At 39.0% G+C, this 71,178-nt stretch overlaps 5 protein-coding genes and 2 pseudogenes across 8 annotated transcripts in view; 3 read left to right on the top strand and 4 right to left on the bottom strand.

The window, feature by feature from the left end:
- Positions 1–3,614: 3,614 nt before the first annotated feature.
- On the bottom strand, positions 3,615–6,335 carry LOC116064282 (glutamine amidotransferase-like class 1 domain-containing protein 3A, mitochondrial). Of its 2 annotated transcripts, none has more exons than XM_031319369.2 (5): positions 6,208–6,335; positions 5,649–5,761; positions 4,531–4,702; positions 4,208–4,409; positions 3,615–4,116 (listed from the first exon to the last, which is right to left on the bottom strand). In XM_031319369.2, the coding sequence occupies exons 2-5, from the start codon at positions 5,754–5,756 to the stop codon at positions 3,924–3,926; spliced, it is 675 nt and encodes a 224-aa protein (XP_031175229.1). In that variant the 5' UTR covers positions 5,757–5,761; positions 6,208–6,335; the 3' UTR covers positions 3,615–3,923. The 2 variants fall into 2 exon arrangements, with proteins under 2 accessions (XP_031175229.1, XP_031175230.1); XM_031319370.2 differs by having other exon boundaries at positions 6,221–6,284.
- On the top strand, positions 5,882–11,549 carry LOC116064237 (annotated as a pseudogene).
- A 3,544-nt stretch (positions 11,550–15,093) lies between these two features.
- Positions 15,094–18,919, bottom strand: LOC116064477 (cis-aconitate decarboxylase-like). Its single transcript, XM_031319716.2, has 6 exons — positions 18,837–18,919; positions 18,270–18,324; positions 17,908–18,095; positions 17,415–17,507; positions 16,752–16,957; positions 15,094–16,081 (listed from the first exon to the last, which is right to left on the bottom strand). The coding sequence occupies exons 1-6, from the start codon at positions 18,852–18,854 to the stop codon at positions 15,154–15,156; spliced, it is 1,488 nt and encodes a 495-aa protein (XP_031175576.1). The 5' UTR covers positions 18,855–18,919; the 3' UTR covers positions 15,094–15,153.
- A 228-nt stretch (positions 18,920–19,147) lies between these two features.
- LOC116064238 lies at positions 19,148–24,158 on the top strand. Its single transcript, XM_036003454.1, has 11 exons — positions 19,148–19,250; positions 20,123–20,308; positions 20,404–21,918; positions 22,003–22,095; positions 22,182–22,286; positions 22,407–22,516; positions 22,634–22,825; positions 22,944–23,106; positions 23,221–23,386; positions 23,501–23,595; positions 23,686–24,158. Exons 2-11 carry the CDS (start codon positions 20,152–20,154, stop codon positions 23,769–23,771), a joined length of 2,682 nt encoding a protein of 893 aa, XP_035859347.1. The 5' UTR covers positions 19,148–19,250; positions 20,123–20,151; the 3' UTR covers positions 23,772–24,158.
- A 22,594-nt stretch (positions 24,159–46,752) lies between these two features.
- On the bottom strand, positions 46,753–48,760 carry LOC116064500 (glutamine amidotransferase-like class 1 domain-containing protein 3A, mitochondrial). 3 transcript variants are annotated; one of them, XM_031319742.2, is made up of 5 exons: positions 48,652–48,760; positions 48,093–48,205; positions 47,668–47,839; positions 47,345–47,546; positions 46,753–47,254 (listed from the first exon to the last, which is right to left on the bottom strand). In XM_031319742.2, exons 2-5 carry the CDS (start codon positions 48,198–48,200, stop codon positions 47,062–47,064), a joined length of 675 nt encoding a protein of 224 aa, XP_031175602.1. In that variant the 5' UTR covers positions 48,201–48,205; positions 48,652–48,760; the 3' UTR covers positions 46,753–47,061. The 3 variants fall into 3 exon arrangements, with proteins under 3 accessions (XP_031175602.1, XP_031175600.1, XP_031175601.1); XM_031319740.2 differs by having other exon boundaries at positions 46,753–47,546; XM_031319741.2 differs by having other exon boundaries at positions 46,753–47,546; positions 48,665–48,758.
- Positions 48,761–49,222: 462 nt separating this feature from the next.
- LOC116064490 lies at positions 49,223–56,259 on the top strand (annotated as a pseudogene).
- Positions 56,260–67,609: 11,350 nt separating this feature from the next.
- The window catches only part of LOC116064239, a 6,356-nt gene continuing 2,787 nt past the window's right edge, over positions 67,610–71,178 (bottom strand). The window contains exons 3-11 of the mRNA XM_031319290.2: positions 70,822–71,178; positions 70,645–70,737; positions 70,454–70,558; positions 70,229–70,338; positions 68,890–69,081; positions 68,609–68,771; positions 68,329–68,494; positions 68,120–68,214; positions 67,610–68,026 (exon numbers count right to left, since the gene is read on the bottom strand). The exon at positions 70,822–71,178 is cut by the window's right edge and continues 1,158 nt beyond it. Of these exons, the coding sequence (XP_031175150.1) occupies positions 67,941–68,026; positions 68,120–68,214; positions 68,329–68,494; positions 68,609–68,771; positions 68,890–69,081; positions 70,229–70,338; positions 70,454–70,558; positions 70,645–70,737; positions 70,822–71,178 (1,367 nt within the window). The 3' untranslated portion in view covers positions 67,610–67,940. The remainder of the gene's footprint in view (positions 68,027–68,119; positions 68,215–68,328; positions 68,495–68,608; positions 68,772–68,889; positions 69,082–70,228; positions 70,339–70,453; positions 70,559–70,644; positions 70,738–70,821) is intronic.

Below are 71,178 nucleotides of genomic sequence, written 5' to 3'. Positions count from 1 at the left end.
GGTGTAAATAATAATTGACAGAGCACATTGTCCATCTAGAAGCCCATTAATATTGGATAAATTAATTGGCAAAAAAAGTTACCTGTGTACATTTTTAATATAACGCATTTCACATTGACTTATCACACTTGGCACTAAGTACTTAGATATAATACCAACAACATGAATATTTAAGAAAGAAATCCAGTATCGATAGATATCCTATCTAGTAACTTAGTTAAATCATACTAGTCATTTATGATGTAAATATTGTATGTATACATTTGAAAATGTTTACATATGAAGCATAGTTTATGCTTCATAATGTTTCTTTGATGTTTTAATTTCCAACAACAGGACTCGACTGCTGCTCGACTGCGCATCCCAAGCACCCGCTGCATGCTGGTTACAGGTTTGTAGTCTTTTGTATCATATTAACATATGGGAAAAATAATATCATTGCTCAGTACTATGTAAATTGGTGGAGACAAACTATTAAAATGTATGTAAAACGTCTGTGAAAACAAAGCATTTTATTTATGTCATTACCACATCAATCAATGGGTTTATGTTTGGAACGTTTTTCTGAAGTGGACATGCATTTTATTTGTTCTTGTAATATTTTATATGTTTAAGGTGACGGGCGGTTCAAGATTACTATTGATCAGGAAGTTGTGAATGACCACATCACCTCCTCTGTTGTGGCCCTGATTTACACTTTCTCCTTGTTTTATGTCTTCAACATGAAATATCAGAATCAGAATCAGAATCAGAAATACTTTAATAATCCCAGGGGGAAATTATTTACCTAAAGGAGATGGCACTTGCCCTGGAATTCATACCAAGGTGCATTGTTTGTTTTGAAATGTGTATGGAGCATATTGTTTTTTTCCGCTGTTGTTAAATTATCCGATGTGCGCATCTTAGATATGCTGAATTTAAATGGCCAAATGATGTAAAATGAATGAAAAATCCACTAAGAAATACTTTCAGTAATCCTTCGTTTGTCTATTTCCTTTAGAGTCTTCCTGGGAATAAATCCAGAACGAGGGTCAAAGGCTGAGAGGAAAGGAACGAAGCAGCCACACATCCCACCAAGGCTCCTGAAGTTTCTGTACAAACTTAACAACTTTGAGAATCCTTGGATAATTTGAGCTTCTTTTCAAAAAACACACACAGACAGACAGGACATTATCCGTTTTTCTACGGATTTTTTTCTTACAGTGTATGTAATTTTATCCCTGGTGAATACAAATCTTCCATGAAAAGAAAAGTGAGCAATAGGTCTTTACTGGTAGACTGAAAGAAAAACTGATTTTATTATGCGTGGTCAACTGACATTTAATGATCCCATTTTATTAATAAACATATTTAAGCACAAAATGTGTGATTTTATTTTCTTTTGGTTCAGGTTTTGTTCCTAATTTATAATGAAAATACAGCACTGGATAAGAATAGGTGACAAAGACACTTTTACAGTAGATCTGCTGTCATTATATGGCATGGAAATAAAATATTTCCTTATGAATACACACCTCATACAGCAATAAGGAAAGATTGAGAAAATAAAAAACAACTGTAAAAGTGACTGATATAATCTGGGGCAATAATAAAATAAGACAATGCAGTAGCCAGGAAATGGGAAACATTATTTTTATAGAGGGATAATTGTGACGAATGTACAATAAGGAAAATCAATTATTTGTTCTATTGCTGGGAAAGCTTTAATGTGGACACTTCCTGCATTTCTGTAGTTTATCATGAGGAAAGATTCCCATGGCTCTGGGAATTAAAAGCTTAAATTATCAAGTGATTTAAAACTAAACTTTTTTCATTTTGGGACAGTGTCCCACTCAACAAGGAAGGAAAGTCAACCACCATGATAAATTACATGTGTACAGTTTTCAAATATAATATATCCACCCAGAGCAAATGAGATGACACAATAGTGGCATCCGTGCTCCTATCACGGTTGGGCTGACAACTTAACCAGCTATGGCGAGCTAAAACTGAGCCAGTTGGGCCTAAACTAACTTTACATGATTTTTTTCACCAACAAATGGAATTCTGCACACAATTCTGAAGACTTATTAACAACGAGACTTCAGAATACAGAAACATGAGATTTATTCTATTTCTATGCTCCAGACTGCTAAACTCTCTACTTAGTAAGAACTTCTAAATCAACCAGGATTGAAATCGTAGGCTGGGTGGCAACAAGGACAAATTTAATCTAAAATCAATTCTAATCCCAAATAAATTGCACAAATAAAAAGTAATCTTGGTTTAGTAAATCCAAGAGTATTGATGTAAACCAATGATATGCTGTCAGGACCTCAGAAGTATAGGCTATAAAAGGGTGTTAACCATTCTTTTTCAGATGCTCTGCCTCAGGCTTCTGTATTCCGTGAACAAAAAAAGTTATTGTACAAAACATTGTTTGCTAGCTAGCTTTTGATGGTTGCCAGTAAGCAGTGTTGGGCAAGTTACTTCCAAAATGTAATACATTATTGATTACTAGTTACTGTCATTTGAGAGTAATTAGTTATATTACAACATTACTTTCTCTGAATTGTAATGCTTTATACTACTTTTGCGTTACTTTTGAGTTACTTTCACCAAAATAAAAGCGGAAATATGACTTGGCAGGTAGCTTGTGAATTTCACCACGGGATCAACAAAGTCTCATCTTTATCTACTTTAATACATCATAATTTATTCATATTATTTTGTATTATTAATCTGAAGCTGCAAAGGAACTAAGGCTATAAAATAAATAGTTAAGTAAAACGTACAATAACAGAAGTAACCTAATAAGTAACCTAACCTCAATTAAAAGCACCTTACAATTGAATCGAAGTAGCCTACGGTATAGTTACTTTCCACCACTGATAAAATGTAATGATATTACGTGTAGCAAGACTAAACATTAATTCCTGACATGGTATCTGTCAGTTGCTTGGGCATACTGCTGTCTCTGGTTCTGGCTCTGACCACGGGAACAGTGACAGGACAGCTCGCTTCCATGCAAACAACTCCTGAAAATAATGTCCATGTGGCAAATGTATCCGTCTCTGCTGTCATTTCAACCACTGAATCCAACAGGAAATAACGTTCGCTGACTTTTTTTCTCTGTGCCGAAATGTTTCACGTTGTTGGTGAATTCTTAAAAAAACCAAAAAGCCACTAAATGTCGGGTTAAATGCGTTGTAACTCGCGTTACTGAGATTGTAACGGGTATAATATTACCGAAATTGTATTAGTAATGCGTTATATTACTGCGTTACAGCAAAAATGAATACATTACTGTTACTCCCATCACTGCCAGTAGACCCCCAGAGATGTAATTTCCCACTCTTCACTATTATAGCAATATAGCCAAATAATATCTGGCAATAATCTGGTGGCATAAAATTTCAGGGCCACCAGGAGTTGCCCGGCTATTACAAGTTAATATGGGGCTGATGGGTTCTAAGCTAATTTAACACCATTTTTTGACAGACAGGCTAAAGGACAGTTTTGAGCCTTTGCCTTTTCCATTATGCTGAGTGCAATGCTCTTTCCCTGATCTGCTTTAGTCAACAGATCTTATGTCTTAAAAGAAACTCTTAACACAGTTCATATAGGCCCTGAGGTGTAGTCAACAGAGTTATATTGGTTTTATTGGTCAGGAAGAACAAGGTGGTGCTCAGTGCAACAGTATATGTTAATATTGTCCCACAGTTTTAATGTTGCAATTTTCATTGTTTTATTTTAATATAGGAAAAAATTCTAAATTGTAATTTGCAGTAACTTTTATTGAAAATCTCAAAACAACACTTTGATGTATTAACATCCGAAACATAGACTACATGCCATAACTTGCTATTGTATTCTTGTATGGGAAATCACAATTGGTTTTGAAGTAAATAAATACAAACATCCAGAATGTAATTAGAGACTTCTTAAGCCAGTTTCAGTGTCTCTTTAACCATGACTCCTATTCCATCAAAAACACTATGAATGGGAGCATTGCACATGAATGCACTGGTGGTGACCAGCTTATTTTTGACATCAACGTGTGCTTTCTCCACATCTGTGTTGACGTGTTTGCAGCCCATCTCCTTCACAGCGCCTGCTGTCTGAGCATTCGGCCACCTAAAAACAAAAAGAGAAGGAAAGTTAGAATTGTAGATTGGATTTCTTTTATATCCATAGACATCTGATGATGAGAAACAATTTTACACACTTTTCACACTCTATGTCCTGTCCCACAGTGAGCTCACAGCCGGGCAGGATTTTTGCAGCGAGGATGGGGGAGATGCAGCACATGCCCAGCGGCTTTCCGGCTTTGTGGAAAGCCTTGATGAGCTTCTCTAAATGTGGCTGGATGGTGCAGTCCTTATTCTTCACTGCCCAGTCACTCAGGTTCTTCGCCACACCAAAGCCCCCTGAATGAGAGCACACAGGATTTGTTCAGAATATTATAAAAGTGGAGGTGAAAAAAGGTAAAAGAGAGCAATATAAAATATTTGACTCTGTGACATTTATCAATGGCTGGATCAGACTAACCTGGGATGATGAGGGCGTCAAAGGCTGAAACATCTAAATTGGCCAGATCAGTCACGTCACCCCTTGCGATGCGAGCACTTTCCTGCAGGATGTTTCTTTTCTCCTCAGTAGGTTTCCCCTCACAGTGATTTACAACATGCATCTGATCTGCATTCGGAGCAAACATCTGCACCTGAAATGAAGCATGTAAAACTTAGTCTATGTAGCTAAGGACTTTGGGATCTTTTCAGAGTTGTTATTAAAGCACCCATATTATGCTCATTTTCAGGTTCATAATTGTATTTTAAGGTTGTACCAGAATAGGTTTACATGGTTTAATTTTCAAAAAACACCATATTTTTGTTGTACTGCAGTGCTCTCTCTCACTGCTGCAGATCCTCTTTTCACCTGGTCTCTGTTTTAGCTACAGAGTGAGACCTCTTTTCTTCTTCTTCTTCTGTACTATCTTTGATTGCACTGCACATGTGCAGTAGCTCAGATGTAGATCATGTCAGCTAGCTAGCTCCATAGACAGTAAAAGAAAGGCTGTTTCTACAACTTAGGTCACTTACAAGGCAGGATTAGCTGGGAGACTTCTAAATGAGGGCGCACATGTAAGTAGTTCTTTTGTAGATTATGGTGAACTTGTGTGTGTTGTAGCAGTGCTTTGCTATTGAGAACGAGGTAGCATGCTAGCGTTAGCATTAGCATTAGCATGCTAACGAGCTAATGGTTGCGGTTAGCCTGCTCGTTTCGGCTTGTGACGTCACAAGCCGTGCCGATTTTGAACAGCTCACCCAGAGACTGAAGTCAGGACACATTCAGAAACTGTATCTCACTCTAAACAGCATGGATGGATTTTTTTCAAAGTTTGTATGTGTGTGGAAGCACCAGAGACACAAAAGAACACCCTAAATCCCAGAAAAAGTGATTTTTTCATAATATGGGCACTTTAAGACCAACTGCATCTTAGTTGGTCTGGTTTATGACAATGCTCTTGTGTTGCAAAATGAATGGACAGAAACATAGACGTGAAAGCTGAAAAGTACCTCTAAATGGGAATGGATCCAGTAGTTTGACATTAAATAACAGATGAATACACTATAATGAGTTAACTTGTCAACTTTTCTTGCCCTTACTTTTGCTCCAGCCCGACTCAAATGGACGAGGACAGCGGAGGCCTCGTGGATCTCTGTGCCGTCATAGACTCCACAGCCTGAGAGAATAACTGCAACTCGCTTTGCCATGGTTCCTATAAAACACACACATAAAGCACATACATTTATCTAAAGTATGGATCCCCTTTTTGTTTCCCTATTAGACATGAAGAGCACTGATCCTGAGCCACCTGTTGCACATGTTTACATAAAAGATGTACAGAGCCAGGGGACAGAGGAGTCACATGAGGGCTGCTGCTGCTGCTAGGTAACACTGTTGACACCAGTAAAGACAAGTAACAAGAAGAGGTTGGAGTCTGCTGTGCAGGACTCCACAGTAGAAATACATATATTGTAAAATTAGTATGTATCAGACAGTTTTTAAGCATTTCACCATTTCCCTTGTGAATTTTGCGGTGCTGCTTTGCATTTAATCATTATCGTCTAAAATCATCCTGTGTTTGATCCTAAAATATTAAGCGAAAGCATTGGTTAATTAAGTCTAAATAGCAGAAGTGAAGACAGTGTAGATAGATCTTACCTTGAATACGTACAGTAGGTAGCCTAGCTGTGTGTGATCGGGCTGTTCAGCAGAGGTGTGCTGGCTGAACTCTGAAGCGGGCTCTTTATAGTCTGTCTGCCTCTCTGTCTCCTCCCACAGCCTGCTGTCCAAAAGGGTGACATCATGCCTCTCAGGTAACCAGGAACTCTTTGGGGTTGTCATGATCAGCTGTCAAGATTAAATGCTGAATCATTCCTCTCAGGAACTAGTTTTTCAATGAACAATAAAACTGATGTACCAAGGAAACATTTAAATGACAATTTACTAGTTTATATATTTAATCCTCTGTTTTTGAGAATTGAGAAAAATTCACCTTTAGCTAACTTTCCATACCTAATACATTTACATGGAATATTTGATAGATAAAGATTAATGTATCTGCCATCAATGAATTTATGATTAATGTGTTAATGATTATGCCACATACATTATGAAAAAGGTGCTTTAAGTATAATATGAATGTCAGTTTTAGCCTCATTTGTATTTTATGAAGCACAGTTGGGAGAAAAGGATTAAATAGAAACATAATCAATCAATCAACATGTATTTATATAGCACTTTACAGCAACCAGCAGGTATCCAAAGTGCTTTACATCAGGAACCAAGAATAAAACAACATATCACACAACAAAAAGAATTAAACATAGAAAACTGTAAAATCAGAAAAGGTTACATAGAAACAGGAGGAGGAGAGTGAAATTGTCACACCACTACTATGTATTAAAAGCCATTCTAAACAAATAGGTTTTGAGTTTGGACCTAAAAAGAGCTACATCTGTAACAGTGCGAATATCAGGGGGTAACATAGGCTAATAAATCACCAGATCTGTGTTATTTGAATTCTACTGGTAAAAATACACCTGTCTGAGGTTTTTCCCATGGATGTATTATTATAAGTTTTCCATAGATAGGCTACATAGCCTACCAATAGTTTTCGTCACTGCTGCTACGTCCATTGTTGTTTTTCCCAGTGGTTTTCCATGTGAGCTGACATCAACCCCGTGTTTATAAAGTGCAGCCTCACGTCTTCAGAAATTACTCTCGACTCCACTCACTGCATGTGTCTGTGGCATACTGGGCATCTTTGGCGGTAAGCTTTTTTTAATATACATCGATTTATTTTTGATTTCGCGGCAGTTACTAAGCAATCATAAGCCTACTTTTACTTCATTTTACTTACTTACATACTGGAATATAGGCTATATCTGATCATCGCACATACTTGGCTATCCTGAACTTTTGGACAGACAGTTCAGTCCGCTCAAAGTGATGGTCGTTGTTTTGAAGCTGTAGAAACTTAAACTTAAAAAAGAGTCTAGGCCTACTACTAATATCAGAAAACAAATCTGTTCTTAAAACCAATCATACTGTTGCAGATGGGTTTTTTTTATTAAAGGAGCTGTAATCGATATTCAGTAAAAAAAAAAAAAAAGTGGTCTGGGATTGCCTCCACACGGCTTTCACAGACTGTTCTTCAACTCGTCAAATACCGATTGATGGATCCACGAGGTCTCACCGCAGTCACCTGCACAACACGAACGAGCAGCCGCACCACCTATCAAAACAAAGAACAGAGAAGTTTAGATTACTAACACACAGAGGGAGTGAGACTTTATTCTTTGCTCAGGACGCCATTACTCCACTATATCTTTACATAGTAAATAGCCGTTGCTTACTGCTATATCAACCTTCTGAATATAGAGTAGCCCTACAGCCTCTTTAAATTAATAATTAACTAGCCTACATAGAATATTCAATCATGTAATCATGTGAGGAAATCAAAACATGGAAACTTCTCAGTTAGCCATACTTTTAGGCAGAGACCTGATCTTTCTAATAAATTGGGGAGGTCATATTTCCGTTTTCATCAAAATGTAAAAGAAATGTGATGTGGTACCTAGTTTTTTATAATTAATTACCAGAAGGTGGCTCTAGATAATGATTTTTTTCTTGCTTATAGGTTCTCTCCTGCTTTTTATAAACAACTATGGCAGCTCACCTGAAAAAGACTTCATCCCCCATACTGCACTGGGGATTCTGCTGCTCATCATTGCAGTCCTCTTAGCATATGCAGGTTGGTTTTGATGAATGGTCATCACAAGTTTTCTTTAACTCATTCATTTGTAGTATTGGTTGATTTGTATTTGTGTGTAAAACTCTCAATCCTCTGCTCTGTTTCCTCTTTGTCTCTTAGGTATCTGTTGCAGTCTGTCCAACGCCCAGATGTTTTCCTCTCTGTGTCTGACTATATCTGCCCTGTGGTGTGGTTCAGGTCTGGTTTACATCCTGGTGAGACAGGGGGTGCTGCAGCCCACAGAGCTGAGACCCTCTCTAGTCCCGGGCCTGGCAGCATTTACCTTAGCCCTTCTCATCATCGGCAACGTAGCAGTTGTAGTTAAGAAAGCAGTTCTATCTCTCATAGCTATCGGCATTAGCTTAGCATGTGCCCATCAAATCGCCGGTTTGTCAGCTGCAGGATTTGGTCAGTCTGCCACAGCTGCTAACTACCTTCTGGTCTGTCTTGTGGGTGTTTACTTTGGTTTTGGACGTCTGCTGTCCACCATCACTGATGGTAAAGTAGAGCCTCCAGGAATGGGCCTGGAGAGAAAAGCTGAGATGAAAACAGAGCAGAACCAGGGGTGTAGTGATGCAGTGTCAGTAGGTCTGGTGATGAACTTGCTGTCTGCCTCTGTGTTAGCCTGTCCCCTGTTAGGTGTTGTCCCCCAGATCTCCGTGGGTCACGTGCCTTGGCTGTGGACAGCTGGACTCTTCCAGCTTGGCATGTGTGTCCTCTTCTACCGAGGCATGGACACACTAGCTGCCACTTTTTACGACTTCACTGCTCTGCTGAAACTTGCAGAGGGCTACAGCGCTCTCTTATCATTCTACTCAATTCAGCCTTTCTCCCCTGTTCCTTTCCCCGTTGTCTTCTCTGTGCTTTTCTCCATCCTGGCTCTGATCAGTTGTCAGAAGAGCTTGCTGGAGGGGCTCTACCTGTTATTTTATGCAGCCCAGCCTCAAGGCTTCTTCCAAAGAGGCACGCAGGGTGTACAGGTAGCAATATTTGTGTTCTCTGCTGGCATGCTTTTAATTACCACATTCAATATGGTCTCTCCACTACAATGATTCCCACAGGGCAGGGCTATTTCAAGGATTTAGTAACCAGAATCCATGGTCTTACTCTCAGAGCCCATGATAAAGAGCTACATGTACCTCATCTGGGCTACTCCAAGTATGCTGATGCAGAGGTGTTAGGCCATGCCTGCAGCGTGCTGGCTGCTTTTGTTTGCTTTTGCACAGTTGGTGACAGAAAACCTCTGTCTGTGCTGGTTCTGCCCTGGGTGGTGGCAGCTGGAGGGGTACTCCAACTGCTCTGCGGCTCAGTAGCTTTTTGCTCGAGGTAAAACCTTTGAGAGCACAGTTTTTATTCTGTACAGGGTGATGTGGGCAGTGTGGGGGTTGACACGATACGGCGGCCTGTACAGTGAAACTAGAAGCTTTAATGTGGCTGTCGGGATCATTAGCTTCATGCTGTTTAACTGTTTAGTGACAGCTGCAGCGCTGTTTATAAATATCGCCTGGTTTGCTTACGCCCTCACCTTCCAGCTCATCCTTATTAGCTTCCTGCTCGATGCAGTAGGTGCACTGCCTTATGGATATGACAGCAGTCACCATCATCTTTGGTCTTGTCAGTTTTTATTGTTTCCTTGCGCACATTTTCAACAGCACCTTCCAGTCCCCCCAGATCCCCTTAGGAAAACTTTTAGTGAAGCTGAGTGGGGTTGGGGGAGGGGCAGATATCTGTCCGCATGTACCAGCCCGCAAGGCCACATCGGTCCAGCAGATTGCAGGTGGGAATCTGTTAAAGAGATCAATGTTGATTTAAAAAAAACACAGTTGTTTACATGTTACATATTATTTTTCCTCTTCTTTAATCTGCAGAAATCATTAAAAATGGTGCATATGTGGAATGCCTACTGACACCGTCTATGTTCTGGTGGCAGCTTGCAACAGGCCTGACGCAGTCGTCAAAGCTTACAAGTGAGTTTGCAGTGTGCCCTTATCTGCATTCATTTATTAATAAAATGTTCTTACTCTCTAATTGCTGTGTTTGATTTCAGGGTGAAGAAGCAGGCGCAGGACCGACCCATGTCTCTGTGGATCTCCTCCATCAAGCAGCTGGAGCCGGTGCGACACCTGCTGAGCCCCCTGCTCCTGGACTTCATGGAGGCTGCGTGGCCTTCCTCCATTAGCATGGTCATACCCAGAGGTAGGTGTAGAATTATGAATGCATACTTGTACATGTAACATTGTGTGTTTTATGAGCATCATATTGGTTTCTTGTCTCACACAGGCACCTGGATGGACATCTTTGGTTTAGGAGATGCTGCCAAACACATAGGGACACCACAAAGCATTGCAATCAGAAACCCAGACTGTTCTGTGGCCACACACCTCATTAATTTGGTAAGGGCTGTGGGAATGAAGCACTACAAGTCAGTCAAACTACTCTGCAGGCCATTTAGTAAAAATTACAACCTCTTTGTTTGCAGGTGAGACCCATCGCTGTAACCTCAGCCAACCCTACAGGCGAGGCAGACACAACTCACCACAACCAAGTTTATGCCAAGCTAGGCAAAAGGGTGAGGACAATATTCCAGTTTTATTAAATACAACAGGCACTGGAGTTTTTATTTGTTGCAGTAAACTACATGTGCATTTTGCTTGGTTAGGTTGATGGAGTGTTATGTGACGGACCCTCCCCAGAGAACATTGCATCAACTGTGGTTGACTGCACTAAGATTAAAACAGGGCATATTGGTTTCTTCAGAGTGGGTCTCATTCCTAAATCTAAGGTAATATTAATAGCCCTTCTTGTTCTATTCATTCTAAATACTCAGTTTCAGTTCACTGTATGCCTACACTAATACCTGCTGCTTTTATTTGTTTGCTTTGAAGGTTCTTCAAATCTTCGAGGAGGTTCAGAAGCGACACATACATGGGCAGACGAATCCTGCTTTTGAATATGAACTGCAGCTGTCCGATACACAAAGGGACAACAGTTGAGGAGAGGATGACACAGTAGTGTCAGGAGGAGGAAGTGAAAACTCAACACCATTAACAGTTTCACCTGAACAAAGTCCAATCCTTAGAACTGGGTCATAGTATCAATGCACTCCTTAAAACTGCTGCAAAATTGTTAAATTACGAATCCACACATCGCTGTTTGAGGAGGCCTCATGTACCACCAAGTACAGGGACAACGCTACAGGTGAAATTTCTATAATGCATATATTATTATATGCACTATTATATACTGTATATATATATATATATATTAAAAAATGCAGACTCTTATGCAAATGTAATTTGACTAGCATGATAACTTTAATTTGTGTTTTGTACTCTATGTAATATCTTTACTTTTGAATTGTCTATCTGAAAGTTGTAGTAGTTTAAATACATGAATGTACTATATTTACTTTTACACGATAAATACAAACACAATATACATTTTCAAAAGCACGTGCAATTATTAACACAATACTGTTTTAATAAATTGTGTTTTCCGCTATTCTATGAAACATTCTCATTATAACATTTACAGATCACTATATGCATACGGAAACAGCCACATAATAAGTATACAAGTATATTATTACTTATTTAAACTGTCAATTAAAATGGGCTTCATTCCAAAATAAGATTAAGCTCATTGATAAAGGAATAAAAACACCCACGTATTCATTTTGGCTGCTCACTTTAATTTGATGTGTATTATATAGCCAAAAGAAAAATAATAGACTGATAAATTTCAAGAAAAACAAAACCAGTGTTGGATGAAAGAATCACGTATATGTTCATCCAACAATATCTGATGATGCCTGATTCAAGTGGAAAATGTCTCAATATGGATAAACAGCATTGTAGAATAACACCAATCATTTACAAAGAATCTTTTTTTTTTTTTTAAATGCCATGCTAATTTTAAAGCCCAAACCCACTCAAAGTTCTCCCACACGGGTATTTTCTCTGATTTGACCTCTACAGACTGTGCTTGATTAAAAGCTCAGTCACTTTCCTGTAGCGTTGTTGCACATTTTAGGGCAAGGCAATTACACTGTTATTATTGCCATCAGTTTATGAAGTTTAGTGACATCAAACGTACAGTCATTTTTAGCACAGCTCCACACAACGTCAACCTATACAGGTCCAGTTACAGTTAAGTGGTGAAAGAAGTATTCAGATTCTTTACTAAGTACTAATACCACACCATTAAATACTCTGTTACAAATAAAAACCCTGCATTGAAAATGTTACTTAAGTAAAAGTATGTAGTATCATCAGAAAAATCCTCACATTTTAGAAACTGGAAACGATCAAAACAATTCTGTCAATCAACTAACACTAATCGGCTAATCATTTTAGCTGGACTTGTAGGCCTGTACATTGTTGGGTAGTTTCATTTATAATAAAATGTATGTTATAATTCACATTTGTTTTGTGTGCAAATATCTTAATTTATAAAGTAACTAGTAACTAAAGCTGTCAGATTAATGTAGTGGAGTAAAAAGTACAATATTTCTCTCTGAAATGTAGTGGAGTAGAAGTAGAAAGTGGCAAAAAAAGAAAAGACTCAAACACAAAATTTGTGTTTGTCAAAGATACAAACACAAATTTGCTCTTAAGTATAGTACGTGAGTAAATGTACTTAGTTACATTTCACCACTGTACAGGTCTAATTAGCCAGAGTAATTGAAAGCACATTGTGTGGCTGTGCAGGGCATTACTGTAACGTAGAAAGCCTAAAATCACATCCAACATTTAATTTCATGAAACCAAAAAGAGTATCATCCAGTTTTTCACAGCATTTCCACAGTTATTTCCACAAAATTGTATTTAAATACGAGCATAGTTGGTCATTTTCAGTTTAAAATTCTAGTAATAACAAAAATACAAAAATAATATAATACATACACAGTTTTACACAGTTAGTTGAATTTCATCTGTTAATTTGAAGCTCCACCAATGACTAATGCCACACAGCACCAATACAGATTTACAAGAAATTATAAATAAAATAACAATACAAGAACACATACCAAAAAATATATACTCAGGAGGAAATAAAAGAAGGTACAACATTTATACAAGTAGAGAGTATATATAAAATAACAAATACATATAAAAATATAACATAGTGTATGTAAGTAAACATGTGTTATCTCACACTCAGATTTCCTCTAGTGGTCTGTGTGACATAAAAGGTGTCGGAGCCTTTTGGAGAAAGTGCTCCTCTGTTTGACCAGTGTGGGGTGGAGAGGGTGGTCAGGGTTATCAATGATAGGTAACAGGTTGTTTAGTGTCATCTCCACCACAGCTTCAAATATCTCCTGTTTACAGCCAATAATGAAGTCAGCCTTCCTGATCAGTCTGTTTGTTTCACTGGCAGTAATGGAGTATTTTTTATTTATTTATTTATTTAGGATCCCCATTACTTGTTACCAAAGTAACAACTATTCTTCCTGGGGTCCACACAAAAGATAAAACATAACAAGACAATCAGTGTTACATTAATTCTTCCATATTATCAATACAATAAATAAAAAACTATATAATTAATAATTCCACATTATCAATAAAATAGTTCTGATACGTTCAAATTTCCTTCTCAACAAACATTTGACACAAGTAAACAATGGACACCTTCATACTTAGGTAAACAACAAAACATTAATCCGTAGTTAGGTAAACAACAGAACATTAATCCGTATTTAGGTAAACATTAGAACATTAATCCACATTCACATCCCCCCTATCGTATGCAGTTTAAGATGATTTCTTTTTGACTCATTACTAATTTGACTCCCTTTTTGACATTGCCCTATACATTACAGTTTTCTTGATGGCATTAGTTTTAGGTAAAGGTAGTGTAAAGCATCCCATAAAGGCTTGCCTAGTGTGATAGTGCCTGTCATGTGTGTGTATTAGCTGTGAGTATAAGTGTGTAGGTTTCCTCCTTCTTAGTAATGCTGTACTTTGGGACATCTTTAATCACTCATTTTCTCTACAGAATCTTTTCTTCTGTAGGGAAATACAGTTTGCTGTATTTTCTCTTACAACATACTCTTATGCTTTCATTTTCAAATGTGTGTTTAAATCTGTGTGGTTAAGTACTCACAGGAAGAGATGTGAGAATTTTTGTCGGCCAAAGAGAACACATTCTGATTTGCTCAAACCATTTTCTTACGTCATCAATTTAATTTCTCAGACAGTGTTTTTTATTTTTTTATTTTATTAAAACTTAAAACACAAACAGAAATGTTTGTTTGTAGTGACATGTGGGAATGTCAAAGAGGAAACAGTGTTGTATTTACATCAGCATCAAATATTTGCATTATATACATTTAAATTAACCAATCCATTATTTGGCAGAAAAACACAGTATTAAGTACAGCATTTTGCAAACACCTAATATTTGCAAAATGTTGCTATCTGAATACATAATAAACCTAATAAATACATTAAAAAGTACATACATCTTTCTTAATTTCACTTTGCAATGTAACTAGATCACATTTTACAACTCATATTGAAATAAAAAAGAAATTGAATAATACAATGAAATAATTAGGCACAATGTAAATCAGAAAACTATGTTTTGACATGTCTCAACAGATATTTCAGTATTCGTCAGTACTGGTAAAAGAGACAGGCATATGGAAACATAATTACAGTGCACAGTGTAGTGGCCTATAGCTACTTTTCCCCATTTCCAAGTGCAATAGGTAAATATGTGATATTCCTTAGCATTGATTTGGACAAATGTGTCATTTTAAATACATTTTACCGTACCTATTTTGGTATATAATTTATTTATGTGCAATGATTTCTCTGCTGCTCTCATTGTGCATGTCTGAGTTCTCATTGCAGCTGTGAGAGAAGGGCCCTGCAGTCCCCAAGTCTGTCCAGCTCCTCCACCACATCAATCAGCCTCTCAACCTTCTCTGAGGGAAGCACGGCCCCCGCATTGTTTCTGAACTTCTTCCTCAGGCTCTCATTGGTGAGCGGGTTGCGCCAGTGACCGTAGAAGGTGTCACAGTGTCCCTTCAGAATGTCTCCCCCAACAAGTGTCACCTGGACTTCACCATACATACTGTTAAAATTAGCTGGGTTGTCTTGGGGATGCTCCATGCGAACACGGCTCAGCAGAGCGAGTAGGTCAGGGCGTCTTAAGGCAGCGGGTGTGAAAGACTGCACAGTCACCTCCCCATCCAGGAGAGCGCTGCAAGCATTGAATTGGAAGGAGTGGCGTGCCTCATGCTCAGAGTCAGGGAAAGGCCTGTTGATGTACTTTGATTTGGGGACTCTGAGCAGGATGTCTTGGACTTGAGCTGGGGAGACAGTGCCAGGGCCAAATCCCACAAGAACCTTATGGACCGAGGCTGCAGCATCTGCCACCCAGTGCATCCCTAGATGGGCAGGGAAGCGCTTGAAGGCCATGTCCTGCTCCTCTAGTAGGAACATATGGCTGTCATCATTGGGTAATTTTAAAGGCTGCGGTACATAGTCTTCATAAAAAGCATTGAAACCAGCCACACCAGTGACAGCATCCAGGACCAGAGAACTCGCCTCTAGGCCTCTGGATGCTAGCAGAGCAGCCTCCAGCCCCAAACGTGAGGCATTACCGATGTGGAGCGGTTTAGACTGAGTGGCAGCATTAGCCATTGGGGCTCCAGATAGAGAAGTAGCTATAGCTAAGGCATGACTGCACTGGGAGGGATCCAAAGACAAGAGGCGAGCACAGGCGGCTGCACTTCCCATGGTCCCCACCACACTGGGAGGGTGAAACCTGGTGATGAGAAAGACAGAAAGAAATAGACTTTGGTCAGGTGTTTTGGAACTTTTTACTCTTGTGACTAAAGGAGCATTTCAAATGGCTGCTCTCCATCATTATGGTTAGAGCTCCAGCATGTAAAGATGACTCTTTGTACAAACAGCTACTCTTTCATGAGAATTTCCACAAGCAGAGCTTATTTCAGGGATGTTAAAGGAAGTAGGTTTTTGGCCATTTCAGTATTTGATAAACAAGCAAATGTGGCAGGTTATTTGACTTGGTGTAAACATTTGCCAAATGGAGTCCTGTGTGATATTCTCCTCCACATGGCTAATTGTGCTAGCAGTACCCACAGAGCCTCTGCTGTCCTTGAGATGAACATAATAACACACCTTTTACAGCTCATTGACACCACTAAGAGGCTGCTCATTACACTGCACAGGCCTCCTTGTAAACCACACTGCAGAGATCAGCAGAGTCAAATATGGATCTCTTTAGAGTCATGTGGATACTTGTTGTCCATGTAGAGTACAAATAAAAACTGCTCAACAGTGAACTGGCTTTATATCTATTAAATCATCACTGTAATGACCCAGTAAATTACAAAACCTACTGCAATGTTGCTTTTAGACTAAATAAATTACAGTATCTATGTCCAATATGACTCACGCCCTGAGGTTTTTACCTCTTGGGGATGTTGTTGGCCTCATTAGAGAACCTCATCAATCTGCCCTGGATCTCAACGCCGATGTTGAACGCCAGCAGGAAGTCCAGGCCACTAGGTTTGCTGTTAGCAGACATCATGTCACTGAGTGCTAACACAGCAGGAAGGACTGCTCCTGAGGGATGAGTGGCAGGGTGCCATGTATCATCAAAGTCCATGGAGTGAGTCTGCAGCAAAAGAAAACAAAAAAAAACACATTTTCAACAACAAAATGATTGTGAATCATAGTACATAGAGTAACTGTGCATCATGAAATAATACAGTAGCTAGCTTTTAACACTGTGTCTGTGTGTACATGATGCAGTTCATCTCTTTTCTCAGTTAACATTCACTTTGGCCATTGTATTTTATTTTAAAATACCTTTAATTGCCATAACATTGCTTCATCCACTGGAGGCAAATACATGTGGCAGAAATTAGCTTGACATCCTGATGGTTTCTTTACGAAGGAGGCCAGCAATGTTTACAGACATTATGCTGGAAATGTGGGGTCAATTTAGTGTTAGCAGATGGTACCATAGCTGAGTATAAAATATCTGTAGTTTGCTTGTGGTAATGGGTTAGGTGCATCTGAGGTGCACTGGGGACAATGGAGACCCATCTGTCCCACCCATTTATACTCACAGCCACTCCATTGACGAAAGCTGCCAGTGTCGGGGAGAGCCTGGTGCCCCTGCGTCCGTACACAGAGCTGATGTCATCAGGAGCATACATGTGCTGAAGGGGAAAAGACGGAGTCAGGTAAACACAGGGAGTTGTCACAAGGACATTTTTAATAGTAAGAGTTTACAGTCACAGATTGTGTTGTCACATATTTAAAGTGAACTTTACTTTAAAAAGCTCCGGCATATAACTCTTCAGTTGACGCTGAATATGTTTCTTTGTAAGTCATATGTCAAACACAGAAACTTGGAGAAAAAAGTCACCAGACATTAAAACCCTGCCTGTTCCAAGACGCAATTGAGCATAATAGTAACCTGTGATTTTTTTATTTATTTTTTTGACTCACCTCATCTGTCCACACACAGCTGTTGCACTGACTTATGACTATTGTTTGCATAAGGTCAAGCAATTTATAGATAAGACCTTAGAGTTATTTCTTTCCCATCTTCCTCACCTGGCAGTGCTGCAGAGCCAGCTCAAACACATCTGTTGTGCTGCCAATCACACCAACTCCAATGCTGTCCAACACCATCCTTTTGCTGCGGTGGAGCACCACAGAGGACAAGTGCTGGGGCTTTACTTCACTGATGAACTTCCCAAAGCTGGCTGTGACTGTGTCCTCAGGGGCCGGGCGCTTCAAGACTGCAGGGGGAAAGAGCAAAAAATGGTGTTTGCACAAATAAAGAACGAGATAAGGAGTAGATAAAAGAGAAATATTTAGTTTTAGTTGTCTAAAAGTAAAAATGCTGTTTGGAATGGCTGCACCATAGAGAAATGTCTTCTTGTAGTAGAACAAAAGAACAGAGTTAAGTTTACCTTCCACTGCAGATTTATGCAGTCCTCTAACAGCCCACACTGGTCTAATGGTTTTCTGTAGGACAGAGTACAGAATATCTTTACTGGCACCTGTAAACCACTAAGTGTGACTTAATTGTATTATAATTATGTGTTATTTTCTTACAGATTAATTACAGATCCTAAACACAGATATATTTTCTGCCTTTTCTTTGTCAGACTCAGATCTAATTAAATTAACCCTTTAGTGGATATTTGCATCACTTAAGTGAAAACTGAGCCTGTGTGCCCCTTTAAAAGAGCTATTGTATACTGTTACAGGTGTGGTACAGTATGTGTAATAATTTGCGCAACATTTAACAAGAGCTCTGTTAAATTGTCCCCTACCATCTTCTAAAAAAACACCTACATCGTTAAAACTATATTGTGATTTTAGAGTTTTGTATTAAATCCTAGACTGGATAAAGTTGAACAGTTTTAGGCATACCTAGCAATGTATTTGACTTACTTAAGGCTGAACAAAATTCATGATTACAGTAGATCCCTATTAATCAGAAATAGTCCTGTAAAAATATTTTATATCTTTACCTGTAATTTGGAGATCATAGCTTCAGTCAGTTGTTGCTCTTCTTTTTTCTTTCTCTCAGATGCAGTAGGTTTGCAGTCAACAGGTTGTTGAAAGGATGGTGGTGCTTTTTGGATTGAGACCTGCTTATATAGTCCAAGGCTATGACACTGGCCTGGGAGGAACAGGGCAGGGCTGGCAACAAAGGCATATCCTAAACAAAACCTTATCAGATTAAATTTAAATTTCCACGTTAACCACCATCATCATCGTCATGACCAGCATCACAATCCTCAGAAGAGGAGGAGGAAGGAGGAAGCAGAATGTGGGGGATTTTCATGAACTCCTCCTACACACAGGGAGGCCTTATTTATGACAAACGTTTATTCCTGCTTCAGAACAACTCAACAGTTCATCTGTCTGAGCGTCTTCACCAGGTAAGACTTTTTTGCCATTTGCTGTATTACTAGCTAGAAAACTGCTTTAGTTGTGAAAAAAGAGAATACCATTACAACTCTGAAAACATTTAAATGACATCATCAAACCCAGTAGTGTCTTTTGGGTAAATGTCAGTAAATACCAGTCTGTTTGTTAGAAATAAATTGCTCACTTATGCTGGAACCAGGGGCGTATAACAAAATTCTGGGCCCTGTAAAAAGTTATACTCTACGGACCCCTCCATGCATCCACAGCTATTTATTTAAGCATATTTTTGGGCCCTCCTCACATAAGGACCCTGGGTACTCAGTCCCCTTTCCACCCCCAGTCCGAAACCCCTGGCTGGCACCTGCTGCTATCCAGACATTAGAGCAGGATTGGTTAATACAGCAGTGTCTCTTGCTACAGTGGGTCAGCCTACTTATGACAGGGCAGGGCTAAAGACTCTCTCTATTTAGGGAGAGAAGACAGAAACAAGATAGTAGGACTTTCCATTTGACTTTGTTTTCTCACAGTTTATCATATGTGCTTTACAGTATATATATATATATATTATTTTTTTTTTTATTATTATTTTTTTTTAAATGGAATTAGCTTTTAGTCTTTAAAAAGAAAAAAAGTAAAATGCTGTGCAAACAGCCATGTTGTACTTTCCGACCACACACAACAGTGACCTCTCTCTCTCTCTCTCTCTGTGATTTTAGTTTGCATCCATATTTGAGCAACACAGTGACACTGTTCGGTGATACTGTTGTATTCTTAGATTTTGGGGGTGATTTCTGCATTTGATATTGCACATTATACTTACTTAATGGAAAACGTACATACATTCATGGATATGTTGTCTGTGTCATTTGTTTCATTGTTTCAGTGAAACTGCAGCTTGACAACAAAGACAGGATGGCAACATCAGATGGGTTTCCAGCCAGTTTCTATGGTGAACCAGGAGTGTTAGGCATGTTATCCAATGGGATAAGTGCATTCCTTGTACTGCTACAGAACTTCAATACAGCACACACTGGCAATGCACCAGTCGGGGTGGAAAACATACTTGCAGGTAAACCTGAGTAAATCTGCGAAATCTGCGAAAATTATATTATGAAAAAATAATATAAAAATGTCTTAGTAATTTCAATTCCATGTTTTTTATAGGTGTTCATCTCATTTTGATTGGTGGTATATGCCAACTGGTGGCTGGACTGATTTCCTTTAGAAGATACGATCATCTGAGTGGCACTGCGTTCATTGGCTATGCTGCTCTTTGGGGCAGTTATGGTGCCACCCGAATCTACTTTGGTGCCTTAGCTGAAACTCCTGCAACAGCATCAATGCCACATCAGATGATGAACAATTTGTCCCTGTCCACAAACATGATGAGCAATATGTCTCTGAATGCCACCACAGAGATTCCAGTTAGCCATTTTTTGCTGTCCATAAAAGAGTCAGCAATCGCTGGTCTGGTCCCTTATATCCTTCTGTCCTTTCTCCTAGCCTTCTGCTCTGCCACGGTCAATTACATCATGCCTTTTGTTTTTGGGGCCATCACAGCCACCTTAGTTTTTGAAGCAGTGGGTCTGGTAGCAAGCTCCTGGGCTCTCGTGGTCTCTGGGGTTCTGGAGTTGCTCATTCTGATTTTTGCCATCTATGGTTCAGCTGCACTGCTCGTAAAAGGTCTGACTCAACGTCTAGTCCTCAAAGGCTTCGGTACCCCCCTTTTTAATGTTCTTCTGCTAGGTACCCCCAACTCAGCAAGCGCCCAGAGCATTGGCCAGGAGAAGAAGAAAAACACAAAATATGCAGAGCCCATGCCCTTGGGTTTCTTCTGTGACACTGTTGCCTCCTTCATCTTTGCTTTCTACAGCTTTGGGTACATGAAGTCCTTTGGCTTAGGAGCTGCATGGGTCTCAATCATCACAGTTGCCCAGCTGTTCTCCAGCTACTATGCCCATCTGCGCCAAGACTGCTACCACACCACTAAGTTTGGTCTTCATGCCACATATTGGCTGATCAAAGCTTGGGATGAATTTGTGGTATCTGCTCTGGTTGCGGAGAACATTAATGTGGCCTCAGGTAGGGTAACAATGGTGGGAAATTGGTTCTTTGTGATGGCAGGCGTGGTGCTCTGTGTGGGAAGCCTGAACACAGATGTCCTAGAGCTGATCCACAACATGTTGTTTCTCCTGCTTACACTCTCAACAATCCCCCAGATTCCTCTCCAGGGATACTACATCTTCTTTGGTGTAGCCTGCTCCCTGTTCACCACAGCCTCCCTGTATGGCACTTTCTCGCGTCTCATCAACGCCATAGCAGAGAAGTCTCTAATCCCTGTAGGACCACAGCCCATCGCCTCTGACCAGTTGAAGAAGGCTTTGAAGTGCTGCAGGGCCGAGCAGGGGGACCCAGAGCCCCTACCTCAAACTGACCAGGGTTCAGACGCCCTGTTCTACCTTTCAAATGGGGTTGCAGCTCTCTCAGCTCTTCATGCAAGTTCATCCAGGATGAATCCTACCTTTCTTCATCTGACTATCCCTTGGGTCCTCATCTCTGGAGCCATCATCCAGGTCTATGTCAGCCGACTGCAAATCACAGGAGGTGGCCGTTTTGGTTCAGTCATCTCATCCATCTATGTAGCAGTATGGGCAACCTGGACCTGGTTTAGGTTTGCAGGTATGTCAGAACAAACATGTATTAAAATGAAGACATGATCTCACTGATTTACACAAAATTCTGATCCCAAGTTTTATTTTCTAGGTGACATCCTTCAGCTTTTCACAGAGGAAGCTTACGGTTTTACAGCTGGAGCCATTGCTCTCTTGGTCATTAATGCTTTCCTTATGCTGATTGGTAAGGTCAACAGGATCTTTTAATAGAAGACTTAATTAATTAGTTTGTTTTTTAGCTTGTTTTGATCCTTCCTTTGTCTATGTCAGCTGCCGACAGGAACCTGGTTTTGCTGTTTCTAACAGCAGTCATGGAGGTTGTTCTGGTCTGTTTCCTGCTTTCCACTCTGCAGCGACTGCCTTATGAGCTTGAAAGTAAGTATGGACAAAGCCTCATTCTGATCGCATTTATGTTTTAAAATAGAAATAAACGAAAATGAAAATCATATCAGTAAAAACTTGATATATTGAAACATTCTGACATTTTCTTTACAGTTGCCATGCTTGCACTACTTTCAATAATTTGTATATATGGAGCTCTGGCGTCACTGGTGAACTGTATCTTCTCACAAAGACTGCTACCTATGGGCCCTCCCTTAAGAAAGGTAACCAATTAAAATCTCCTTTTGCATTCTTCTGCTAATTCTACAGTGGTCTGTCATATTTGATCCTGTTCATTTAAAAAAAAAAAAAAATGTCCCTCCCTCTGTGGCCTGTCTCAGGAGAAAGTGAAGCAGGAATCTGCTCCGGAGGTTCCCTGTCCTGTGGCTAATTCCCGACTCACCAGTGGTCTCCTGAAGATCGCTGGCCTACTGAAAGAAGGAGGAGTGTGTGGTATTCCCACAGACACTGTGTATGCCCTGGCTGCCTCCTGCAAGAATCCTCAAGCTATAGAGAAAATCTACAATATTAAAGTAAGAATGAAATACATACTGGTAGTTTGTATCATTTGGAAGTTTGATATAACACAGATCATTTTATCCAATTTCAACATTTTGTCTTCATCAACCTGTTATCTGTGACCTCGTCCAGGACAGACCAGCAGAGAAGCCCATCTGCATTTGCATCTCTAACGTGGAGCAGCTGGTGGCAGCCAAGCCTCCCTTCAGCCCTCTGCTCTGGGAGTTTATGAGGAATGTGTATCCAGGCGGCATCAGCTGCATCGTCAGCAAAGGAGACTGGCTGTTCAAACTAGGTAAACTGTTCAGTTTAAATGTTAACTTTAACTAAAAGGTTCAGTTTACAACTTTTTCCAGTTTATTAATATTAATCATCAGTATTCAGCTCAGTTTTAATTTATCCTGTGTAGGAGTGGGACCAGCTTATGACCGTGTTGGCACCAAGGATAGCATCATGATCCGCGTCCCTAACCACACGGTGACGGGCCACCTATGTGACATCACCGGACCCCTTGCTATCACGTCAGCCAATCCCAGCGGAGAGCCAGACAGCACCCACCACACCATGGTCATCAAGTAAGTGTCTCTTCACAGAACTGACCCACTACATACCATGTCATCACAGTATATTGCTAATGAATTCACATTCACTCACACTCTCTCCTATCATACCATCTCTTTTTGCTGCAGTCGACTGGGACACAAGATCCAAGGGGTTCTGTGTGACGGAGACTCAAATGAAGTTGTTGCTTCCACTGTGGTTAACTGCCTGAAGATTGATGAAGGTGAATTGCAAAAATATTCTCAATACTTTCTCTCTTTTTTGTGTTTTCACAGGAACTTTCTAACTCAAGCCCATCTCACTCTTTCCACAGGGACCATCACCATTGTGAGGGAAGGATGTGTCACTGCAGTAAAGGTCCAACAGATCTTCGACAGAGTGAAAAGCACTATGGTGTGATTGTCTCGTACCATATTTCTCTGCTTCAGAGAGCCTCATCATGACTTGTTCCCTACAAGATAGGCTTCTTCAGCTCCCCCCATTTCCATTTCCACAAGAAACACTATATGAATCATATGTGAATGACTGAGTGAAAGTGTGTGTATTGCTGGTTGTGTAGCCTATGTGTATAACTGTGGTTTTCTTGGCAAATGTTACAATAAAAAATCCATTTGTAGCTCACAATGTTACAACATCAATTATGCAGTTATGTTTATAATAAGGGTGAAATACATACATTTCCTGTTGCTGTATGTATTAAGCTCACAGTGCAAACAATGAATTTCACTGATGTTGTGCAATGTTTGTGTCCCAAAATAATAATAAAAATAACAATGTCACCGATTACATCATTTTCAATTAATCCATTTTAAAAAACTTTTTCATAGCATGTCTGCCTATATTCAATAAGTGACAATTGAGAGGCGACATGAAAGAAGGGGAGAAAAAAAGAGAGGGAATGAAATGCAACAAAGGCCTCCAGCTAGAATTAAACCATTAATTTAGTGCGTAGTGAGGACGTACATTTAAAATTAAAATCAGTGTCCAAAATGATAATACAGACTGCAATAGCCGTTTACTATTGCTGTTTGTATTTCCACAACCAGCTGCATTGTTCCCACTAGTACAATAATTAACCGGTGGACCACAATGGAGCCATATTTCGGAAGAAATATGTACAGTAGTGACTGGGTAGCAACAAATAATTATTTGATCCTGTTACAATTGAGCCATTAATTACAATTACAATTTTGCATGTCAAGAAACTTAAAATTGTTGAAGTAAAATACATAGATGCATAAATGACGCAATGCTACGATGCCTGTGTTTCGTACCGAGATGTAACGCACACAAGCAGCCCATCTTGCTTATTTTTCCACTTCCTGGCTGATAAAAAGATGCTAGATAAAACACGTCAGGTAAGATATCGTTACATGTGTTGTGGAAATTAGTTAATGTGCTAGCAAGCGACCAGCCAAGCAGCAAGTAAGATGACATATTGTGCAATGAGATATGTAGTGCACTAAGCAGTTTCACACAAAACTAAGTGGTACTAATGCTACGTTTACACGTGACATTTCAACCTCTCCGTTTTCAAAAATAACATCGTGCACAGCTGTCAGTTTTCAGAAAAGTGTTTGTTTACATATACCCGTGTATATATGCTGTCAATGCCGTCAAGAGCATGCCAAACCTGTAGGTGGCAGTGTAACGAGAAGCTCAAGTCCACGTTAGCCAATCAAAATCCCGAAAATAGCAACAACAGCAACAAATCACTTCCTTTTTCTCTCTCTCGACTGCCTAAACCTCCGTTTGTCTCAGTTTACATGCAAACTTGCAAACAAAGATTTCCCAAATCTCCACTCTGGCCGGAGGTTTTAGAGGTTTAGAGGCGAATGTACGTGTAAACTGGGCATAAGACAAACACGACAAACCGTGACTTTGTTCAGTTGCAAAATTTTCTTTTACATTAAATCTTGTCCATGCGTCCACGAAAAACAAATTCTAATACCATGTTATCATTTTATCAACCATGAAAACCTAGAGGACATTACACAACATCTGAAATATTCCTCATGTTGCCATGATATTCTGCCAACAGTTTTTTGTTAATGTTAGTCTCCTAACTTATGTGTCTTCACACAGACCCTGAAAACTGCAGTCACCAACCCACTTACTTCAGACCCGTCACTAATGAACAATTATAAACCCATATAAAACCTCCCGTTTTTTAATAAATAATTGGAAAGTCTTTTTTCAACAGCTAAACTGGTTTGAATCCTACTTAAAATACTCAACTTGTTTGAAGCCTAAGAACAGGGACTACTTTGTGTCTTGTGTTTTTGAAAAAACTTGAAGTATGGACATGTATGCAATGGAAAAGAAATTTCCTTGAAGTTTGGTTCTTAGTTCCTGGTAATATTTAACTATATTAGGTGAAAATCTACATGTTGGTTATCATCTTGACTAAGTAAGATTCAGGAAGTATTTTCAGGAAACAGACACATTCAGAGCGTTTACTGGCATTAGTAGAAAAGATTTCTGCAAAGGAAGTTTTAGGTTTAATTTCTGCAGGTGTTTCTTCTGGTAACACCTTTGAGTCAGATCAAAGTTGATTAGCACCTATCATGTGAAAAAAAACCTGCATTGTTCACGTCTGCAGATCATGTAACCTAACCCTAATCTTTAATTACACAATTAAATTTAAACATCGACTAATCTTTCAATGGCTGTAAAATGGATAATCTAAATTTAGATTCCCAAGCTTAACCGTCGTATTATGTTAAGGGTCAATTTGACCTATTTCCATTTTTGTGTTGACCAAAATACTGGTTAACCTATCTTTTTTTCATGAAATTTTATGACATTTCCTTCACTTTGATGTGGGTAGGTAGTTGTTAAGACCCAAAATGAATATCTCTCTTTGATGCCCTTTATTTTGATTTATTTACAATTTGACTGACTTTCAACAGCCATTTAGAACCAGGTGAGTGTGTAAAGGAGGAGGAGCTTTCTCACGCTTGTCCTCTTCACTGTTGTAATGTCATCTCTTTGACACGCACACTACAAAATGAGCTCCAGAAGATTTGCAAATGAAGAAGTTTTAGCACAGATTTTTGATGGTAATAGTGATCTAGAGGAAGAGGTTTCAGAGTCAGAGGATCTTTCAGAGACGGAAGACAATGTTATTGACGATCCGGATCTTTCGAGCAACAATGTCTCTGGAGTCATTTCATGTGAAATCTCGGCTGTTCCACAACACCAGAGCTGGTTGACGTGAAAGAGACAAACTAGCTACAATCAGAGATGTATGGGATAAATGGGTCGGTATTTTACCTGTCTTGTACAATCCTGGTCCCCATGTCACTGTAGACCACATGTGTCAAACTCAAGGCCCGTGGGCCAAATCCGGCCCCTTGCAGATTTAGAACCGGCCCATATATCAATTTGGGTTCACAATAAATCTTGGCCCTCCTAGTTGTGTGCCAAACCAAAAACACAAGAAAGTGTTTTTTAAACTGCAATTACCTGACACTAGCTAAGTTTCCATCCACTTGTCAATCGAGTTATCTGAAGTTAGGTAAAAAAACTCATGCGAATAAAGCTGGTCAAAGTGTGTTTCCATCCAACGTCTTTAAAGCGAATAAAAACCTGTGCATAATGACGTCACATGCTGTTTTGCGGTCAAATTGGTATAGCGAATTGATTTGAGACATTTTAAAGTGTTTCCATTCATTTTTGCACTGAATCGCACAACATTCAAGCAAACATTTGCGACCAAAGTTTTGCTAGACAAAATGGATCACGCCCTCTACCAACAAATGATCAATATTGCACAAGTTGTAATAGTGCTTATGTGCCAGCTGATAGCAACATATCAAGCTATAATAAGAAAACAATGACGCTATCAACACATTGCTATGATGATGCAGATGCAGATGCACGTCAATGCCCGACGACAACAAAAAGTCTCTCGTTTCCTCGTTCGTCCACTTACATCTGTCTTTGTTGACACCCGCCATGTGTGCAAACAGAGCGGAAATACTGGGCGGAAATGAACTAAAACTTCTTCTTTGTTTTGTGGCAGGTTGCAACCATAAAATGACCTAAACCTTAATCGCAATTCACTTTTATTCGGCAAATAACGTTTCCATCAGTGTTTATCGCATAAGCCGTATATCGATCAAGATAAAATCCGATGAGACCGAACGTATTTCCTTTGAGACGATAGTCATGAAATTCAATCAAATTTTAATGTTTCCATAAGGCATTTTTCATTCAATATCACTTAATTCAGATAAAAATGTGTGGATGGAAACATAGCTATTCAAAGCAGATATATGGCAGATTTGCCGACTCGGAGCCTCAGAAATTCCCCCAGAAGCAGAGAGTTTTTATATTCAGGCTGTGAAACACATCATCATTGTTCTGCTTGATTTGCTAAATTCTATGGCTAAGGAACTCTTTTGATGACTTTTGTAGGGCTTCATGTCAACAAAAATGCGACAAAAAGCATACAAAAAATGTCGGAAAAAGCAACAAATTTACAAAAAGGTGACAAATGTCTGAGAAAGCCACAAAAAAGTCGGAAAGAAAACAACAAAAATTAGGAAAAAAGCTACCAAAATGTTAAAAAAAAAAGAATAAGTGACATGCAGTAACAAAGGCACGTCATAAACTTTACATGTCTGGCCCTTGGTGTGATTCTCTTTTTCCAGTGTGGCCCTTAGTGAAAATGAGTTTGACACCCCTGCTGTAGACGAAAGCCTTGTTCAATTCAGGGGGCGCTGTCCCTTCCGACAGTACATGCCCAACAAGCCTGCCAAGTATGACATCAAAATATGGGCATCCTATGATGCCAAATCTAGCTATGCATGGAATATGCAAGTGTAAAACAAGCACCTCATGTGAAATGCAAGAGTTACATCTGCAGAAAGCACACAGTTACATTCTGCCCATCATGTGGAGAGTAATGGAAATGTGAAGAGAATATTTTGAGAAAATGGGAAGTTCCATGAAAAAAAATGTTTTTGATGAGGAAAATTGTTCACTAAATAATTGCTAAATATAGTTTTGGAATAAAAAATGTATTGCATTTCTCCTTTCTAAATGTTCATATAATGTAAAATAAACTTTTTATTGGTTTTACCTGATTCTTTGACCCGTAACATCATCAATGTTTATAATTTCTTTAGCACAGATTTTTGATGGTAATAGTGATCTAGAGGAAGAGGTTTCAGAGTCAGAGGATCTTTCAGAGACGGAAGACAATGTTATTGACGATCCGGATCTTTCGAGCAACAATGTCTCTGGAGTCATTTCATGTGAAATCTCGGCTGTTCCACAACACCAGAGCTGGTTGACGTGAAAGAGACAAACTAGCTACAATCAGAGATGTATGGCATGAATGGGTTTTCTTTAACATCTGTGTTAAAAACAATAATCATTGAAACGGTGGCCATTAAGAAATCCCTCCCTAACAATCTTTCAATGTAACTGATGAGGAATAAAATCCACAGTCCCATCTTTAAGAGAGTGTACTCAAAAAGATTATCTGAAGCTGATATGATGCTTCAGAAATCCAAATTAGTCAAATACAGTGGTAATCTTTCAAAGGGGGTTAGGGTTAGGGTTAGGAAAACACTGTCCACAAGAAATAATTTTGAACTAAGAAAGGCTGTTACTTTGGAAGAGACCTATTAAATGTATCTAACTATGACGGCAGAAGCCTCATATTAGTTCCAGAAAAACACTTTAATACATTGTTGCATGGAAAGAGGGCCGTCTCTTCTCTCCCCCATCACATCAAGCCCTTTAGGAAAGGATCTTCTAAAGGTCAGTATGAAGTTAGTCTCGCATTGCCAGACCTTCCTCCACAGCGCGGCGGAGGCGGAATCCTGGAATGTTGTGTGGACTAGCCAGACCGGCTAGTCCACACAACATTCCAGGATGGGGGAAAAAGCGTGCTCTGGTTTACTGGTGTGGTATCTGACTATTTACCATTGTGATCTAAGTTTTTGGTATAAGGAGGATGTATGAACCTTACTCTACATGTACTGAGAACATCTGGAAACTGTTAACATGAGTAGAGGTCCCCCAAGACAGAAGAGACCTTTTTTGGAATTGTGCCAGATAACAGGCACTGATTGGCTAATTCTGTGTCGAACTATGCACTCTCACATTACGCCCTATGCATGGAATATATACCCTGTGTTAACAAAGGAAAGTTAGAGCGACAGAATTTGAAGATTGGGCTGGTCGTCTCTCCAGATATCCATGGGTCTGTTAAATTGATGCTGAATCTTTGCTTGTAATAAACCTTTTTATAATCAAGATCAGTGTCTACGAAGTTCCTTCTCCATACAACAACAACACAGTGCTGCAACTGAAATATACCACAAATTCTTGGCGTCACGAACTTCGGCCTTGACGGCCCCAGGCGCATCGCTTGCGGGGCTTCAGTGTGCGACTTCTGCTTCAAAGGCCGGCTTACTAGGGTGAGTGTTCCTCACATTTTTTGGGGTGGCAGTCGTTCATGGGAGCCGCGTGTGTGTGTGTGTGATGGGCCGCATTGTAATGTTTGAAACCTGTGTGTGCAGCTGCTGTGCTGTGTGTGTTGTTGTGTGGGCTGGAACTTTGTTGTAAATTTTTTTTGCGTTGGGGTGTATTAAAAAAAAAAAAAAAAGGGGGGAGTGAGATAAGCCTTAGTGTGGGCGTAATGAGGGAAGACAGAGAAATAAAAGGAATAAGAGGAGAAAATTAAGCAAAGGCTTAAGGGAGTTAAAGACATAGAGAAAAGAAAAAAGTAAGGAATTAAGGAATATTCACATAGATAATGTGAAAAGATTTTAAGGAATAGGCGAATTGGATTAAAGAAAAAAAAAAAACAGTTGATAACCCTGGCCAGGGCAATTTGGCTTAAACAACGTAAAGAAAGAAAAAGGAAACAAGAGAAAATAAAAACAAGAAGTAATAAGGAGAAGATAAAAGGCAATAAGAGAAAATAAAAGAATACAGAAAAGAACAGTAACAATAAAGAGAAACCAACAAAAACAAAGAATAAAGGATAACGCCGTTAATCTGACATAAAAAGCCCTTTGAAAAAAGGCGATCACAGGATGGGCCGTAGACTTAAACTTTTATTAGATGAAAAGTTTGAGCCAGTTCGGAGAACTGAGGTGTAGACTAACAGTTCAATGGTAGATTTGCCAATCGGTTCATTGTTGACGAATAATGTTCGAGGTAGGCCTGCTATTGGACGTCTATGCCTAAGGTAGCAAAATAACAAAACAAAAAAAAAGACAAAAAAAAAAACAAAACGGCGGAAAGCAAGCTCTTTTTAGGAATTACATGCATGAATGATGTCGACTTTTGTGTGTATGAGAGAGGGTGTGTGTGAACAGCGGTGTGTGTGTGTGTGTGTGAACAGTGGTGTTTCTGCTGTATGTGATAGGCTGTGTATGCGTGATAAGGATATCCTATATTAGATATATGTGAAATATTCTGTTCATTATGACTAAAATATGAGTCTCTTTTTCAAGAGAACGTTTTCAAAAGTGTTAAAATGTATGAGCCTTTTTTGGGTGGACTTTGTTAAATAGGTAAAAGACATAAATTGATATGAGCCCCTATAGGAGGACTTTTGTGTAAACGATCTAGCCTATGAGTCTTCTTCGAAGGAGAACGTTTTCAAAAATTGCTAAAAACTTATGAGCCCCCTTCGAAGGACGTGAAAATAGACTAGACTATAGTAAAACTAGGAAGCTTCATAAGTAGGATCTGTGTTCTATGTGTTGTGTTGGTTTGTTCATTTTGTCCCGGGATGTTGTTATTTTATAAATGTGGTCTGGTGAAGGAAAAACGGAGAGACAGCTGGTCTGTTTGCTGAGAGCGTTAAGTTTTCTTTGACTTTTTGTGATTGTTTAACTTGTTTTATGGTAGTGTATTGTTGTTTGCAATATCTGCCGTTTAGAAACGGGTAAGATTATGGGATTCTATGTCGAAGTGGACTTGAATTAGTCTTTAGTTATTTTCCTTGGTCAAGTTGTGTGCTTCAATGCTGTGGAGCTCTGCTCCCAACAGAATCACACTGGTGTATGAACTGCGCATGTCTAGGAATTTTAGGAATTCAAGTCTTCACAGAAAGTTTAGGCCACTCCTTGCCTGCACTTGAGTACAGAGATGGAGTGGCGAAAGGAGAAAGGGGGGTTGAATGCAGCCTAGTAAAATTAAAGTGGCAATTGCTTAATTATGAAATTATCTGATTGAGATCTATTAAATTTATAGATAAGAGTTATGCTGATCGATAAAAAAAAGGGAAATATTATTGCAATGATTAAAACGGTTTTTGAGTTAAGTAGATTGATTATTCATAAATCTGTTAATTATTCTTTATCATCTTATTAACTGGTGCTGTATTAACGCATCCTTCACGAGTGATGTAGCTTATTTCATTTTTACTCTTATTTTTATTACTGTTATGCACCTTTGAGTGGTGCTAGGAGATGGTTAGGTCTGTGTTGCTTAGCTGTGTTTTGATGTTTGCATGGTTTCATATACTAAATGTGGATGCTATTTGGTGTGTAGCTATGCTAATGTTTTACTGTTTCCTGTAATTTTACATGGCTAACGGGGAAAGAGTTTGTGTTGTAATGATCTGCATGGTGTCTTGCTGATTTCTAACTGCATAGTCTAACCTGTGTTAATGTTTTGCAATCTTTTGCTGTTTTGGTTTAAAAATCTGGAAAAAGGACTATAGTTGAAAGTAGCTGGTTAACACTGATATATTTACAGAAATGTAGAATAATGTGTATTGTCCTTTATAAATAGGAATATGAATGAGACTAATTATGATTTTTAATCTAGAGTCTTTAAATTAGTATTTCATAACAATTGTGATTACTTAAATAAATTAACACTTACATTTTATGGTGAATGATCTGGTGAGATAAAAAGATTAAGAATTGTTGTTTGTTTCTTTCCTTTTTCCTCCTGTGGGGTGAGAAACGAGAAGAAGGGGAGAGAGACAGAGAGGAGGTGCTGGCCGGTGCGTCACACGACAACGTGGGCAGTCCTGGATCTGATTTGATGTGTATGCTCATTTACAGTTATCATTGCTGATGCATATTTGGGTTGCTTTTTCTTATGGGATATTGTAGCTACATTACTCTACAGAAGATATTACATCTGTCTGTATAAGTTTATGCATAAGATATTCCATATTGTGACAATTTGACAAGAGACTTGGCAACAGACTGATCAATTAATGCATTCGAGAATTATACATGGGAATTTTCCATGTGTATGGGTTGCTTTGTTTGGAGCTACGTTGGACATTCAGTGTTGAGATTATTTGGTAAATTAAGGCCATTGAGGGTTTATTGGGTTATTGATTTACTACATAGTAGTGTGGGATCTTTTTAGTTACATAGGATTGAACTTTCTCTTCTTTATCGGACATCTGTTCTTCTTTTTGATTACCTGAGTAATTGAATACTATTGTGTTGGTGCTGTAGTATTGCTGAGTAATAAGTGTTTTTTGGATTGCTTTGAAGTTGGCTGGTTCCTTTACCTTTCTATATTGGATGTGGGACACCCGCCGTTTATCAAAAACAAATAGACAAGTAAAAATCAAAATAGAATAAACTAAAAATAAATAAAAGGAAGGAGGGTAAAGATAAGCTCTATAGTCTAAAGTATTCTTAGTTTAACAATTGGTAGTTTTTATATACAACTAATAATTTACAATAAAGGAATACAGAAGAGTTGCTACGATGTGGAAAAAAGACAGGAAAAAGGGCATTAACAATCAGAAAATAATCACTCCGGTTGATGTAGTACAAAAGAACAATCCTTTAGTTAATGATATCGCTAAGTTGTCAGGAAAATGGCACAAACGCTGGCCGGATATTGAACAGCCATGGCCAGTAGAGGGGACTCTTAACCCGGATGTTATTAAAATAATCCAAGTGCTTGTGTCTACGTACAAGGCAGATCAAAAGAAGGGGAAAAAAGGCAAAAAACGTAGAATAAAGAGACAAAAAGAGTTGGGTACGCTTAAGTTGTTTGAGAATGAGGGACAGAAACTGATGAAGGCTACAAAAGATAAAAGAGACCAAAGTGTAGAGGAAATGGCAAAAAAGGAGAAAATAACAGAAAAATTAATGGCAGAAGTTAATACACCTTTCTCGCATACGGAATCAGTGAAAAGACCTCCACCTTATGAGGAGGAAGCGGAGTTTAAGGACATCTATCCCCAGCTTCCAGTGATCAGTCAGAAGGGTGACTACTGCATCAGAGATGAAGATGACCTAATAATAGAGATAGGACAAGCAGAAACGACTATAAAAATGACTCCAAACTCCAAAAGTAAGAAGAAATTGAAACATCTGGAAACCAAGGGCAGAGTGAGGTTTAGCCAGACAAAGGATGATGACGATGGTGATCAGAGTGAAGAAGAGGAGATCATGGGAGGATATGCCCCTGCAATCAGAAGGGTGCTGGCTAGAGCGGAAAGGAGAGGAGAAGAAAAATGGAAGAAACAACAAGCTATAAGAGATCAGACCTCTGACGAAAGTGAAAATGGAGATGAGAGTGATGGAGAAGAGGAGATCAGAGGAGCTACGGGATCATGTTCTACTACAGCTGAGTTAGAAGAAGTTGAAAGAGATATGGATCGATGTGAGCTATACTTGGAGAGATCTACTAAACTAGAAGACATAAAAGAACTGGAAAAGCAATTTGAGAAGCTGAAAACAAGGAGGGAAGAATTGCGGAAGAAAGGATCCCGAAAAGTGGAGAAGAAATATACATTGCGCTCAAGAAAGGGAAAGGTAAGCGAGAAGATGCTGCCGGTGTTCATTCGAGGACAGAATTTGGAGTACAAGCCCTTGCAGAACACTGATATGTCAGACATTCTTGATAAGTTGCCTACTCTTCAAGAGGGAGCACATCCTTGGATTGCAAAGTTGGAAGAAATGTCGACAGGAACACAGTTTGCCATAGGAGATATCAAGAGACTTTTGGCTAATCTTGTTGGGATTCCAGCTATGGGAGGAATCTTCCAGAGAGCAGGACTCAATCGATATGTGGGGACTTCTGTATATGATCCTGAGTTGTTTGCCGCAAGTAGAGGTCGTCTGTGGAGAGCGCTGAGAGATGAGTATCCAACAAATGTGAATCCAGACAATATCTTGATTGAGCCATTGGGACAAGAAGAAAATCCAAGAGCGTATGTCTCAAGAGCCCACCAAGTGTGGAGAAATATTACAGGAAATGATCCAGAGGTGAGTCAACTGGAAAAGTCAGTTTTGCGAACCAAAATACAGAAGGGATTGCCTGTTCCGGTAAGAAGCAAATTGGCGGAAGTAGTGGGACTTGGAAGTATGACAACAAGTGTGTATACAGATCAAATAGCCCATCAGGTGGAGTTATATAGGAAAAAGGAACATGAGCAGAAAGAACAGGACCGAGAGACTCTTAGAAAACTCAATCAAATACAACTGGTGGACAATAAGAGGAAGGAGAAGAAGCAGGCCGTGGTTTTGCAAAACCAGTGCCCACAGAATCAACAATCACCGCCACAACTTCAGTCAAGCCAATTCCAACCCCAGATGCCTCAACCACCATTCGTGGTTCCAGTGGTTTCATATGCACAGCCAGTTTCTGGACAGACACAGAACTGGAGAGGAAGAGCAAGAGGACGAGGGGGTGTAGGAAGAGGAAGAGGAGGAAGATATAACCCATACTCTCAACAATCCTCAGAAGTGTGTTACAGTTGTGGACAGGATGGACACTTTGCCCGTGATTGTAATAAATCAAGAGGAAATTTCAGAGGAAACTACAGAGGAGATTACAGGGGCCAGACGAGGCCATATGGAGGACCGGTTAACCCTTACAAGGGTCCGGAACCAGGATTCTAGAGGTGCCCAGAAGATCCGAAAGGGGGGTGTCAGCTGGTAGCATTAGGGCCGGAAAGAGATCCAACAATTAAGGTGAAAGTAAATAACCGTCCTTTGGAAGTGATGGTGGATAGTGGAGCTGCGTTCACCTGTATTCGGCCTGAAGATGCTATACATCTCCCCATGTCCAATCAACTGATTCGGACAATCGGGTTTGAGGGAGTGAAACAGCTGATTCCTCTAACGGAACCAATTGAGCTCTGCTATAAAAATCAGAAAACTACAATACCCATATTGGTATCAGAACATACACCAATTGCATTGTTGGGAAGAGATGCTTTGTGTAGATTGAACTGCACAATAAAATGCACACCAGACGGCTGTTTGGTGGAAGTACCTAAAGAAATTGCTCACCAATTATTGATGACAATGGAGACCGAAGCTTCTTCAGTCTTCTGGATTGGAAATCTCAGTGCAGATTTTTTGGAACCAGCTAAATTGTGGGAAAAATTTATTGTTGCAAACATGCCAGATGCGAGGCTTCCGGAATATCCATTTCATTGTATGCTCAAGTATTTCAAGAATGCTGCCCAATCAAACTCAGAGGAATGGTTGAATCATCAACCAAAGAAAGTCCAACTTAGTTCAAGTTGCATAATTTTAGGACCACAAGGAGCAGCTATGAAGATAAACACAGATGATTATCTGGATAAAGAATTTGAGATCGAGAAGAGTGTGCCACATGTCACCTTGTTGATTTCTGAAGAATATGAGCAGAAGCATATAGGAGAAATGATGACAGAAGCAGAGAAAGCTGTTTTTATACCTACAGGAGAGAATCTGGCAATTTGGAGGAGTGAAGATCAGCAATTTCTCAAAATCATGATTTCAGCTCAAGGACAAGGACAGCCACAAGCTGTACGGATGACACATGAATCTATCTGCAGTGCCAAGAAGGATTCAGACACCCTGAAAGAGGAGATGATGCAACAGGTGCCAGAGTGTCTGTGGTCTCAACATAGTACTGATATTGGACGTGTAAAGTCAGCCCAACCAGTTAAGGTTGAACTTCGACCAGGAGCTAGACCTCCGTGGAAAAGTCAGTATCCGTTGAAAGATGAAGCTATCCAAGGGATTGAACCACAAATTGAAGGACTATTAAAAGCAGGTGTTTTGAAGATAACACAAAATCCTCAGAGTAATACGCCTTTGTTGCCAGTAAAGAAGCCAGATGAGACTTATCGTATGGTGCATGATTTGAGAGCAGTAAATGAAGTAGTAACTGACTTCCCAGCAGAAGTGCCAGATCCGCATACTTTGCTAGCTCAGATTCCTTCTGATGCGACACACTTTACGGTGATAGATTTGTGCGGTGCATTTTTTAGTGTTCCACTTAGTGTAGAAAGTCAAGGTTTATTTGGATTCACTTATAAAGGACAGTTTTATGAGTACAGGCGATTGCCACAAGGGTTTAAACATAGTCCTCATATTTTCAATAAAGTATTGAAGGATGATTTGACAGGGCTAGATCAAATATTGCAAAGTACCGTAATACAATATGTCGATGACATTATTGTCTGTGCACCAAATGAGGATGTATGCCATCAAGATTCGATCAAATTGCTACAGATATTGGCAGAAAATGGCCATAAGATTTCACAGAAAAAGTTGCAATATTGCCAAGAAAAGGTGGTTTATTTGGGTCAGAACATAATGCATGGACATAGAAGCATCGCTGATAGTCAATTGGAGGCAATTCGCAAAGCTCCAAAGCCTAGGACTGTCAGAGAGATGTTGACATTTCTTGGTATTGCTGGTTACTCTTCGGCTTGGGTTGAGAATTATGCTAGCTTGACGGGACCCTTGAGGGCTATGGTTAAGGATATTGGAAGTAACCAACTTCATGGTAACCTTGCATGGACACAGGAAGGCCTTTTGGCATTTGAAACAATCAAACAAAGGTTACAAGAGGCACCAGCACTTACACTTCCAGACTATTCTAAAAATTTCTTGCTGTATGTGTCTTATGTACTATGTGTCTATGTACTTCTATGGGAGGTAAATATGCATGTGCAGTTCTTTGTCAGCCGACAGGTACCGGGATGAACCCTCAACCTATTTCTTACTATTCTACTGCTTATTCAGATGTAGAATTAGGGTTACCACCGTGTTATAGAGCAATGGTAGGAGTCTCTTTAATGTATGATAAAGCATCATCAGTCACGATGGGTTATCCAATAACAATTCTTACCCATCATAGTCTCAGAAATCTTCTGAACTATGGAAAATATACATTGACTATGCCTAGGCTTAGAGACTATCATAGGCTTTTAGAGCAGGAAGATGTCACCCTGGCAAGGTGTGCCACGGTGAATCCAGCTGAGAATTTGCCAACCCCAGAGGATGGTGAACAACATGATTGTGTCCAGGAAGCAGAGAAATATTCGAGGCTTAGATCAGATTTACAAGCCCTTCCATTACGTGAGGCAGACCTGGAGTATTGGACTGATGGGTCATGTTATCGTGTGGGAGATAAATTGAGTGCTGGCTATGCAGTAGTAAAAGCACAAGGAACTGGATTTGTTGTTGAAAAGGCTGAAGTAATACCACAGCCTGCGTCGGCGCAACTTGCAGAACTTGTAGGGTTAACAGAAGCGTGTTTGTTAGCAGAAGGAAAGCGAGTGACGATATACACTGATTCTGCATATGCCCATAACGTATGTCATTTGTTTGGATCAGTGTGGAAAGGACGAGGATTTAAGAAAACGGATGGTTCTCCGATACAACATCATACGCAAATAATGAAACTGTTGCATGCCATGACGAAACCTAAAGAAATAGCAATAGCTAAGTGTGCAGCTCATAAAACAGATGTGTCAAAAGTTACAAAAGGGAATAAAGCTGCTGATGAAGCTGCAAAAGCAATTACAGGAGCTGACAAATTGGGTAAGGTTTTTCTGGTCACTCATGGAGTAGACCTAGAAGACAACATTACGCTTAAAGATGTGATTTTGATGCAGGAAGCTGCACCAACAATTGATAAACAGTTATGGCTAGACCGAGGTGCAGTCAAAGATTCTACTGGTCTTTGGAGAAATCATGAAGGGTTGATAGTAGCACCGCTAGACCTGCTGGGTCTGATGATCCAGGAGGCACATGGTTTAGCGCATGTTGCAAGGGGGGAAGTTAGGAGAAAGATCACAAAGGAATATGGTTTTTGGGCACCATATTTGCTAGAACAGATTGATCACATCATAGGCAGATGTACAATTTGTTTGAAAAATAATGTTCGCCGAGGTGTGACTGTTCTTCCAGGTTACATTCCAACCCCAAGAGGTCCTATGCGTGAGCTGGTTATTGACTATGTCGATATGATCAAACCAGTTGAAGGTAAAAGATACATGCTAGTTGTTGTGGATAGATTTTCACGATGGCCGGAGGCCTGCCCAACCAAGCGGAAAGATGCTCAGTCAGTTGCCAAGTTTTTGTGTAGAGAGGTGATAAGCAGGTGGGGACTTCCTGATCGAATATCCTCAGACAATGGGAAAGAGTTCGTGGATAAGACAGTGAAATTGATTTTTCAAAAATTGGGAATTAAACAACGTCTTGGAGCAGTTTATCATCCACAAAGCCAAGGGATTTGCGAAAAAATGAATGGTGTTTTGAAAAATCGTATTGTCAAGATTTGCCAACATACAGGGCTGAACTGGATAGCCGCATTACCTTTAGCCTTGATGGTGTGTCGCTCAAGTGAGTTGCGTGATTTACGTATGACACCCCATGAATTGGTCACAGGAAGACGGATGCCTACGCCTTGTTTGCGAACAAGCGGAAAAGGTCCAAGTTTGGCTTTTTTGGAAGATGAAATGAGAGCATATGTTACATATATGGCTAATTTCCATAAAAGAATATCCACATATGTTTCTGACAGGCAAAGAAAAGAAGAGGTGCAGGAGAAGCTCGATGAGCAAAAAAGGAGTACAGTGCAACCTGGGGACAAGGTGTTCGTGAAGGTATTTAGAAGGAAATGGTATAACGAACGCCGTGAAGGACCATTTGAGGTTGTTCGCAGTACGGGAACAGCCGTTCAGGTTAAAGGGTCTCCAACGTGGTATCATTTATCGAATTGTGTTAAAGCTCCCAGGGAAGAAACACCACGGCTAGGGAATCAAGATGTTGAGGGCTCAAAAGAGCCAGAAGAAAGTAGGGAAGAACAGCCAGCAGAAAGAGAGATTGTCCATAATGTGGACAATGCTGATGATCATGTGTATACTTTTGAGGATGCCAGACATGACACAGCAATTGATGGACAGGAAAGGAGATTTGGGGATATTGAGTTTCAATATATCCCAGAAACAGCAGGGACTATCCCAGTGGAAGGTGAAACCACAGAGGTTGCCGAGGGCTGTAACTCAGTTACAGGAGAAGCCGGTGATTCAGTTAGACGAAATAGCCCAAGACCAGTCAGGAAAAAAGTCAAACCAAGACGCTACGAAGATTAGAGTCGAAGTATCTCTAGGAAAGCCAGCTCAGCTTCCATGCCAGTGTATGAGAGGGAATAGCGGTGAAGGAGAATTTAGAGTTCGGTGAGAAAACAGTCATGGTGGAGTTTTAGACCTGTTAGGAACAATGACATCAAGAAAGTATGCGTTATTAAATGATAAGAGAAGATTGAAAATTGAAGGGGATTGTAGTCTTTATGTGTATAATTCCCAACGGGAGGATCAAGATGATTATAAGTGTATTTTTTATGATCCACAGTTTGAAAGCGATGGAATAGAGTCGGGACTCAGAGTTAATGTGGTGACGCTGGTAGTAAAAGATGGGAACAAAAGCATGGGGGTCCAAGTTGTTGAAGAAACAAAAGAATCAACAACACTGATATCAACACTTCAGCCTAACATTAGAACAATGAGTGGTAATTCAACTCTTTTAGCATTGGTAGTTGCTAAAGGTATAAATGAATCAAAGTTGACTACAGTGGCGCCTCGGATGACTTCGCAAATGCCAACTGTATTGAAGATTGTGATGAAAGTCAAGTTGGGAACAACAACTGTTCTTCCTTGTAAATGTGGGAGATGGAACAATGGTGGTAATAATCTTCCCGAGTGGAGAAATAATCGTGGTGAGGTTGTATTATTACGAGGACCAGAAATGGATGGTATATCTTATAGTCAAAGGAAGTATTCTTTGTTCAATGATATGAGATGGTGGAAAGTTTCAGGTGATTGTTCACTTGTTTTGTTTAATACCACATGGGAAGATCTAGGGGAATATGTGTGTACTTATTCAGAGCCAGAGTTTAAAACAGTTCCATTTCAAAATTATTGGATAGCAAGTCGTGTGTCTCATAAAGTGACACTTGTGACGGAAGATTTAAAGTCTGTTGAAATTTCTACAGTCACTAAAGGAGTACAGGAACCATATACTACAGTAATTACTCCAAGAGTGAATAATACACAGAGGACGTTTGTCAACTTGCTTTTGGAAACAATTGAAAGTGTTAATACCTCAACTAAAGCAATAAATTTGGTGGTAACTTCGAAAGAAATGAATGCTACGACAGTAGTAGCATCCCTTGTAAATGTGATGCCAACACCGAGTACAATTTTTCAGAAAATAGAGAAGAATGTAATAAATGTAACCCAGAAGTTTGTGTTACAGACGAAGTTAGGTGCAAATAGCAGTAAGGATATTTCTGACGTTAGTGAACAGATGGTAGAAGAGAAGGATGTAGATTCATCTGAAACAGTTCAGAATGGCATCACGGATGAACAAAATGAGTTCTCTAATTTTGGTGAAACACTAGTAGATATGATTGATCAATACCGTTCATTAAGGAAGAGAGAAACTAAATGGAAAGCATATGGATTTGATTCTTCTGTTTTGAGAATCACAGATAGATGGGCAAGTAGGAATCTATGGTTCCAGCAGTTAACTCATTCTGTGAGGTCTGTTAAGAAATTGGATGGTCCATGTCTGTTGAAAGTACCTTCACCTGGTACGTGGGACTCAATTTTAGAGACAGTGGCTCAACCTCTGTCTACTAAATGTCAATCTTATGCTCTATCATGGTTGTTGTATCATCAACAATCTGCAGTAGATGTAGTGATGTCTTTGTCAACACATTTGTTTAGACCTAAATATGATTGTTCTTGGTTGAATGGATTACCTTATGTGAACTTGTTAGATCAGAAGGAGAATAAGCTAACAGCAGTTCCAGAATCAATGGAAGTAACACCTACGAGGGCAAAAGGATGTTTTTGTTCAAATAAGACGTATGATGGACCAGGAATGTTTATGGGAATATCAGATTGTGATGATTATATGATGACTTTGGATAAGCATGAACGCAAGGTTAGTGAAGATATGTATAAAGTAACTTTTTCTATACCATCTAGTAAGAAGGGTAGAACAGTGATGGTTAGAGATCAGCTTTTGCCTGGTAACGTGACTATAGGGAATTTTCAAGATATCTGGTGGGTTTGTGATAACAAAGCCTATTTATTTTTACCCTATGGATGGATAGGATGTTGTTATATGGCGACGTTGAAGCTTCCGTATGAGGTTTATACCATTCAAAAAGGGGAAGCGCCTGAGACAGCTCAAACTGATGCTAGTTCTGGAAGTAGAGTGAAGAGAGAGATGGCACAATTTCACAACCTAGAAGCTTATCATTGGAAAATCAGTTTGGGAGAGAAATGGGGATTAGGACTTTTTCCTTGGTATGGAGTAACATTTTTGGCAGATCACATTGATAATATTACCTATACTTTGCAAGGTTTTGCAAATGAGACGATTAGAGGTTTTAACATTTTGTCAAATACTCAAAGAAGTCACAGATTGACGCTGTTGAAACATGACATGGCTCTTGACTATATTTTAGCCAAACAGGGTGGTTTGTGTGTAGCTCTGAACTTGACGGGAGATGATTGTTATACTTTGATTCCTGATAGTACTGATAATATCACGAGTGTTATAGATGCATTGAAAAGTATAAGGGATGCATTTGGTCGATCTGAAGGAGCTGGATGGTCTGCCAACGTTTGGCTGCAAGATCAATTAGGACCAGTGGGAGCAGTAGTGGTTCAGATTTTGGTGGCGGCTCTTTTAGCGCTATGTGTGATGTTTTGCTTTTGTACTTTGCTGTTGACTTTTGCAAAGGCTATGATATTGAGATGGGTTGGAGTAGTAATGCCTGGAGATAGCACTCAGATGCCTTTGTTAGATGTGACTGATTTGGACAGAGATGGAGCAATGTTAGGTGGGGTATTGATGGAAGCGTATCCCTTTTGAATATCTGATTGTGTTATGGTTTCACATTCTCCAGTGTTACTGTGTTGTTTAGTGCCTCCTTTTTACTCATAGGGGGGAAATGGAATGTGATGTGATTCATATTATACTACTTTTGATATATTATACTACTTTTGATATATTACATTGCTTTTGATATTTGGATTCATATTATTTTTGATATTATTAATTACTTATTCTTTTTATTTTTTATTTTGATGTTTTATTTCTATGTGTTGTTTTGCAAAAAGATACTGGTTAGTGTTTTCCTTTCTTCCAGAGAATATGGGAGAATGTGCAGAGGGGATACAGATACAAACATGGACAATATGAAGGAACTAGGAGAACTCTGAACCAGGATGGTGTGGATCTGTTCAGATTTCATCACACCAACACTGCATTGATATTCAACATTGCTGAGAAGCTGCAATGTAGTGGACTACATTCCTGTGTTTGTCTGATATATACATGTTTGCATAAGTAAAGCATATTTTGTATCATATTTTTGTATTAATTGCTTGAATAATGAAGTTTTTGTCATGAAGTGAATATATGGAGACCTCAGATGTTTTTTCTTTTTTTCCTTTGACGCTTAGGGAAATGGGGTCCAGGCAGGGAAAGGTCCTTTTTTCAGATCCGAAGGGTCGACCTGCCTGAATTTGGACATTGTTTTGGTTTTATTTCATTTTCTGAGGTTTTCACATGTATTTGCTTAAACTATAACTATAATTTGATAAAGATTTAGTTTCTAATTGATCTGGAGTACTAAGGTGGTCGCCTAGGCAGAGGGACCGTGAGAGAGTTTTCCTATCTAGATTGATTGATGGTTATTTGAAAGATAGCTGCCAGATGGGTTTTTTGCTCTCACACTCCAACAATTTCATTTTGTTACACTCTATAAGTTTGATTACACCCCAAAGGGTATATTATAAGGAACCTGATATAATGAGAAGTGTTATTCTGTTGTAATCTTATTCTTCTTTATTTTCCGAGACTTTATTAAGTCTCGTAGGGGGGAAATCTGTGGTATCTGACTATTTACCATTGTGATCTAAGTTTTTGGTATAAGGAGGATGTATGAACCTTATTCTACATGTACTGAGAACATCTGGAAACTGTTAACATGAGTAGAGGTCCCCCAAGACAGAAGAGACCTTTTTTGGAATTGTGCCAGATAACAGGCACTGATTGGCTAATTCTGTGTCGAACTATGCACTCTCACATTACGCCCTATGCATGGAATATATACCCTGTGTTAACAAAGGAAAGTTAGAGCGACAGAATTTGAAGATTGGGCTGGTCGTCTCTCCAGATATCCATGGGTCTGTTAAATTGATGCTGAATCTTTGCTTGTAATAAACCTTTTTATAATCAAGATCAGTGTCTACGAAGTTCCTTCTCCATACAACAACAACACAGTGCTGCAACTGAAATATACCACACTGGCATTTCTTTAAACCAATCACAATCGTCTTGGGCGGTGCTAAGCGCCTCTGCAAAATAGCCTCAGGAAGGAACTTGTTTTGGTTCAAAAGTTGTTTTAGTTGTGCAACAGAAAACTCAGATTGGAGAGACAGTCTAGCTAACTATGTTGATTTACCCTGCAGAGATCTGAGGAGCAGTTAAACAGAGTTCTCATAGCTCATAAATCGACCGTAGTTTAGAATTCCAACAGAAAGAAAGCGGAAGGTGACGGACATCAGGCCAAAAATGAGAGTCATCCGGCGGAATTTCTGGCAGCACCTGAACAATCTTGGAAATCAAACGTCGTTGATATAGAATAGTATGACGTGAACAGGAGGAATGATTACAGCAAGAAAAACTTGTTTCAATGTCCATATGGGCCCCTGACTATTGTTTTAATTATTAAGACTTGTGAAATATCCTTTAAATTCAGGAAATCTCTACATTTGTACTAAGGCCTACTTTGTGGCTGTTATAAAATAGGGTGTTGTAAAATCTTCATTTGACAAATCATTTACCTTAATCCTAATCTACATGATGAGTATAAATCTATAGATTTACACATAATATCTATGCATGCCAATCCCCATTATTGTGAGTTCAACTTAAACTCAATAGTGATTTTCCTGAGACAGAGCAGATAGTGTGTTAGTGACTCATGTAAAGATGAGGAAATAACATTTTACTGTCTCCCAGAAGAGAAGGACTGGGCAGCACGTGTTTAAATAATGAATATTAAAACACTGTCGTCATAAAACACTAAGGAAATTCCAGAGGGTAAAGTTGCAGAGCTTTTTTTGGAAACCACCCACCATGGAAATTCACACAAACTAACGAACAAAAAGAAGACAAGCGATGTATGTCATTTTATCCCTGGTAAATACAAATCTTCCAGGAAAAGAAAAGTGAACAATAGGTCTTTACTGGCAGACTGAAAAACAACTGATTTTATTATTGGATTTTTATGTTAAAAATGCTTGGTCAACTGACATTTAATGATCCCATTTTATTAATAAATATATTTAAGTTCAAAATGTGTAAGGTTATATTCTTTTGGTTCAGGTTTTGTTCCTAATTTATAATGAAAATACAGCACTGGATGAGAATAGGTGACAAAGACACTTTTACAGTAGATCTGTTGTCATTGTATGGCATGGAAATAAAATATTTCCTTATGAATACACACCTCATACAGCAATAAGGAAAGATTGAGAAAATAAAAAACAACTGTAATGTGACTGATATAATCTGGGGCAATAATAAAATAAGACAATGCAGTAGCCAGGAAATGGGAAACACTATTTTTAGAGGGATAATTGTGACGAATGTACAATAAGGAAAATCAATTATTTGTTCTATTGCTGGGAAAGCTTTAATGTGGACACTTCCTGCATTTCTGTAGTTTATCATGAGGAAAGATTCCCATGGCTCTGGGAATTAAAAGCTTAAAATATCAAGTGATTTAAAACTAAACTTCTTTCATTTTGGGACAGTGTCCCACTCAACAAGGAAGGAAAGTCAACCACCATGATAAATTACATGTGTACAGTTTTCAAATATAATATATCCACCCAGAGCAAATGAGACGACACAATAGTGGCATCCGTGCTCCTATCACGGTTGGGCTGGGCAATGGGTGTTACGGTTCTGTATACCAATTAGAATCGGGCACGTAGGTTCTAACCAATCCCAGCATGACTACCATGTTTTAAATCTGTTCTCTCTCCTGCTTCTGTCAGTTGTATTTTCAGTCGAGAGTGCGACCCGCCTCCTCCCCTTCTACCTCTAGGCATTTTCGACGGTGTTCTCGGTCTTCTCCCGGCTGACGGCTCGTTTTTACGTCTACGGATTTTTCTCACCACCACCAGTGTCTAGATTCCATTGGGGGATATGTTTGGTTTTCCTAAACATTAGAATTGTATAGATACCCCTTTACAATGGAGTCTAATCTCCAAAAAATGATGTTTGTACTTACTTGGTTATATCTTATTAATAAATGTTTGCATATCTGCAACGGAGTCTCTCCTGATTGAAATGGAATTCTGCACACAATTCTGAAGACTTATTAACAACGAGACTTCAGACTACAGAAACGTGAGATTTATTCTATTTCTATGCTTCAGACTGCTAAACTCTCAGCACAATTCCATTGTTTTTACTTAGTAAGAACTTCTAAATCAACCAGGATTGAAATCGTAGGCTGGGTGGCAACAAGGACAAATTTAATCTAAAATCAATTCTAATCCCAAATAAATTGCACAAATAAAAAGTAATCTTGGTTTAGTAAATCCAAGAGTATTGATGTAAACCAATGATATGCTGTCAGGACCTCAGAAGTATAGGCTATAAAAGGGTGTTAACCATTCTTTTTCAGATGCTCTGCCTCAGGCTTCTGTATTTCGTGAACAAAAAAAGTCATTGTACAAAACATTGTTTGCTAGCTAGCTTTTGATGGTTGCCAGTAAGACCTTCAGTTGGGAAATTGAGAGATGTAATTTCCCACTCTTCACTATTATAGCAATATAGCCAAATAATAGCTGGCAATAATCTGGTGGCATAAAATCTCAGGGCCACCAGGAGTTGCCCGGCTATTACAAGTTAATATGGGGCTGATGGGTTCTAAGCTAATTTAACACCATTTTTTGACAGACAGGCTAAAGGACAGTTTTGAGCCTTTGCCTTTTCCATTATGCTGAGTGCAATGCTCTTTCCCTGATCTGCTTTAGTCAACAGATCTTATGTCTTAAAAGAAACTCTTAACACAGTTCATATAGGCCCTGAGGTGTAGTCAACAGAGTTATATTGGTTTTATTGGTCAGGAAGAACAAGGTGGTGCTCAGTGCAACAGTATATGTTAATATTGTCCCACAGTTTTAATGTTGCAATTTTCATTGTTTTATTTTAATATAGGAAAAAATTCAAAATTGTAATTTGCAGTAACTTTTATTGAAAATCTCAAAACAACACTTTGATGTATTAACATCCGAAACATAGACTACATGCCATAACTTGCTATTGTATTCTTGTATGGGAAATCACAATTGGTTTTGAAGTAAATAAATACAAACATCCAGAATGTAATTAGAGACTTCTTAAGCCAGTTTCAGTGTCTCTTTAACCATGACTCCTATTCCATCAAAAACACTATGAATGGGAGCATTGCACATGAATGCACTGGTGGTGACCAGCTTATTTTTGACATCAACGTGTGCTTTCTCCACATCTGTGTTGACGTGTTTGCAGCCCATCTCCTTCACAGCGCCTGCTGTCTGAGCATTCGGCCACCTAAAAACAAAAAGAGAAGGAAAGTTAGAATTGTAGATTGGATTTCTTTTATATCCATAGACATCTGATGATGAGAAACCATTTACACACTTTTCACACTCTATGTCCTGTCCCACAGTGAGCTCACAGCCGGGCAGGATTTTTGCAGCGAGGATGGGGGAGATGCAGCACATGGCCAGCGGCTTTCCGGCTTTGTGGAAAGCCTTGATGAGCTTCTCTAAATGTGGCTGGATGGTGCAGTCCTTATTCTTCACTGCCCAGTCACTCAGGTTCTTCGCCACACCAAAGCCCCCTGAATGAGAGCACACAGGATTTGTTCAGAATATTATAAAAGTGGAGGTGAAAAAAGGTAAAAGAGAGCAATATAAAATATTTGACTCTGTGACATTTATCAATGGCTGGATCAGACTAACCTGGGATGATGAGGGCGTCAAAGGCTGAAACATCTAAATTGGCCAGATCAGTCACGTCACCCCTTGCGATGCGAGCACTTTCCTGCAGGATGTTTCTTTTCTCCTCAGTAGGTTTCCCCTCACAGTGATTTACAACATGCATCTGATCTGCATTCGGAGCAAACATCTGCACCTGAAATGAAGCATGTAAAACTTAGTCTATGTAGCTAAGGACTTTGGAAACTGTTCAGAGTTGTTATTAAGACCAACTGCATCTTAGTTGGTCTGGTTTATGACAATGCTCTTGTGTTGCAAAATGAATGGACAGAAACATAGACGTGAAAGCTGAAAAGTACCTCTAAATGGGAATGGATCCAGTAGTTTGACATTAAATAACAGATGAATACACTATAATGAGTTAACTTGTCAACTTTTCTTGCCCTTACTTTTGCTCCAGCCCGACTCAGATGGACGAGGACAGCGGAGGCCTCGTGGATCTCTGTGCCGTCATAGACTCCACAGCCTGAGAGAATAACTGCAACTCGCTTTGCCATGGTTCCTATAAAACACATACATAAAGCACATACATTTATCTAAAGTGTGGATCCCCTTTTTGTTTCCCTATTAGACATGAAGAGCACTGATCCTGAGCCACCTGTTGCACATGTTTACATAAAAGATGTACAGAGCCAGGGGACAGAGGAGTCACATGAGGGCTGCTGCTGCTGCTAGGTAACACTGTTGACACCAGTAAAGACAAGTAACAAGAAGAGGTTGGAGTCTGCTGTGCAAGACTCCACAGTAGAAATACATATATTGTAAAATGAATATGTAGCAGGCAGTTTTTTAGCATTTCACCATTTCCCTCGTGAATTTTACAGTGCTGCTTGGCATTTAATCATTATCGTCTAAAATCATTCTGTGTTTGATCCTAAAATATTAAGCGAAAGCATTGGTTAATTAAGTTTAGATAGCAGAAGTTAAGACAGTGTAGATAGATCTTACCTTGAATACGTACAGTAGGTAGCCTAGCTGTGTGTGATCGGGCTGTTCAGCAGAGGTGTGCTGGCTGAACTCTGAAGCGGGTTATTGTCAGTCTGCCTCTCTGTCTCCTCCCACAGCTGAGCCTGCTGTCCAAAAGGGTGACATCATGCCTCTCAGGTAACCAGGAACTCTTTGGTCAGCTTTGGAGATAAAATGCTGAATCATTCCTCTCAGGAACTTAGGTTTTCAATGAACAATAAAAGTGATGTAACGACATTATTAGTTTATTTTACAAGGTTATAGGCCTATTCAATCCTCAATTTAAAAAAAATTACGTTTCGCTAACTTTCCGTGGCGATCACATTTACATTCTCTAATTTTGGAATATTTGATAAATAAATGACGCTAATAAATACTGAAAATACTCTTATTTTAATTTAGTAATGTTGTATGATAAGTCAGTTTTGTCCTTATTTGTTTTTTTCCCCATGGATATTATTATTAGTTTTGCTGTTACGTCCATTAGGCTTCCATGCATGCTAACGTCAACCCCGTGTTTATAAAGTGCAGCCTCACGTCTTCAGTCATTACTTTTGCTATGGCTCGACTCCACTCACTGTGTGTGTCTGTCGGCGTACTGGGCATCTCTGGCGGTAAGCTTTTAGTTTTTACCGATTATTGCCGATTTATTTTTGATTTTGCGGTAGTTACCAAGCGATCATAAACCTACTTTTACTTAACTTTACTTACATCCTGGACTACCTAGATCATTGCACATACTATCCTGAACTTTTCACAATCCTCAATATTTTCACACATCCCGCACTTAACCATACAGCCTTCTTTAAACTGTTATGTCGATATTTGTTTAGGTTATCGTGTCTTTTACATTTATTGCTTGGGCTATTTCTTTATGTTTATGTGTATGCACCAAATACCATGCAAATTCCTTGTACGTGTTAATTACTTAGCAAGCAATTATTTTCTGATTCATATACTTATCATCATGAATTTCATATTTTGTATGCTGAAAAATCAAGTGACATCCTGCTGTATTTTGGTATCCCAGTTTAAAAAGTAGACCTATATTGTGTAAGTTTGGAAACCTAAACAACTAAAACGACAATAATAGTCCTACCAGAAACCACTCTGTTCTTATTGATAAAAACATTTAATTGTAATGTATGCCTAATGAACTGTATTACAGACGGTTCAGTCCGCTCAAAGTGATGGGCGTCAGATCATGGATGTATAGCGTCTTTTGTAGCCTACGATAAAGAATAAAAAAGAAAAAAGCTTTTTTTGTCAAATCGTGTAATCATGTAAAAACAAGGAAACTTCTCAGTCAGCCATACTTTTAGGCAGACACACTGCTCTAGTTATTGTTTGGGGGAAATCACATTTTCGTTTCCTTAAAAATAAAATTGATTAATTACCAGCAGGTGGCTCTAGATAAATATTTTTTCTTGCTTATAGGTTCTCTCCTGCTTTTGGTAAACAACTATGGCAGCTCACCTGAAAAAGACTTCATCCCCCATACTGCACTGGGGATTCTGCTGCTCATCACTGCAGTCCTCTTAGCTTATGCAGGTTTGTTTTCTTTAACTCATTCATTTGTAGTATTGGTTGATTTGTGTGTAAAACTCTCAATCCTCTGTTTCCTCTTTGTCTCTTAGGTATCTGTTGCAGTCTGTCCAACGCCCAGATGTTTTCCTTTCTGTGTCTGACTATATCTGCCCTGTGGTGTGGTTCAGGTCTGGTGTACATCCTGGTGGGACAGGGGGTGCTGCAGCCCACAGAGCTGAGACCCTCTCTAGTCTAGCAGCATGCCTGGCAGCATTTACCTTAGCCCTTCTCATCATCGGCGGCATAGCAGTCGTAGTGAAAAAAACAGTTCTATCTCTCATAGCTATCGGCATTAGCTTAGCATGTGCCCATCAAATCGCAGGTTTGTCAGCTGCAGGTTTTGGTCAGTCTGCCACAGCTGCTAACTACCTTCTGGTCTGTCTTGTGGGTGTTTACTTTGGTTTTGGACGTCTGCTGTCCACCATCACTGATGGTAAAGTAGAGCCTCCAGGAATGGGCCTGGAGAGAAAAGCTGAGATGAAAACAGAGCAGAACCAGGGGTGTAGTGATGCAGTGTCAGTAGGTCTGGTGACGAACTTGCTGTCTGCCTCTGTGTTAGCCTGTCCCCTGTTAGGTGTTGTCCCCCAGCTCTCTGTCGGTCACGTGCCTTGGCTGTGGACAGCTGGAGTCTTCCAGCTTGGCATGTGTGTCCTCTTCTACCGAGGCATGGACACACTAGCTGCCACTTTTTACGGCTTCACTGCTCTGCTGAAACTTGCAGAGGGCTACAGCGCTCTCCTATCATTCTACTCAATTCAGCCTTTCTCCCCTGTTCCTTTCCCCGTTGTCTTCTCTGTGCTTTTCTCCATCTTGGCTCTGTTCAGTTGTCAGAAGAGCTTGCTGGAGGGGCTCTACCTGTTATTCTATGCAGCCTATTGTATTGCCATTGCAGCCCAGCCTCAAGGCTTCTTCCAAAGAGGCACGCAGGGTGTACAGGGAGCTATATTTGTATTCTCTGCCGGCATGCTTTTAATTACCACATTCAATATGGTCTCCACTACAATGATTCCCACAGGGCAGGGCTATTTCAAGGATTTAGTAACCAGAATCCATGGTCTTACTCTCAGAGTCTATGATAAAGAGCTACATGTACCTCATCTGGGCTACTCCAAGTATGCTGATGCAGAGGTGTTAGGCCACGCCTGCAGTGTGCTGGCTGCTTTTGCCATCACTGCCACAGTTGGTGACAGAAACCCTCTGTCTGTGCTGGTTCTGCCCTGGGTGGTGGCAGCTGGAGGGGTACTCCAACTGCTCTGCGGCTCAGTAGCTTTTGCTCGAGGTAAAACCTTTGAGAGCACAGTTTTTATTCTGTACGGGGTGATGTGGGCAGTGTGGGGGTTGACACGATACGGCGGCCTGTACGGTGAAACCAGAAGCTTTAATGTGGCTGTCGGGATCATTAGCTTCATGCTGTTTAACTGTTTAGTGACAGCTGCAGCGCTGTTTGTAAATATCGCCTGGTTTGCTTACGCCCTCACCTTCCAGCTCATCCTTATTAGCTTCCTGCTCGATGCAGTAGGTGCACTGCCTTATGGATATGACATAGCAGTCACCATCATCTTTGGTCTTGTCAGTTTTTATTGTTTCCTTGCGCACATTTTCAACAGCACCTTCCAGTCCCCCCAGATCCCCTTAGGAAAACCTTTAGTGAAGCTGAGTGGGGTTAGGGGAGGGGCAGATATCTGTCCGCATGTACCAGCCCGCAAGGCCACATCGGTCCAGCAGATTGCAGGTGGGAATCTGTTAAAGAGATCAATGTTGCTTAAAAAAAACACAGTTGTTTACATGTTACATATTATTTTTCCTCTTCTTTAATCTGCAGAAATCATGAAAAATGGTGGCATATGTGGAATGCCTACTGACACCGTCTATGTTCTGGTGGCAGCTTGCAACAGGCCCGACGCAGTCGTCAAAGCTTACAAGTGAGTTTCCAGTGTGCCCTTATCTGCATTAATTTATTAATAAAATGGAACGCAGAAATATATTTCACCAAAGAGCGACAGCAGCCTCCCTTAGAGCCAACAGGATCACAAATCAACTGAAGAATTATGGGTTATTTCAGGGTGAAGAAGCAGGCGCAGGACCGACCCATGTCTCTGTGGATCTCCTCCATCAAGCAGCTGGAGCCGGTGCGACACCTGCTGAGCCCCCTGCTCCTGGACTTCATGGAGGCTGCGTGGCCTTCCTCCATTAGCATGGTCATACCCAGAGGTAGGTGTAGATGTATGGATGCATACTTGTACATGTAACATTGTGTGTTTTATAAGCATCAAATTGATTTCTTGTCTCACACAGGCACCTGGATGGACATCTTTGGTTTAGGAGATGCTGCCAAACACATAGGGACACCACAAAGCATTGCAATCAGAAACCCAGACTGTTCTGTGGCCACACACCTCATTAATTTGATAAGGGCTGTGGGAATGAAGCACTACAAGTCTTAAAGTCAGTCAAATTACTCTGCAGGCCCTTGAGTAAAAATTACAACCTCTTTGTTTACAGGTGGGACCCATCGCTGTAACCTCAGCCAACCCTACAGGCGAGGCAGACACAACTCACCACAACCAAGTTTATGCCAAGCTAGGCAAAAGGGTGAGGACAATATTCCAGTTTTATTAAATACAACAGGCACTGGAGTTTTTATTTGTTGCAGTAAACTACATGTGCATTTTGCTTGGTTAGGTTGATGGAGTGTTATGTGACGGACCCTCCCCAGAGAACATTGCATCGACTGTGGTTGACTGCACTAAGATTGAAACAGGGCATATTGGTTTCTTCAGAGTGGGTCTCATTCCTAAATCTAAGGTAATATTAATATCCCTTCTTGTTCTATTCATTCCTAATCAGGGGTGTCAAACTCAAATACACAGTGGGCCGAAATAAAAAATGGGGTCCAAGTCGAGGGCCGGACATATTCAATATTTATTATGAACTTAAGTTTTACATATATTAAATCTGAAAGTGGCCTAAAGCTTTGGCCTATTAGCTATTCTGCTATTGCAATAAGATCTAGGCTATTTATTTTGAATAGGCCTGAACTTAGCCTTAGTTTTACACATATAGAATCTGAAACAAGAAGTCTAACTCAGGTCAAATGTCAAAATAAAAGAAACATCAGTACCATTCATTTCTTATGCCTCTCGTTCTTTCTGCAGCTTTTCCAGAGTAAATTCTAATGAAAACAGTTTTTTCCACAGGCCAACAACAAAACACTAATTTTCTTCAATGAAAATCCAAACATACAACTTTTAATAGTCCAAGCATTACCAAGAGAAAAGTGAAAAAAGTTAACCTATGCTACATTAAAGCTCAGTTTACTGCACTGTGATGTGCCCTAGCACAAAATTCTGGGCCCTGTAGAAAGGCATTTTCTATGGGCCCTCCTCACATGAGGGGCCCTGGGTACTGAGTCCCCTTTTCCCCCCCAGACGGATGCCCCTGGTGCCCTGGTGCCCTGAACTTGACAGCACATCTTCGACACAAGTTCATCAATGTTTGGGGTCAGGCTCTGAGCTGAGGAAATCCTCAGAATTGAGTGAAGGTGTTCATCAGTGAGACAACTCCTGTGTGATGTTTTGTTCAACTTCATTACAGAGAAAAGTTGTTCACATAGGTACTGTATGTGCTACCAAACATAGAGAGCATTTGAGCAACTTCAGCATGCAGCTGGGGCATTGTGTCAGGGATGAAAAGTGAAAACTGCGCAGGGCCCACAGAGTCATATTTTGACTTGAGTGTGTCACTACATTGGAGTTTGATCAGCTCCATTTGGAGGTCGGTTGGTGCGCTTTCCACGTCAACTGCAAACGAATTACAGCAGTTCAAACCTACTCTTTTGGGCATCAAAGTCGGCAAATCGGCGTGTGAAGTCGGCGCTAAGTATGCCGAGCTTTTCAGCAAACTTTGCACTTGGGAACACGGACACCTGCTCTTTCATAGTTTGGCAGCACGGAAATGGCCCAAGTTTTCTTGCAGAATTTGCATCTCCCACAGGCGCAGCTTGGTTTTAAATGCCTTTACCGCAGCATGCATTATGAAATTAACTGCTTTTGTTACAGTGCTCATTATGTGATCCATTTTCAAGGCTTTGCCACATAACAATTCCTGCTGTATGATGCGGTGATACACTGTCAGCTCACCTGCGCCGTTCACCTCCCGCATCTTCTCCCTAATCCTGCCCACCAATCCATTCTGTTGCCCGCAAATCGCAGGCACCCCATCTGTCGTCAGTCCCACAAGCTTATCCCAAGGCAGACCCATTTTATTTACACATTTGCACACCAAGAGATCCTTCCCGGTAGTGGTGCCATGCATTGATTTCAATCCTAAAAGTTCCTCTGTAACGCATAGGCTCGAGTCCACTCCGCGGATGAAGATTGACAGCTGGGCAGTATCTGATGCATCGCTGCTCTCATCCACAGCGAGGGAGTATGCTTTGAATGTTTTTCCCTTTCCCATCAGCTGTTCTTGTAAACTGGTGGCAAGCTCACATACATGATGAGCAACGGTGTTTCTGCTCAGACTCGCATTTAAAAATGATTGCCTTTTATCTGGGCACACGGCATCGCAAACTTTTAACATGCAGTTTTTTAGAGATTCTCCCTTGGTAAAGGTCCGGGCGGATTTAGCAATCTCCTCCGCCACAATGAAACATCACTGTGTTTTGGATTTAACAAACATAGTCTGCTGTGACACCAGACTTCGTTTCAACTCCACTACCTTCTGGAGCTTCTGTTGAATGTTCATTGTCTTGATGTCTCATTTCATAGTGCCGTCTTATGTACTCTTTCGTGACAGCCACATCGGCACCGCACAAAAGACAAGTTTGCCCTTTATATCGGTGAACATATATTCAGCCTCCCACCTCTCTTGAAAACCTCTGTTCTCAAAGTCCACCTTTTGTTTGGCCATTTTTTGTCAGGGAAAGCGACAGGTAGGCCTAACAAAAAGTTTAGCACTAGTAGGCTCGGCTACTTCAGGTGACAATTGTCATGTATTGGATTAGATAGGTCACATGTCTAAAAAACAGGAAGTAAGGAGAGGGCAACAACGGGGATAGCCGGACAGCATCGGGCTGTAATAATCGTGTAATACCGGCGTGCCAGTTCTGATAGACATTAGATATCATCTGGGGCCATATCAAATTACAACTGAGTATTTAGAACACACCTGCCAAACTCAAGGTCCTTGAGTTTGGCAGGTGTGTTCGAAATACTCCCTTTCAGTTCAGTGTATGCCTACACTAATACCTGCTGCTTTTGTTTGTTTGCTTTGAAGGTTCTTCAAATCTTCGAGGAGGTTCAGAAGCGACGCATACATGGGCAGTCGAATCCTGCTTTTGAATATGAACTGCAGCTGTCCGATACACAAAGGGAAAACAGTTGAGGAGAGGATGACACAGTAGTGTCAGGAGGAGGAAGTGAAAACTCAACACCATTAATAGTTTCACCTGAACAAAGATGGGTCACAGTATCCATGCACTGCTTAAAACTGCTGCAAAATGTAATGTAAATTCAGATTTACACACATAACAATTGGTCTATGCATTGCCTCATGTACTACCAAGTACAAGGACAATGCTACAGGCTGGTCATGAGTTGGTGTTTTATGGTGGGCAAACTGAGGTTTTTATTATGTTTATCTGAAAGTGGCATATTGGTGTGAAATTTCTATAATGCAAATATCAAATAATGCACATAATATGACTAGCAGGATAACTATTATTAATTGTGTTTTGTACAGTATATAATATACACATTTTTTAATTGTCTTTCTGAAAATAGTTTTTTTAATGCATGAATGTACTGTATATACTTTTACATTATAAAAGGTACATGAAATTATTTCTAAAAGCAGCTGCAATTATTTATGCAGATTTCAGATTATTATTGACTTTGTTTTACTCTCTTTTATGAAACATACTCATAACATTTACAGATCACTATATGCATAAGGAAACAAAATCATAAAATAATGACTTCATTTAACTGTCAATTAAAATGAGGTTTATTTTGTGAATTCTGATTCAGCAGCATTCACAATATTGTTACCCGATTCTTCTGTACGACTTTCAGTCGCCTGCTACTTCTGTATACTTTCAGCTACAAAAACCATTCAAATATCAAAAAGGATATGTGTGCTTGTATTCATTTGTTCTACAATTTATACTTAAAATATTAAGCTTTTTTCTTTTTACATTGAAAGTACAATCAGGAGCAATCTTCAAATCCTCCTCAGACTTCTTCCACTTCGAAATGCTATTCCTCCCACATACTTTCACCTGCAGATGTCATTCAAACTTTAAACTATTCACAAAACCTTCAGCTATTATAAAATGATTCAGCTTTTCGACATCTTTTACAGTTTTTGCTATCACTGTTTAGGTTTAGTGCTTCTTTCAGGCTTTTTTCTGTGTTTATAATGGGTGTGTAATGCGTGACTTAGACTTTTTGTGTGTTTTGCATCATACTATGACTTTTTTTGACATACTATACTATGACTTTTTATCACTTTTTTCGACATACTATACTATGACTTATTTCTAACTTTTTTTTACATATTATACTATGACATTTTTCGACATACTATACTATGACTTTTTATGACTTTTTTGACATACTGTAATATGACTTTATATCACCTTTTTTGACACAATGTACTATGACTTTTTTAATCATTTTTCAACATGCTATACTATGACTTTTTTCAACATGCTATACTGTGACTTTTTTTATCACTTTTTTCGACATACTATACTATGACTTTTTATCACTTTTTTCGACATACTATACTATGACTTATTTATAACTTTTTTTGACATACTATACTATGACTTTATATCACTTTTTTCGACACAATGTACTAAGAATTTTTAAAGACTATTCGATTTACTATACTATGACTTTTTTATCACTTTTTTCGACACACTATACTATGACTTTTTTATCACTTTTTTCAACATAGATCTATATTTGATATACTTTACTAAGACTGTTATCACTTTTATTCAACATATTAAACCATGACTTTTTAGCACTTTTTTGACATACTATACTATGCCTTTTTATCACTTTTTTCAACATACTATTCTATAACTATATCGGACATACTATACTATGACTTCTTTATCATTTTTAGTCAACATAATATACCATGACTTTTTTTATGACTTTTTTTGCCCAAAACATGACTTTTGTGTCAGGTCAGATAGCTTAGATGGATAAGAGAATGACAGGATGACAGAAGGTTGAGTGTTTGAATCTTATGTGTTTCACTAAGTTTTGAGGTCCAATATAACAAGTGAAAGAAGTAAATGACAAAAACATGAGTGAATATGTGTCAGGTCAGATAGCTTAGGGTGATAAGAGAATGATTGGAAGACAGAAGGTTGAGTGTTCAAATCTTATGTCTCATTAAGTTTTGAGGTCCATTACACTAAGTTAAAGAGTTAAATATGACTAAATTGAATGGGTGAGGTCAGGTTGATTAGGGTAATAAGATAATGATTAGAAGACAGAAGGTTGAGTGTCCAAATCCTATATGTTTCAGTAAGTTTTGAGGTCCGATATACTAAGTGAAAGAGACAAATATACCGAAAACATGACTTTTGTGCCATGTCAGATAGCTTAGATGGATAAGAGAATGACTAGCAGACAGAAGGTTGAGTGTTTAAGTCTTATATGTTTCATTAAGGTTTGAAGTCCAATATACTAAGTGAAAAAGGCAAATGACATAAAGATCTACTTACAGGAATGAAGAAAAAAGTTGTGCTCCAGTCTCTCTTATCACTTTTTTCAACATACTATTATGATTATTTTCCACATAATATACTATGGCCTTTTTATCACTTTGTTCAACATGCTATACTTTGACTTTTTTGTCACTTTTTTCGACATCCTATACTATGACTATTTTCAACATGATATACTATGACTATTTTATTACTTTTTTCAACATGCTCTACTATGTCTTTTTATCACTTTTTTTAACATACTATACTATGACTATTTTTGACATACTAAACCATTCAAACATTCAAAACCGCTATGAATCATGGGTAAATTCGCTAACCCGGAAAAAGGTGGATACTATTACTTTTTTATTACTTTTTTCGACATGCTATACTATGACTTTTTTATCACTTTTTTTGACATACTATACCATGACTTTTTTATCACTTTTTTTCGACATACTATGACTTATTCTTCATTTTTGTTGACGTACTATACTATGACATTTTTCGACATACTATACTATGACTTTTTTCGACATGCTATATTATGACTTTTTTCGACATACAATACTATCACTTTTTTATCACTTTTTTCGACATGCTATATTACTATGACTATTTTCGACATACTATATTATGACTTTTATTACTTTTTTGGCATGCTATACTATGACTTTTTTATCACTTTTTTTTTAGATACTATACTCTGACTTTTTTATCACTTTTTTTCGACATACTATGCTATGACTTTTTTATCACTTTTTTTCAACATGCAATACTATGATTTTTTTATCACTTTTTTGACATACAATACTATGACTTTTTGATAACTTTTTTCGACATGCTATACTATGACTATTTTCGACATACTATACTATGACTTTTTATCATTTTCTTTGACATGCTATACTATGACTTTTTTATCACTTTTTTTCAACATGCAATACTATGATTTTTTTATCACTTTTTTGACATACAATACTATGACTTTTTGATAACTTTTTTCGACATGCTATACTATGACTATTTTCGACATACTATACTATGACTTTTTATCATTTTCTTTGACATGCTATACTATGACTTTTTTATCACTTTTTCTGACATGCTATATTATGACTTTTTTCAACATACAATACTATGACTTTTTTTTTTTTTGACATGCTATACTGTGACTTTTTTATCACTTTTTTCGACATGCTATTCTATGACTTTTATCAACATACTATACTATGACTTTTTAATAACTTTTTCGACATGCCATACTATGACTATTTTTGACATACTATACTATGACTTTTTTATTGCTTTTTTTGAAATGCTATACTATGACTTTTTTAATCACTTTTTTTGACATGCTATTCTATGACTTTTTTGACATAAAATACTATGACTTTTTTATCATTTTGTTCGACATAAAATACTATGACTTTTTATCACTTTTTTCCACATACTATACTATGACTTTTTATCACTTTTTTCAACATGCTATACTATGACTTTTTCGACATGCTATACAATGACTTATTTGTCACTTTTTTCGACATACTATACTATGACTTTTTTTATCACTTTTTTTTGACATGGTATACTATGACTTTTTTTCACCTTAATCGACATAATATACTCTGACTCTTTTCATCATGATATTCTATGACTTTTTTCGACGTACCATACTATGACTTATTTATCACTTTTTTCGACGTACCATACTATGACTTATTTATCACTTTTTTCGACATACTATACTATGACTTATTTATCATTTTTTTGACATACTATACTATGACTTTTTGTCACTTTTTTCAATATGCTATAATATGACATTTATCACTTTTTTCAACATGCTATACTATGACTTTTTTCAACATACAATACCATGACTTTTTTTAATCTTTTTTTTTTACATACTATACTAGTACTTTTTAATCACTTTTTTTGACATGCTATGCTATGACAATTTTATGACTTTTTTTGACCTACTATACAATTACTTTTTTATCATTTTGTTTGACATACTATACTATGACTTATTTATCACTTTTTTCGACATGCTATACTATGACTTTTTTCAACATACAATACTATGACTTTTTTATCATTTTTTTTCGACATCCTATACTATGAATTTTTTATCACCTTATATACCCTATTTTCAACAGGCTATTCTATGACTTTTTTCGACATACAACACTATGACTTTTTTATAATTTTTTTCAACATGCTATACTATGACTTCCTTATGACATTCATCGACATACTATACTACGACTTTTTATCACTTTTTTCGACATGATATATTACTATGACTATTTTCGACATACTACATATACTATGACTTTTTTTTCACTTTTTTTGACATGATATACTATTACTTTTTTATCACTTTTTTCGACATACTATACTATGACTTTTTATCACTTTTTTCAACTTACTATACTAGGACTTTTTAATCACTTTTTTCGACATGCTATACTATGACTATTTTATTACTTTTTTCGACATGCTATACTATGACTTTTTTATCACTTTTTTCGACATACTATACAATGACTTTTTTATCACTTTGTTCGACATACTATACTATGACTTACTTATCACTTTTTTGACATACTATACTATTACATTTTTCGACATACTATACTATGACTTTTTTATCACTTTTTTCGACATACTATACTATTACATTTTTCGACATACTATACTACGACTTTTTTATCACTTTTTTCGACATGCTTTTTTTGATATACTATACCATTACTATTTTGGATATGCTATACTATGACTTTTTTCGACATACCATACCATGACATTTTTATTACCTATTTCAACATACTATATTATGACTTTTTTCGACATACTATGACAATTTTCGACATACAACACTGACTTTTTTATCACTTTTTGGACATACTATACTATGACAATTTTCAATGTTTATGTTGCCACACTGGCTCAGAGGTTAGTAAGGCAAGGCAAGGCAGCTTTATTTGTATAGTACATGTCAGAAACAGGGCAATTCAAAGTGCTTTACATAAAACATTAAGGAGCAGTTAAAAACAATAAAAAATAGCAGATAAGATAAGAGATTTTAGGACACTAGTATCAGACAATGTATAAGCCGTCGCTCTATACACGTATTCCTCCAGCAATCCTAGCAGTTCCCAGAACGAGCCGGTCCCACCGGTCTTACTTTTTAATTCTCTTTATATGCGTACATAGATTGTCATACAGTTCCAATTTTCAACAATGTAACTTCAGTATAAGAAATGAACAAATATTTAAAGAAAGGAAGCATCAAAAAGAAAGGTCTTCAGCCTTGATTTAAAAGAACTGAGAATTGCGGCATACCTGCAGTTTTCTGGGAGTTTGTTTCAGATATGTGGTGCATAAAAACTGAACGCTGCTTCCCCCTGTTTTTGTTAGGCGATTGTTCTACATCTTTTATTCATTAGGAGTTTTACACAACTGGTAAATTCTTTTCGTACTTTTGAAAATATTGAACACAGCTGATTGAGTTTTCCTAATTTCAACCACCCATTTCCCATTTTACCCACAAATTAAAGCCGGCAATTCAGTTTAGCATCAGCTTTTACAAAAACTTTCATACCATATTGGTGTCATTCGACTTTTTTAAGACATTCTTATAAATTAGAACCATTTTCACTTTTCCACATTTACCTACAACTCCCACATTTTAACAAGCAATTCAGTGTAGCGACAGCTTTTAGTAAAATCCTTAAAATATTCCACTTTTGTTTGATACATTATTGGTAATGTTCAACATTTCAATAAAATTCATACCAGTTTTTCAACTATTCTCACTACTTCACCTTCTTCTAACACAATTATGCCAGCAATCCAGTTTAGCTTTAGCAAATTTTGCTTTTCAGCATACACAAGCATTTTCTGCAGGAAATGCATTTTCTAGTTCCCAAATGAGATTAAGCCCATATCAAAAAGACCTTTTAAATATTGGCTGCTCACTTCAATTTTAAGCACGTGTTAGCAGCATTAGGCTCGTTCGAGATGAGCCAGGTCTGCGCGGAATCGATCACCGGCGATCGCCACCCAACGCATGCCGGTTAGATATATGTGGGTTTTCGGTTAGATCATGGATGTATTAAGAGAACTTGATCCCGACTTGCTCTGACGTCATGCACACGTGCCGGCCTCTCAGTTGATCTAACAGCTGATTGGTTCAGAATTGACTCAACATGATGACGTTTTATATAAACTTTCTTTTATTTTGAATTGGAGGGATTTTAACTGCTATTTGTCTGATTTAAAGGCTTATTCTGTACAAACCACATGTTGTGTGGCTGATAGTTACGTTTAGAAGTCAGAGAGACTAAATCCATTCTGATTACAGATCATATACAATGTGTTGTTAATTAAAATCAGCAACAGATCGCATGTAGATCATTTTGAGAGTGACTCTGTCATAATTATAACAACTGGAGACTGTGTACAAGCTGATATATGGGTCTGATAACATTTTATTAAATCGGAATCGGACCACAGTGTTTCTGTCACTTCCTGTTCAGCCTGAAGGCTGCTGGAACCATAGACAGTATATAAGAATGGACCAACAGATCCCGTTGCTCTGGACGGAGACCAGTGAAGGCCATTAGAAGCACTTTTCCGGTGAGCGCCGAGCGTTACTGCGCAGCCTCCAACTGAGAGAGACGACGTAAATGTGACGTGAGCAACCTGTCTGAAAATTGTAAGTCTTCTGGTAGCTGTGACAAGAGAAATCTCAATCATTCCCAATCTTGCAGAGACGGAGAGCGTAGGTATATGTAAGGAGATAACATAGGCACAGGCTAATTATTGCTAACTAAAATGCTAGTTAACATTAGTAATTAAACTTAAACAGCTAATGTAAGTCGAAACTGCCTGTGAGCTTCTCCTGTAATATACGGTAAATCCTCTACTATGCGACAGTACGTCCCGTGGTTATGACACAATCGTTAGTCTATTTTTACAAAAACATCTACTACAGAGCCATAACGTGAGTTTCTTTAGAAATAAACAATGGACAAATAAAGTCTTTAAACGCTTCAGATGTAAAGTTATTCGCTGTCAAAGTGGCGCCAAAATGAATGGCAGTCAATGGAATGCTAACGGGGGGTGAGTGCTTATTAGCATCAAAATGGCGCCATAGGAGGTTCGGGTTGTGAGGAGACGCTTACCTCCTTGGCATGGAGTCGGCTGCAAACCGTCCGACTTGACAGCTGCTGCTGCCGCCTGCTCTCGTCCACTTTACAGGCGAGGCGCAGTTCATCTCGAATGAGCCTATTGTCTCATAAAGTCAACATGCTGCGGAGGAGGGTCTGGCTAGTCCACACAGCATTCTAGGATAGGAGAAAAACCTACTCTGGTTTATTGGCATTTTTATTCGCCAAGCACCGGACGGAGCCACGGTGCTTCTGCAAAATAGGAATTTGTTTTGGTGGAGCATGTGTATAGTCAAAAGTGGTTTTAAAGATTTGACAGATAGCTGTCTCGATTCACCCTGCAGAGATCTGAGGAGTAGTTAAAGGGATATTTCACCGCTGGAAAGATGAATATGTATTAAATTTGGTCATTTATGTAGTAGAAATGTGAAAAACAATTCGAAGTTGGTGCCTTCTAGACCGAGAAAAGCCAGAAAATGTATTTTTGGCTCATGTGGATGAAAGACAACAACTCTCAGAATGCACTTGCTTCGCTTCCATACGAGGCCACTCACAAGCCACGCCTACCGGTTACAGACTTAGACAGTGAAATTGGTTACATAGAGGGAGTCAAGTCAAGTGTGTTTTATTGTCATTTCAACCATATACACGAAACAACATTTCAGTGTGTTCAAGTGGTGTTACGCAAGTGGTGTTCAAGTGGTGTTACGCATTTAAAATATATAAAAACGACATACAAAACAGGCTACATTTAGTGCACACACATTATAGGCTCCGTAAAGTTCAGCTAACGCATTGGTAGCATTAGCACTTGGTTGGATGTAGCTAAACACAGAGTATAAACACAGCCGTGAATTTGCGTAGAATGGTCGGCATTTAACAGTCACAAACTCCACCAGCGGTGAACAGTAGTTGGATACAAGCACCACATTTCTGCACCAGTCCGTGTCCGTGTTAACACAGCACACCTCCACAAGTGTTACCCGGCAACAGAGCAGCATCTCTATCTGCTTTGAAGGCTAGCAGGCCTGGTAGCTAGATAGCAGAGTCCGGTACACTGTTGTTCAGCCATGTTTCCACAAAAACAAAAATACAGCAGTCTCTGAACTCGCGTTGGGAGTTTCGTTGAAGTTGGATGTAGTCCAGTTTGTTGTCTAATGAGCGGACACTTGCATGGATGGGACAGGTGGCTGGCTAGCGTTAGCTTTCCACCTTGCTCGAACTCCTGCACACAAAAGGTATCAACTAGTTTTGCACAGAATTTCTCCAGGTACATAAATTATATTAAAACATGTTTTAATATAATATATATTAATCAAATGTGATTATTGTACCAGGTTTTTTTTTCAGTCTGCCAGTAAAGGCCTACTGCTCACTTTTCTTTTCCCGGAACATTTGTGTTTTTCAGGGTTAAATAACATACATCGCAGGTCCTCTTTTGTTCGTCATTGTGCAAATTCCCATGGTGGGTGGTTTGCAAACAAAGCTCTTCACCCACCAAACTTTACCCAGTGGAATTTCCTTACATACTGTTTTATAACAACTTTCCCAGTGAAGGTGTTCAATTCAGTTTATCTTCATTATTTCAACACTTGCTGCCCAGTACTTTTTTTCTTCCAGTTTTACAAAGTAAAACACAAGTAGGTCACTCACACACAATGCTGTGACTACTCTGTCTCAAGTAAATCAATATTAAGTTTCAGTTGAGCTCATAATAATGGGGATTGTCATATATAAATATAAAGTGAAAATCTATAGATTTGTATTTATCACGTAGATTAGGATTAAGGTTAGTGATTTGTCAAATCAAGATTTTACAACAATCTGTTTCGTAACGGCCACAGAGCAGGCCTTAGTATACAACTGTGGAGACTTCCGGAATTGGAAGGTTAGGTTCGCCATTTCTCAAGTGTGTCTTAAAACAATAGGCCCATATGGACATTGAAACAGGTTTTTCTTGCTGTAATCATTCCTCCTGGTCATACTGACCCCTAGGACATCCTTTCCTGATGGGCTTGTTGTGATGGGGGAGAGAAGAGACGGCCCTCTTTCCATGCAACAATGTACTAAAATGTTTGTCTGAAACAAATATGAGGCTTCTGCCGTCATAGTTAGATAAATGAAGTACATATATTCCAAAGAACTTTTCTTAGTACAAAATTCTCTCTTGTGGACGGTGTTTTCCTGTTGAGCTACAGTGGAGAAATAGCAGCACAAAGAGGGAATTTTGTACTGAAGAGATGCAAACTTTGAAAGAATTACCATTGTATTTGACTACTTTGGATTTCTGAAGTATCAATCAGATAAACTTTTGAGTACATTTTTTGTTAAAGATGGGACTGTGGATTTTGTCCCTCATCAATTACATTGGGAAGAGATTTCTTAATGTCTACTGTTTCAATGACTAGTGTTTCAACACATATGTGAAAATTTGGGAACCTATATCCTTTAAGCTCGTGAATCTATTGAAAGATTAGTGGATGTTTAAATTCAATTGTGTGATTGAAATTAAGTCAGGAGAAGGGTTACATGATCTGCAGATGTGAAAAACATGTGGGTTTTGTCACATTAGAGGTGCTTATTAACATTGATCTGACTAAAAAGTGTTACCAGAAGAAACACCTGCAGAAATGAACTTCCTTTGCAGAAATCTTAAGCAAACACTGGCCTGTAGTTCTTTTGTATTCTTCTGTATAAAATTCTTCCTAACTCTTACTCAATGAAGATGATTCATCAACATATACACTTTCACCTGATATATAAATAAACTATTACCAGGAACTAAGAACCACGCTTACCAGGATTTTGTCTTTCAGAAAGTTGTTATTTCCTCTATTTGGGAGTCACTGAGTAAACAGGCTGCCTGGGCTGAAGTCTACACTGTGTTCTCTGCACACTGTTAACTACAGTGACTAAAAACCTGTGGTGCAGAGTGAGAGGACATCCACACACTGGGCCTCAGACTATAACCTCTCACAACAGTATTTAAGACAGGGTCTGTGTTTTTATGTGGACACGATGTGTCGGCGCTCGTACTGTATGTGTAAATATCTGTATGTATGTTGACTGTCCTACCAGCATTACACTTGTGCCTGTACTGTTCCTCCTTCAGGAAGCACATGTAAAAATAACACTCAAGATGATGAATGTTTATTATATATATATATATATATATATATATATATATATATATATATATATTTTATAAGGGGGGTATAATTGTTCATTAGTGACGTGTCTGGAATAAGTGGCTTGATGACTGCAGTGTTCAGGGTCTGTGGGAAGAAATATGAGTTAGGAGACTTGTTTAAAGTTTATAGAAGATCTGAGGCCATCCAATATCCAGTTCATATCAAGGCAACATGAGGAAGATTTCAGATGTTGTGTAATGTCCTCCAAGTTTTATGATTGATCGGACAACAGATTAAATTAAAGATTAAATTAAAAGATGATTTTGCAAGTGAAGAAAGTCATAGTTTCTTGTAGGTTTGTCGTAGTACCACTTAGTGAAACTGCTTAGTAAACTACATATCTTGTCTCGCACGACATGTGTCATCTTACTTGCTGTTTGGTTTCCTCGCTAGCTAGCTAGCTTAGCTATTCCACATCACATTTAACATTATTTTACCTGATGATTTTTATCTAGCGTCTTTTTATCAGCCGGAAGGCGTAAGAACTAGCAAGACCCGATGCTCGAAACACACAGGCATCGTAGCTTCAGTGAGACGTCACTTATGCAACTTTGCAGTGAGTAGTCTTCTTTCTCATTACATATTTTCACAGTCTTATACTTCAACAGTTTTGCAACAAACTGAGATTTTCTTGACATGCAAAATTGTAATTCATGGCTCAATAAAAACTGGATCAAATAATTATTTGTCTCCCCCTATTCACTACAGTACACATTTTTTCTTCCCCAAAATAAGGCCCCATGGTGGTCCACCAGTACTAGTGGGAATACAACCAGCAACAGTGAATGGCTATTGCAGTCTGTATTATCATTTTGGACACTGATTTTGATTTTAAACACAGTATGTCCTCACTACTCACTATATCCCTGGTTCAATTCCAGCCGGGCGCCTTTGTTGCATCTGTTTTTCCCCTTTTTTCTCCAATTGTTTCATGTAACCTCTCACTTGTCAACTATTGAATATAGGCAGAAATGCTATAAAATGTTCAATTTCAATCAATGGAAAATTATATTATTGGTGACATTGTTATTTTATTATTATTATTTTGGGACACAAACACACGTTACACATCTGTCAAATTCATTGTTTGCAGTTTGAAATTCATCTCAACATACAGTAGCCTATAATTTAAATGTAATAAATACATATTTACATATACAGAAATATTACACTTTTTTAATGAACTCAGTTAATAAAGATATTTTGATATTCTTTTTACTAACCTAAATATAAAAGTTATTACACTTTTGTTTTTTGCCACAATGATAAAGCTGAGAAATGGTATCTTCATTAAGTTGTGGTACATCAGCTGAAACACTTTTTGCTGAGAATGTTAAGTGTCCATCAAGGACATTGTGAGCTACAAATGTTTTAGTTTTTTTATTGTAACATTTGCCAAGACATCCACAGTTATACACATAGGTTACACAACCAGCAATACACACGCACACACACGTCATTCACATATGATTCATATAGTGTTTCTTGTTGAATGGAAATGGGGGGAGCTGAGGAAGCCTATCTTGTAGGGAACAAGTCATGATGAGGCTCTCTGAGGCAGAGAAATGAGGTACGAGACAATCACACCATAGTGCTTTTCACTCTGTCGAAGATCTGTCGGACTTTTACTGCAGGGACACATCCTTCCCTCACAATGGTGATGGTCCCTGTGGAAAGAGTGAGATGGGCTTGAGTTAGAAAGTTCCTGTGAAAACAAAACAAAAAAAGAGAGAAAGTACTGGGAATATTTTGCGTTTCACCTTCATCAATCTTCAGGCAGTTAACTACGGTGGAAGCAACAACTTCATTTGAGTCTCCGTCACACAGAACCCCTTGGATCTTGTGTCCCAGTCGACTGCAGCAAAAAGAGATGGTATGATAGGAGAGAGTGTGAGTGAATGTGAATTCATTAGCAATATACTGTGATGACATGGTATGTAGTGGGTCAGTTCTGTGAAGAGACACTTACTTGATGACCATGGTGTGGTGGGTGCTGTCTGGCTCTCCGCTGGGATTGGCTGACGTGATAGCAAGGGGTCCGGTGATGTCACATAGGTGGCCCGTCACCGTGTGGTTAGGGACGCGGATCATGATGCTATCCTTGGTGCCAACACGGTCATAAGCTGGTCCCACTCCTACACAGGATAAATTAAAACTTAGCTGAATACTGATGATTAATATTTATAAACTGGAAAAAGTTGTAAACTGAACCTTTTAGTTAAAGTTAACATTTAAACTGAACAGTTTACCTAGTTTGAACAGCCAGTCTCCTTTGCTGACGATGCAGCTGATGCCGCCTGGATACACATTCCTCATAAACTCCCAGAGCAGAGGGCTGAAGGGAGGCTTGGCTGCCACCAGCTGCTCCACGTTAGAGATGCAAATGCAGATGGGCTTCTCTGCTGGTCTGTCCTGGACGAGGTCACAGATAACAGGTTGATGAAGACAAAATGTTGAAATTGGATAAAATGATCTGTGATATATCAAACTTCCAAATGATACAAACTACCAGTATGTTTTTCATTCTTACTTTAATATTGTATATTTTCTCTATAGCTTGAGGATTCTTGCAGGAGGCAGCCAGGGCATACACAGTGTCTGTGGGAATACCACACACTCCTCCTTCTTTCAGTAGGCCAGCGATCTTCAGGAGACCACTGGTGAGTCGGGAATTAGCCACAGGACAGGGAACCTCCGGAGCAGATTCCTGCTTCACTTTCTCCTGAGACAGGCCACAGAGGGAGGGACATTTAAAAAAAAAATGAACAGGATCAAATATGACAGACCACTGTAGAATTAGCAGAAGAATGCAAAAGGAGTGTTTTAATTGGTAGTGATGGCCAAATGAAGCTCCGTGAACCATTTTCTCTTTTTTCTGAACCCACTAGATGGGGCTCTCTCTTCAACAAAGGGCTGAAAACACACTGAATTGATGTTCCTTTAACCTTTTTCTTTGAACAGAGAGCGCCATCTAGTGAGCTCAGCAAATAAAGAAGCTTCATTTGACCATCACTATTACAGTTTTTCTCAATTGCTAAAACACTAAAAACCCATTGGATACGGCACACAAGAGGCTTCTTCACCTGTTGCCTCAGGAGGGACAATATTGCTTGTGATGCCGACAAAGTGCTCTGGCCTGACCCAGCCCAAAGACAAGGAGAAGCACATTGATCACATGTTTACTCCTTTGATTTTTGTCCCTTATTGTATACTGTAGTACAGTGCATTGTAGGCTGTATACTGTACAATGAACAAATTGTATGGCCCTGAACATTGTGCTTTCCAACAGTACTGACTGCTCAATAGATTTTGACTGGTTGCAGGTTCATATCAACAAAGAACAAGCATTACAGTATCACAGAGACAAAGGACAAGTTTGTGAGATGCAGGGTACAGTACTGTAAAAACAGGGGTACAAGGAGGAGGAAGAACAAAAAAAAATGCAAAGAGCAAAGCAGAGTAGCAGTTTCTGATCAATTTTGAGCTATCATGATAGAACGTGTTTTCGTTCATCGAAAGACAATGACGGAAAAATATGAAATTTGTTTTGAGATTAAAAATGTACTTCTCCCTGAGAACTATATTCTCATTCTATGTTTTGAACAATGTGTTTTCTATTTTTTGGTTCATTGTTTACTGACTGCTTGATAGTGTATATCATTTTGATCACTTTGTTTATGATTTGAGAGCAGTGTTTGATTTTGAACACAGGTAAAACTGTTTTGAGGCGAAAGTTTCATTTTGGGAGAGGAGTCAGAGGTTTTATAAATAGTGCTTGAAGATGAGGTTTTGTGTTTAATGTTTTCAGAAAATGGAGCAAGGTTTCAGAAATTGTGTTTTAGCAAATGAGAAAAACTGTAATTGGTTACCTTTCTTAAGGGAGGGCCCATAGGTAGCAGTCTTTGTGAGAAGATACAGTTCACCAGTGACGCCAGAGCTCCATATATACAAATTATTGAAAGTAGTGCAAGCATGGCAACTATAAAGAAGATGTCAGAATGTTTCAATATATCAAGTTTTTAAAGATTTTCATTTTCGTCTATTTCCATTTCAAAACATAAATGTGATCAGAATGAGGCTTTGTCCATACTTACTTTCAAGCTCATAAGGCAGTCGCTGCAGAGTGGAAAGCAGGAAACAGACCAGAACAACCTCCATGACTGCTGTTAGAAACAGCAAAACCAGGTTCCTGTCGGCAGCTGACATAGACAAAGGAAGGATCAAAACAAGCTCAAAAACAAACTAATTAATTAAGTCTTCTATTAAAAGATCCTGTTGACCTTACCAATCAGCATAAGGAAAGCATTAATGACCAAGAGAGCAATGGCTCCAGCTGTAAAACAGTAAGCTTCCTCTGTGGAAAGCTGAAGGATGTCACCTAGAAAAAAAAACTTGGGATCAGAATTTTGTGTAAATCAGTGAGAACATGTCTTCATTTTAATACATGTTTGTTCTGACATACCTGTAAACCTAAACCAGGTCCAGGTTGCCCATACTGCTACATAGATGGATGAGATGACTGAACCAAAACGGCCACCTCCTGTGATTTGCAGTCGGCTGACATAGACCTGGATGATGGCTCCAGAGATGAGGACCCAAGGGATAGTCAGATGAAGAAAGGTAGGATTCATCCTGGATGAACTTGCATGAAGAGCTGAGAGAGCTGCAACCCCATTTGAAAGGTAGAACAGGGCGTCTGAACCCTGGTCAGTTTGAGGTAGGGGCTCTGGGTCCCCCTGCTCGGCCCTGCAGCACTTCAAAGCCTTCTTCAACTGGTCAGAGGCGATGGGCTGTGGTCCTACAGGGATTAGAGACTTCT

This window comes from Sander lucioperca, chromosome 1 (assembly GCF_008315115.2).
Source record: "Sander lucioperca isolate FBNREF2018 chromosome 1, SLUC_FBN_1.2, whole genome shotgun sequence".
NCBI classification, from domain to species: domain Eukaryota; kingdom Metazoa; phylum Chordata; class Actinopteri; order Perciformes; family Percidae; genus Sander; species Sander lucioperca.
This window is presented reverse-complemented; position numbering and strand designations above follow the sequence as displayed.

Excerpts from the sequence above, each read along its gene's own strand:
- LOC116064282 (XM_031319369.2), bottom strand. The coding sequence starts at position 5,756 with ATGGCAAAGCGAGTTGCAGTTATTCTCTCAGGCTGTGGAGTCTATGAC. Across the intron at positions 4,410-4,530 it reads TGACGCCCTCATCATCCCAG|GGGGCTTTGGTGTGGCGAAG; the intron begins GTTAGTCTGATC and ends GCTCTCATTCAG. Across the intron at positions 4,117-4,207 it reads CAGGACATAGAGTGTGAAAA|GTGGCCGAATGCTCAGACAG; the intron begins GTGTGTAAAATT and ends TTTTGTTTTTAG.
- LOC116064477 (XM_031319716.2), bottom strand. Across the intron at positions 17,508-17,907 it reads TGGCTCTGCAGCACTGCCAG|CACATGTATGCTCCTGATGA; the intron begins GTGAGGAAGATG and ends TTTCCCCTTCAG. Across the intron at positions 16,082-16,751 it reads GCCAACAACATCCCCAAGAG|GTTTCACCCTCCCAGTGTGG; the intron begins GTAAAAACCTCA and ends TCTCATCACCAG.
- LOC116064238 (XM_036003454.1), top strand. The coding sequence starts at position 20,152 with ATGGCAACATCAGATGGGTTTCCAGCCAGTTTCTATGGTGAACCAGGA. Across the intron at positions 22,517-22,633 it reads TGGGCCCTCCCTTAAGAAAG|GAGAAAGTGAAGCAGGAATC; the intron begins GTAACCAATTAA and ends GGCCTGTCTCAG. Across the intron at positions 22,826-22,943 it reads AGAAAATCTACAATATTAAA|GACAGACCAGCAGAGAAGCC; the intron begins GTAAGAATGAAA and ends GACCTCGTCCAG.
- LOC116064500 (XM_031319740.2), bottom strand. The coding sequence starts at position 48,200 with ATGGCAAAGCGAGTTGCAGTTATTCTCTCAGGCTGTGGAGTCTATGAC. Across the intron at positions 47,840-48,092 it reads TGAGTCGGGCTGGAGCAAAA|GTGCAGATGTTTGCTCCGAA; the intron begins GTAAGGGCAAGA and ends GCTTCATTTCAG. Across the intron at positions 47,547-47,667 it reads TGACGCCCTCATCATCCCAG|GGGGCTTTGGTGTGGCGAAG; the intron begins GTTAGTCTGATC and ends GCTCTCATTCAG.